Source organism: Microtus oregoni, unplaced genomic scaffold, assembly GCF_018167655.1.
Source record: "Microtus oregoni isolate MIOR12 unplaced genomic scaffold, Mior012 000051F_ref0000332, whole genome shotgun sequence".
Taxonomy (NCBI): Eukaryota; Metazoa; Chordata; class Mammalia; order Rodentia; family Cricetidae; genus Microtus; species Microtus oregoni.
The window spans coordinates 11738200-11804171 of NW_024543811.1; positions in this window are offsets into that span (position 1 = coordinate 11738200).

The window sequence follows — 65972 nt, forward strand, 5'->3', positions numbered from 1 at the left end:
TGGGTGTTCAGTACTCAGGGTGCTGGGTGCTCAGTACTTGGTGTGCTGGGTGCTCAGTGCTCAGGGTGCTCAGTGCTCAGTAGTCAGTGCTCAGGGTGCTCAGTGCTCAGTGCTCAGGGTGCTGGGTTTTCAGTACTCAGGGTGCTGGGTGCTCAGTACTCAGGGTGCTGGGGGCTCAGTGCTCAGGGTGCTGGGTGCTCAGTACTCTGGGAGTTGGGTGCTCAATACTCAGGGTGCTGGGTGCTCAGTGCTCAGGGTGCAGGGTGCTCAGTGCTCAGGGTGCTGGGTGCTCAGTACTCAGGGTGCTGGGTGCTCAGTGCTCGAGGTGCTCGGTGCTCAGTACTCAAGGTGCTGGGTGCTCAGTGCTCAGGGTGCTGGGTGCTCAGTGCTCGGGGTGCTCGGTGCTCAGTACTCAGGGTGCTGAGTGCTCAGTACTCAGGGTGATGGGTGCTCAGTACTCAGGGTGCTGGGTGCTCAGTGCTCGGGGTGCTGGGTGCTCAGTGCTCAGGGTGCTCAGTGCTCAGTACTCAGGGTGCTGGGTGCTCAGTACTCAGGGTGCTGGGTGCTCAGTGCTCGGGGTGCTGGGTGCTCAGTACTCAGGGTGCTGGGTGCTCAGTGCTCGGGGTGCGGGGTGCTCAGTGCTCGGGGTGCTGGGTGCTCAGTACTCAGTGTGCTGGGTGCTCAGTACTCAGGGTGCTGGGTGCTCAGTGCTCGGGGTGCTGGGTGCTCAGTGCTCGGGGTGCTGGGTGCTCAGTACTCAGGGTGCTGTGTGCTCAGTGCTCAGTACTCAGCGTGCTGGGTGCTCAGTGCTCAGAGTGTTGGGTGCTCAGTACTCAGGGTGCTGGGTGCTCAGTGCTCAGGGTGCTCAGTTCTCAGGGTGCTGGGTGCTCAGGGTGCTGGGTGCTCAGTGCTCGGGGTGCTTTGTGCTCAGTGCTCAGGGTGCTGGGTGCTCAGTGCTCAGTGCTCAGGGTGCTGGGTGTTCAGTGCTCAGTGCTCAAGGTGCTGGGTGTTCAGTAATCAGGGTGCTGGGTGCTCAGTACTCAGGGTGCTGGGTGCTCAGTACTCAGGGTGCTCGGTGCTCAGTACTCAGGGTGCTGGGTGCTCAGTGCCCAGGGTGCTGGGTGCTCAGTACTCAGGGTGCTGGGTGCTCAGTTCTCAGGGTGCTGGGTGCTCAGTGCTCAGGGTGCTGGGTGCTCAGTACTCAGGGTGCTGGGTGCTCAGTGCTCGGGGTGCTGGGTGCTCAGTGCTCAGCGTGATCAGTGCTCAGTACTCAGGGTGCTGGGTGCTCAGTGCTCAGGGTGCTGGGTGCTCAGTCCTCAGGGTGCTCAGTAATCAGGGTGCTGGGTGCTCAGTGCTCAGTACTCAGGGTGCTGGGTGCTCAGTGCTCGGGGTGCTGGGTGCTCAGTACTCAGGGTGCTGGGTGCTCAGTACTCGGGGTGCTGGGTGCTCAGTACTCAGGGTGCTGGGTGCTCAGTGCTCGGTGTGCTTTGTGCTCAGTGCTCAGCGTGATCAGTGCTCAGTGCTCAGGGTGCTGGGTGCTCAGTCCTCAGGGTGCTCAGTGCTCAGGGTGCTTGGAGCTCAGTACTCAGGGTGCTGGGTGCTCAGTGCTCAGGGTGCTGGGTGCTCAGTGCTCAGGGTGCTGGGTGCTCAGTACTCAGGGTGCTCAGTGCTCAGTACTCGTGGTGCTTGGTGCTCAGTACTCAGGGTGCTCAGTGCTCAGTACTCGGGGTGCGGGGTGCTCAGTGCTCAGGGTGCTCAGTGCTCAGTGCTCGGGGCGCTGGGTGCTCAGTGCTCGCGGTGCTGGGTGCTCAGTACTCGGGGTGCTGGGTGCTCAGTGCTCAGGGTGCTCAGTGCTCAGTACTCAGGGTGCTGGGTGCTCAGTACTCGAGGTGCTGGGTGCTCAGTGCTCAGGGTGCTGGGTGCTCCGTACTCAGGGTGCTGGGTGCTCAGTGCTCACGGTGCTGGGTGCTCAGTACTCTGGGTGTTGGGTGCTCAGGACTCAGGGTGCTGGGTGCTCAGTGCTCGGGGTGCTGGGTGCTCAGTGCTCAGGGTGCTGGGTGCTCAGTGCTCAGGGTGCTGGGTGCTCAGTACTCAGGGTGCTGGGTGCTTAGTGCTCGAGGTGCTCCGTGCTCAGGGTGCTGGGTGCTCAGTACTCGAGGTGCTGGGTGCTCAGTACTCAGGGTGCTGGGTGCTCTGTGCTCAGGGTGCTGGGTGCTCAGTACTCAGATTGCTCAGTGCTCAGTACTCGGGTTGCTTGGTGCACAGTACTCAGGGTGCTCAGTGCTCAGTACTCAGGGTGCTGGGTTCTCAGTGCTCAGGGTGCTCAGTGTTCAGTGCTCGGGGTGCTGGGTGCTCAGCGCTCAGTGCTCAGGGTGCTGGGTGTTCAGTACTCAGGGTGCTGGGTGCTCAGTACTCAGGTTGCTGGGTGCTCAGTGCTCAGGGTGCTCAGTGCTCAGTACTCAGTGCTCAGGGTGCTGGGTGTTCAGTACTCAGGGTGCTGGGTGCTCAGTGCTCAGTGCTCAGGGTGCTGGGTGTTCAGTACTCAGGGTGCTGGGTGCTCAGTACTCAGGGTGCTGGGTGCTCAGTGCTCAGGGTGCTCAGTGCTCAGTACTCAGTACTCAGGGTGCTGGTTGCTCAGTACTCAGGGTGCTGGGGGCTCAGTGCTCAGGGTGCTGGGTGCTGAGTACTCTGGGAGTTGGGTGCTCAATACTCAGGGTGCTGGGTGCTCAGTGCTCAGGGTGCAGGGTGCTCAGTGCTCAGGGTGCTGGGTGCTCAGTACTCAGGGTGCTGGGTGCTCAGTGCTCGAGGTGCTCGGTGCTCAGTACTCAAGGTGCTTTGTGCTCAGTGCTCAGGGTGCTGGGTGCTCAGTGCTCGGGGTGCTCGGTGCTCAGTACTCAGGGTGCTGAGTGCTCAGTACTCAGGGTGATGGGTGCTCAGTACTCAGGGTGCTGGGTGCTCAGTGCTCGGGGTGCTGGGTGCTCAGTGCTCAGGGTGCTCAGTGCTCAGTACTCAGGGTGCTGGGTGCTCAGTACTCAGGGTGCTGGGTGCTCAGTGCTCGGGGTGCTGGGTGCTCAGTACTCAGGGTGCTGGGTGCTCAGTGCTCGGGGTGCGGGGTGCTCAGTGCTCGGGGTGCTGGGTGCTCAGTACTCAGGGTGCTGGGTGCTCAGTACTCAGGGTGCTGGGTGCTCAGTGCTCGGGGTGCTGGGTGCTCAGTGCTCGGGGTGCTGGGTGCTCAGTACTCAGGGTGCTGTGTGCTCAGTGCTCAGTACTCAGCGTGCTGGGTGCTCAGTGCTCAGAGTGTTGGGTGCTCAGTACTCAGGGTGGTGGGTGCTCAGTGCTCAGTGCTCAGGGTGCTCAGTTCTCAGGGTGCTGGGTGCACAGGGTGCTGGGTGCTCAGTGCTCGGGGTGCTTTGTGCTCAGTGCTCAGGGTGCTGGGTGCTCAGTGCTCAGTGCTCAGGGTGCTGGGTGTTCAGTGCTCAGTGCTCAGGGTGCTGGGTGTTCAGTAATCAGGGTGCTGGGTGCTCAGTACTCAGGGTGCTGGGTGCTCAGTACTCAGGGTGCTCGGTGCTCAGTACTCAGGGTGCTGGTTGCTCAGTGCCCAGGGTGCTGGGTGCTCAGTACTCAGGGTGCTTGGTGCTCAGTTCTCATGGTGCTGGGTGCTCAGTGCTCAGGGTGCTGGGTGCTCAGTACTCAGGGTGCTGGGTGCTCAGTGCTCGGGGTGCTGGGTGCTCAGTGCTCAGCGTGATCAGTGCTCAGTACTCAGGGTGCTGGGTGCTCAGTGCTCAGGGTGCTGGGTGCTCAGTCCTCAGGGTGCTCAGTAATCAGGGTGCTGGGTGCTCAGTGCTCAGTACTCAGGGTGCTGGGTGCTCAGTGCTCGGGGTGCTGGGTGCTCAGTACTCAGGGTGCTGGGGGCTCAGTACTCGGGGTGCTGGGTGCTCAGTACTCAGGGTGCTGGGTGCTCAGTGCTCGGTGTGCTTTGTGCTCAGTGCTCAGCGTGATCAGTGCTCAGTGCTCAGGGTGCTGGGTGCTCAGTCCTCAGGGTGCTCAGTGCTCAGGGTGCTTGGAGCTCAGTACTCAGGGTGCTGGGTGCTCAGTGCTCAGGGTGCTGGGTGCTCAGTGCTCAGGGTGCTGGGTGCTCAGTACTCAGGGTGCTCAGTGCTCAGTACTCGTGGTGCTTGGTGCTCAGTACTCAGGGTGCTGGGTGCTCAGTGCTCAGGGTTCTGGGTGCTCAGTACTCAGGGTGCTGGGTGCTCAGTACTCAGGGTGCTCGGTGCTCAGTACTCAGGGTGCTGGGTGCTCAGTGCCCAGGGTGCTGGGTGCTCAGTACTCAGGGTGCTGGGTGCTCAGTTCTCAGGGTGCTGGATGCTCAGTGCTCAGTGTGCTGGGTGCTCAGTACTCAATGTGCTGGGTGCTCAGTGCTCGGGGTGCTGGGTGCTCAGTGCTCAGGGTGATCAGTGCTCAGTACTCAGGGTGCTGGGTGCTCAGTGCTCAGGGTGCTGGGTGCTCAGTCCTCAGGGTGCTCAGTAATCAGAGTGCTGGGTGCTCAGTGCTCAGTACTCAGGGTGCTCAGTACTCAGGGTGCTGCGTGCTCAGTGCTCGGGGTGCTGGGTGCTCAGTACTCAGGGTGCTGGGTGCTCAGTACTCGAGGTGCTGGGTGCTCAGTACTCAGGGTGCTGGGTGCTCAGTGCTCGGTGTGCTTTGTGCTCAGTGCTCAGGGTGATCAGTGCTCAGTGCTCAGGGTGCTGGGTGCTCAGTCCTCAGGGTGCTCAGTGCTCAGGGTGCTGGGTGCTCAGTGCTCGGGTGCTGGGTGCTCAGTGCTCAGGGTGATCGGTGCTCAGTACTCAGGGTGTTGGGTGCTCAGTGCTCAGGGTGTTGGGTGCTCAGTACTCAGGGTGCTGGGTGCTCAGTTCTCAGGGTGCTGGGTGCTCAGTGCTCAGGGTGCTGGGTGCTCAGTACTCAGGGTGCTGGGTGCTCAGTGCTCGGGGTGCTGGGTGCTCAGTGCTCAGGGTGATCAGTGCTCAGTACTCAGGGTGTTGGGTGCTCAGTGCTCAGGGTGCTGGGTGCTCAGTACTCGAGGTGCTGGGTGCTCAGTACTCAGGGTGCTGGGTGCTCAGTGCTCGGTGTGCTTTGTGCTCAGTGCTCAGGGTGATCAGTGCTCAGTGCACAGGGTGCTGGGTGCTCAGTCCTCAGGGTGCTCAGTGCTCAGGGTGCTGGGTGCTCAGTGCTCGGGGTGCTGGGTGCTCAGTGCTCAGGGTGATCGGTGCTCAGTACTCAGGGTGTTGGGTGCTCAGTGCTCAGGGTGCTGGGTGCTCAGTCCTCAGGGTGCTCAGTGCTCAGGGTGCTGGGTGCTCAGTGCTCGGGGTGCTCGGTGCTCAGTACTCAGGGTGCTGGGTGCTCAGTACTCAGGGTGCTGGTTGCTCAGTACTCAGGGTGCTTGGTGCTCAGTACTCAGGGTGCTGGGTGCTCAGTGCGCAGGGTGCTGGGTGCTCAGTACTCAGGGTGCTGGGTGATCAGTGCTCGGGGTGCTATGTGCTCAGTGCTCAGGGTGCTGGGTGCTCAGTGCTCAGGGCACTGGGTGCTCAGTACTCAGGGTGCGGGGTGCTCAGTGCTCGGTGTGCTCGGTGCTCAGTACACAAGGTGCTGCAGTGCTCAGTACTCTTGGTGCTGGGTGCTCAGTGCTCAGGGTGCTCAGTGCTCAGTGCTCGGGGTGCTGGGTGCTCAATGCTCGGGGCGCTGGGTGCTCAGTGCTCGGGGTGCTGGGTGCTCACTACTCGGGGTGCTGGGTGCTCAGTGCTCAGGTTGCTCAGTGCTCAGTACTCAGTGCTCAGGGTGCTCAGTGCTCAGGGCTCAGGGTGCTGGGTTTTCAGTACTCAGGGTGCTGGGTGCTCAGTGCTCAGGGTGCTGGGTGCTCAGTACTCTGGGTGTTGGGTGCTCAGTACTCAGGGTGATGGGTGCTCAGTGCTCAGGGTGCTGGGTGCTCAGTGCTCGGGGTGCTGGGTGCTCAGTACTCAGGGTGCTGGGTGCTCAGTGCTCAGTACTCAGCGTGCTGTGTGCACAGTACTCGGGGCGCTGGGTGCTCAGTGCTCAGGGTGCTGGGTGCTCAGTACTCAGGGTGCTGGGTGCTCAGTGCTCGTGGTGCTGGGTCCTCAGTGCTCAGGGTGCTGGGTCCTCAGTGCTCAGGGTGCTGGGTGCTCAGTGCTCAGGGTGCTGGGTGCTCAGTGCTCAGGGTGCTCAGTGCTCAGTACTCAGGGTGCTCGGTGCTCAGTGCACAGGGTGCTCAGTGCTCAGTGCTCGGGGTGCTGGGTGCTCAGTGCTCGGGGTGCTGGGTGCTCAGTGTTCAGGGTGCTGGTTGCTCAGTACTCAGTGTGCTCAGTGCTCAGGGTGCTGGGTGCTCAGAACTCAGGGTGCTGGGTGCTCAGTACTCAGGGTGCTGGGTGCTCAGTACTCAGGGTGCTTGGTGCTCAGTACTCATGGTGCTGGGTGCTCAGTGCTCAGGGTGCTCGGTGCTCAGTACTCATGGTGCTGGGTGCTCATTCTCGGGGTGCTGGGTGCTCAGTACTCAGGTTGCTCAGTACTCTGGGTACTCGGTGCTCATTACTCATGGTGCTGGGTGCTCAGTACTCAGGGTGCTTGGTGCTCAGTTCTCAGGGTGCTCGGTGCTCAGTACTCAGGGTGCTCAGTGTTTGGGGTGCTTTGTGCTCAGTGCTCAGGGTGCTGGGTGCTCAGTGCTCAGGGTGCTGGGTGCTCAGTACTCAGTGCTCAGGATGCTGGGTGCTGAGGGCTCATGGTGCTGGGTGCTCAGTGCTCAGGGTGCTCAGTGCTCAGTACTCAGGGTGCTGGGTGCTCAGTACTCAGGGTGCTGGTTGCTCAGTGCTCGGGGTGCCCGGTGCTCAATGCTCGGGGTGCTCGGTGCTCAGTTCTCAGGGTGCTGGGTGCTCAGTACTCAAGGTGCTGGGTGCTCAGTGCTGGGTGCTCAGTGCTCCGGGTGTTGGGTGCTCAGTGCTCGGGGTGCTGGGTGCTCAGTACACAGGGTGCTCGGTGCTCAGTACTCAGGGTGCTGGGTGCTCAGTGCTCAGGGTGCTGGGTGGTCAGTACTCAGGGTGCTGGTTGCTCAGTGCTCAGGGTGCTCAGTGCTCAGTACGTTGGTTGCTCAGTGCTCAGGGTGCTGGGTGCTCAGTGTTCAGGGTGCTGGGTGCTCAGTCCTCAGGCTGCTCAGTGCTCAAGGTGCTGGGTGCTCAGTATTCAGGGTGCTGGGTGCTCAGTGCTCGGGGTGCTGGGTGCTCAGTGCTCAGTACTCAGGGTGCTGGGTGCTCAGTGCTCAGGGTGCTTAGTGCTCAGTACTCAGAGTGCTCAGTGCTCAGTACTCGGGTTGCTTGGTGCTCAGTACTCAGGGTGCTCAGTGCTCAGTACTCAGGGTGCTGGGTTCTCAGTGCTCAGGGTGCTCAGTGCTCAGTGCTCGGGGTGCTGGGTGCTCAGCGCTCAGTGCTCAGGGTGCTGGGTGTTCAGTACTCAGGGTGCTGGGTGCTCAGTACTCAGGGTGCTGGGTGCTCAGTGCTCAGGGTGCTCAGTGCTCAGTACTCAGTGCTCAGGGTGCTGGGTGTTCAGTACTCAGGGTGCTGGGTGCTCAGTACTTGGTGTGCTGGGTGCTCAGTGCTCAGGGTGCTCAGTGCTCAGTAGTCAGTGCTCAGGGTGCTCAGTGCTCAGTGCTCAGGGTGCTGGGTTTTCAGTACTCAGGGTGCTGGGTGCTCAGTACTCAGGGTGCTGGGGGCTCAGTGCTCAGGGTGCTGGGTGCTCAGTACTCTGGGAGTTGGGTGCTCAATACTCAGGGTGCTGGGTGCTCAGTGCTCAGGGTGCAGGGTGCTCAGTGCTCAGGGTGCTGGGTGCTCAGTACTCAGGGTGCTGGGTGCTCAGTGCTCGAGGTGCTCGGTGCTCAGTACTCAAGGTGCTGGGTGCTCAGTGCTCAGGGTGCTGGGTGCTCAGTGCTCGGGGTGCTCGGTGCTCAGTACTCAGGGTGCTGAGTGCTCAGTACTCAGGGTGATGGGTGCTCAGTACTCAGGGTGCTGGGTGCTCAGTGCTCGGGGTGCTGGGTGCTCAGTGCTCAGGGTGCTCAGTGCTCAGTACTCAGGGTGCTGGGTGCTCAGTACTCAGGGTGCTGGGTGCTCAGTGCTCGGGGTGCTGGGTGCTCAGTACTCAGGGTGCTGGGTGCTCAGTGCTCGGGGTGCGGGGTGCTCAGTGCTCGGGGTGCTGGGTGCTCAGTACTCAGTGTGCTGGGTGCTCAGTACTCAGGGTGCTGGGTGCTCAGTGCTCGGGGTGCTGGGTGCTCAGTGCTCGGGGTGCTGGGTGCTCAGTACTCCGGGTGCTGTGTGCTCAGTGCTCAGTACTCAGCGTGCTGGGTGCTCAGTGCTCAGAGTGTTGGGTGCTCAGTACTCAGGGTGCTGGGTGCTCAGTGCTCAGTGCTCAGGGTGCTCAGTTCTCAGGGTGCTGGGTGCTCAGGGTGCTGGGTGCTCAGTGCTCGGGGTGCTTTGTGCTCAGTGCTCAGGGTGCTGGGTGCTCAGTGCTCAGTGCTCAGGGTGCTGGGTGTTCAGTGCTCAGTGCTCAAGGTGCTGGGTGTTCAGTAATCAGGGTGCTGGGTGCTCAGTACTCAGGGTGCTGGGTGCTCAGTACTCAGGGTGCTCGGTGCTCAGTACTCAGGGTGCTGGGTGCTCAGTGCCCAGGGTGCTGGGTGCTCAGTACTCAGGGTGCTGGGTGCTCAGTTCTCAGGGTGCTGGGTGCTCAGTGCTCAGGGTGCTGGGTGCTCAGTACTCAGGGTGCTGGGTGCTCAGTGCTCGGGGTGCTGGGTGCTCAGTGCTCAGCGTGATCAGTGCTCAGTACTCAGGGTGCTGGGTGCTCAGTGCTCAGGGTGCTGGGTGCTCAGTCCTCAGGGTGCTCAGTAATCAGGGTGCTGGGTGCTCAGTGCTCAGTACTCAGGGTGCTGGGTGCTCAGTGCTCGGGGTGCTGGGTGCTCAGTACTCAGGGTGCTGGGTGCTCAGTACTCGGGGTGCTGGGTGCTCAGTACTCAGGGTGCTGGGTGCTCAGTGCTCGGTGTGCTTTGTGCTCAGTGCTCAGCGTGATCAGTGCTCAGTGCTCAGGGTGCTGGGTGCTCAGTCCTCAGGGTGCTCAGTGCTCAGGGTGCTTGGAGCTCAGTACTCAGGGTGCTGGGTGCTCAGTGCTCAGGGTGCTGGGTGCTCAGTGCTCAGGGTGCTGGGTGCTCAGTACTCAGGGTGCTCAGTGCTCAGTACTCGTGGTGCTTGGTGCTCAGTACTCAGGGTGCTCAGTGCTCAGTACTCGGGGTGCGGGGTGCTCAGTGCTCAGGGTGCTCAGTGCTCAGTGCTCGGGGCGCTGGGTGCTCAGTGCTCGCGGTGCTGGGTGCTCAGTACTCGGGGTGCTGGGTGCTCAGTGCTCAGGGTGCTCAGTGCTCAGTACTCAGGGTGCTGGGTGCTCAGTACTCGAGGTGCTGGGTGCTCAGTGCTCAGGGTGCTGGGTGCTCCGTACTCAGGGTGCTGGGTGCTCAGTGCTCACGGTGCTGGGTGCTCAGTACTCTGGGTGTTGGGTGCTCAGGACTCAGGGTGCTGGGTGCTCAGTGCTCGGGGTGCTGGGTGCTCAGTGCTCAGGGTGCTGGGTGCTCAGTGCTCAGGGTGCTGGGTGCTCAGTACTCAGGGTGCTGGGTGCTTAGTGCTCGAGGTGCTCCGTGCTCAGGGTGCTGGGTGCTCAGTGCTCAGGGAGCTGGGTGCTCAGTGCTCGGGGAGCTGGGTGCTGAGTGCTCAGGGAGCTGGGTGCTCAGTGCTCGGGGAGCTGGGTGCTGAGTGCTCAGGGAGCTGGGTGCTCAGTTCTCGGGGTGCTCGGTGCTCAGTGCTCAGGGTCCTGGGTGCTCAGTACTCAGGGTGCTGGGTGCTTAGTACTCAAGGTGCTCAGTGCTCAGTACACAGGCTGCTGGGTGGTCAGTGCTCGGGGTGCTGGGTGCTCAGTGCTCAGTACTCAGGGTGCTGGGTGCTCAGTGCTCGGGGTGCTGGGTGCTCAGTACTCAGCGTGCTGGGTGCTCAGTACTCAGGGTGCTGGGTGCTCAGTGCTCAGGGTGCTGGGTGCTCAGTGCTCAGGGTGCTGGGTGCTCAGTGTTCGGGGTGCTGGGTGCTCAGTACTCAGGGTGATCATTGCTCGGGGAGCTCGGTGCTCAGTACTCAGCGTGCGGGGTGCTCAGTACTCAGTGCTCGGGGTCCTGGGTGCTCAGTACTCAGGGTGCTGGGTGCTCAGTGCTCAGGGTGCTGGGTGCTCAGTGCTCAGGGTGCTGGGTGCTCAGTACTCAGGGTGCTGGGTGCTCAGTACTCAGGGTGCTCGGTGCTCAGTACTCAGGGTGCTGGGTGCTCAGTGCCCAGGGTGCTGGGTGCTCAGTACTCAGGGTGCTGGGTGCTCAGTTCTCAGGGTGCTGGATGCTCAGTGCTCAGTGTGCTGGGTGCTCAGTACTCAATGTGCTGGGTGCTCAGTGCTCGGGGTGCTGGGTGCTCAGTGCTCAGGGTGATCAGTGCTCAGTACTCAGGGTGCTGGGTGCTCAGTGCTCAGGGTGCTGGGTGCTCAGTCCTCAGGGTGCTCAGTAATCAGGGTGCTGGGTGCTCAGTGCTCAGTACTCAGGGTGCTCAGTACTCAGGGTGCTGCGTGCTCAGTGCTCGGGGTGCTGGGTGCTCAGTACTCAGGGTGCTGGGTGCTCAGTACTCGAGGTGCTGGGTGCTCAGTACTCAGGGTGCTGGGTGCTCAGTGCTCGGTGTGCTTTGTGTTCAGTGCTCAGGGTGATCAGTGCTCAGGGTGCTGGGTGCTCAGTCCTCAGGGTGCTCAGTGCTCAGGGTGCTGGGTGCTCAGTGCTCGGGTGCTGGGTGCTCAGTGCTCAGGGTGATCGGTGCTCAGTACTCAGGGTGTTGGGTGCTCAGTGCTCAGGGTGTTGGGTGCTCAGTACTCAGGGTGCGGGGTGCTCAGTTCTCAGGGTGCTGGGTGCTCAGTGCTCAGGGTGCTGGGTGCTCAGTACTCAGGGTGCTGGGTGCTCAGTGCTCGGGGTGCTGGGTGCTCAGTGCTCAGGGTGATCAGTGCTCAGTACTCAGGGTGTTGGGTGCTCAGTGCTCAGGGTGCTGGGTGCTCAGTACTCGAGGTGCTGGGTGCTCAGTACTCAGGGTGCTGGGTGCTCAGTGCTCAGGGTGCTGGGTGCTCAGTACTCAGAGTGCTCAGTGCTCAGTACTCGGGTTGCTTGGCGCTCAGTACTCAGGGTGCTCAGTGCTCAGTACTCAGGGTGCTGGGTTCTCAGTGCTCAGGGTGCTCAGTGTTCAGTGCTCGGGGTGCTGGGTGCTCAGCGCTCAGTGCTCAGGGTGCTGGGTGTTCAGTACTCAGGGTGCTGGGTGCTCAGTACTCAGGTTGCTGGGTGCTCAGTGCTCAGGGTGCTCAGTGCTCAGTACTCAGTGCTCAGGGTGCTGGGTGTTCAGTACTCAGGGTGCTGGGTGCTCAGTGCTCAGTGCTCAGGGTGCTGGGTGTTCAGTACTCAGGGTGCTGGGTGCTCAGTACTCAGGGTGCTGGGTGCTCAGTGCTCAGGGTGCTCAGTGCTCAGTACTCAGTACTCAGGGTGCTGGGTGCTCAGTACTCAGGGTGCTGGGGGCTCAGTGCTCAGGGTGCTGGGTGCTGAGTACTCTGGGAGTTGGGTGCTCAATACTCAGGGTGCTGGGTGCTCAGTGCTCAGGGTGCAGGGTGCTCAGTGCTCAGGGTGCTGGGTGCTCAGTACTCAGGGTGCTGGGTGCTCAGTGCTCGAGGTGCTCGGTGCTCAGTACTCAAGGTGCTGGGTGCTCAGTGCTCAGGGTGCTGGGTGCTCAGTGCTCAGGGTGCTCAGTGCTCAGTACTCAGGGTGCTGGGTGCTCAGTACTCAGGGTGCTGGGTGCTCAGTGCTCGGGGTGCTGGGTGCTCAGTACTCAGGGTGCTGGGTGCTCAGTGCTCGGGGTGCGGGGTGCTCAGTGCTCGGGGTGCTGGGTGCTCAGTACTCAGGGTGCTGGGTGCTCAGTACTCAGGGTGCTGGGTGCTCAGTGCACGGGGTGCTGGGTGCTCAGTGCTCGGGGTGCTGGGTGCTCAGTACTCAGGGTGCTGTGTGCTCAGTGCTCAGTACTCAGCGTGCTGGGTGCTCAGTGCTCAGAGTGTTGGGTGCTCAGTACTCAGGGTGCTGGGTGCTCAGTGCTCAGTGCTCAGGGTGCTCAGTTCTCAGGGTGCTGGGTGCACAGGGTGCTGGGTGCTCAGTGCTCGGGGTGCTTTGTGCTCAGTGCTCAGGGTGCTGGGTGCTCAGTGCTCAGTGCTCAGGGTGCTGGGTGTTCAGTGCTCAGTGCTCAGGGTGCTGGGTGTTCAGTAATCAGGGTGCTGGCTGCTCAGTACTCAGGGTGCTGGGTGCTCAGTACTCAGGGTGCTCGGTGCTCAGTACTCAGGGTGCTGGTTGCTCAGTGCCCAGGGTGCTGGGTGCTCAGTACTCAGGGTGCTTGGTGCTCAGTTCTCATGGTGCTGGGTGCTCAGTGCTCAGGGTGCTGGGTGCTCAGTACTCAGGGTGCTGGGTGCTCAGTGCTCGGGGTGCTGGGTGCTCAGTGCTCAGCGTGATCAGTGCTCAGTACTCAGGGTGCTGGGTGCTCAGTGCTCAGGGTGCTGGGTGCTCAGTCCTCAGGGTGCTCAGTAATCAGGGTGCTGGGTGCTCAGTGCTCAGTACTCAGGGTGCTGGGTGCTCAGTGCTCGGGGTGCTGGGTGCTCAGTACTCAGGGTGCTGGGGGCTCAGTACTCGGGGTGCTGGGTGCTCAGTACTCAGGGTGCTGGGTGCTCAGTACTCATGGTGCTGGGTGCTCAGTGCTCGGGGTGCTGGGGCTCAGTACTCAGGGTGCTGGGTGCTCAGTGCTCAGGGTGCTGGGTGCTCAGTGCTCGGGGTGCTGGGTGCTCATTAATCAGGGTGCTGGGTGCTCAGTACTCAGGGTGCTCAGTGCTTGGGGTGCTGGGTGCTCAGTACTCAGGGTGCTCAGTGCTTGGGGTGCTGGGTGCTCAGTACTCAGGGTGCTGGTTGCTCAGTGTTCAGGGTGCTGGGTGCTGAGTACTCAGGGTGCTGGGTGCTCAGTACTCAGGGTGCTGGGTGCTCAGTGCTCGGGATGCTGGGTGCTCAGTGCTCGGGGTGCTGGGTGCTCAGTGCTCAGGGTGCTGGGTGCTGAGTACTCAGGGTGCTGGGTGCTCAGTACTCAGGGTGCTGGGTGCTCAGTGCTCGGTGTGCTGGGTGCTCAGTGCTCGGGTTGCTGGGTGCTCAGTGCTCGGGTTGCTGGGTGCTCAGTACTCAGGGTGCTCGGTGCTCAGTACTCAGGTTGCTGGGTGCTCAGTACTCAGGGTGCTGGGTGCTCAGTACTCAGGGTGCTGTGTGCTCAGTACTCAGGGTGCTGGGTTCTCAGTGCTCGGGGTGCCCGGTGCTCAGTGCTCGGGGTGCTCGGTGCTCAGTTCTCAGGGTGCTGGCTGCTCAGTACTCAAGGTGCTGGGTGCTCAGTGCTGGGTGCTCAGTGCTCCGGGTGCTGGGTGCTCAGTGCTCGGGGTGCTGGGTGCTCAGTACTCAGGGTGCTCGGTGCTCAGTACTCAGGGTGCTGGGTGCTCAGTGCTCGGGGTGCTGGGTGGTCAGTACTCAGGGTGCTGGGTGCTCAGTGCTCGGGGTGCTCGGTGCTCAGTACGTTGGGTGCTCAGTACTCAGGGTGCTGGGTGCTCAGTGCTCAGGGTGCTGGGTGCTCAGTGCTCAGGGTGCTGGGTGCTCAGTGCTCCGGGTGCTGGGTGCTCAGTGCTCCGGGTGCTGGGTTCTCAGTGCTCAGGGTGCTGGGTGCTCAGTGCTCTGGGTGCTTGGTGCTCAGTACTCAGGGTGCTATGTGCTCAGTGCTCAGGGTGCTGGGTGCTCAGTGCTCAGGGTGCTCAGTGCTCAGTACTCAGGGTGCTCGGTGCTCAGAGCACAGGGTGCTCAGTGCTCGGGGTGCTGGGTGCTCAGTGCTCAGGGTGCTGGGTCCTCAGTGCTCAGGGTGCTGGGTGCTCAGTGCTCAGGGTGCTAAGTGCTCCGTACTCAGGGTGCTCGGTGCTCAGTGCACAGGGTACTCAGTGCTCAGTGCTCGGGGTGCTGGGTGCTCAGTGCTCGGGGTGCTGGGTGCTCAGTGCTCAGGGTGCTGGTTGCTCAGTACTCAGTGTGCTCAGTGCTCAGGGTGCTGGGTGCTCAGAAGTCAGGGTGCTGGGTGCTCAGTTCTCAGGGTGCTGGGTGCTCAGTACTCAGGGTGCTTGGTGCTCAGTACTCATGGTGCTGGGTGCTCAGTGCTCAGGGTGCTCGGTGCTCAGTACTCATGGTGCTGGGTGCTCATTCTCGGGGTGCTGGGTGCTCAGTACTCAGGTTGCTCAGTACTCTGGGTACTCGGTGCTCAGTACTAATGGTGCTGGGTGCTCAGTACTCAGGGTGCTCGGTGCTCAGTTCTCAGGGTGCTCGGTGCTCAGTGTTTGGCGTGCTGGGTGCTCAGTACTCAGCGTGCTGGGTGCTCAATGCTGGGTGCTCAGTGCTCCGGGTGCTGGGTGCTCAGTGCTCTGGGTGCTGGGTGCTCAGTGCTCAGGGTGCTGGTTGCTCAGTACACAGTGTGCTCAGTGCTCAGGGTGCTGGGTGCTCAGAACTCAGGGTGCTGGGTGCTCAGTACTCAGGGTGCTGGGTCCTCAGTACTCAGGGTGCTTGGTGCTCAGTACTCATGGTGCTGGGTGCTCAGTGCTCAGTGTGCTGGGTGCTCAGTACTCATGGTGCTGGGTGCTCATTCTCGGGGTGCTGGGTGCTCAGTACTCAGGTTGCTCAGTACTCTGGGTACTCGGTGCTCAGTACTCATGGTGCTGGGTGCTCAGTACTCAAGGTGCTCGGTGCTCAGTTCTCAGGGTGCTCGGTGCTCAGTGTTTGGGGTGCTGGGTGCTCAGTACTCAGCGTGCTGGGTGCTCAGTGCTCAGGGTGCTGGGTGCTCAGGGCTCAGGGTGCTGGGTGCTCAGTACTCAGTGCTCAGGATGCTGGGGGCTCAGTGCTCAGGGTGCTGGGTACTCAGTGCTCAGGGTGCTCAGTGCTCAGTACTCAGGGTGCTGGGTGCTCAGTACTCAGGGTGCTGGGTGCTCAGTGCTCGGTGTACCCGGTGCTCAGTGCTCAGGGTGCTCGGTGCTCAGTTCTCAGGGTGCTGGGTGCTCAGTACTCAGGGTGCTGGGTGCTCAGTGCTGGGTGCTCAGTGCTCCGGGTGCTGGGTGCTCAGTGCTCGGGGTGCTGGGTGCTCAGTACTCAGGGTGCTCGGTGCTCAGTACTCAGGGTGCTGGGTGCTCAGTGCTCGGAGTGCTGGGTGCTCAGTACTCAGGGTGCTGGGTGCTCAGTGCTCGGGGTGCTCGGTGCTCAGTACGTTGGGTGCTCAGTACTCAGGGTGCTGGGTGCTCAGTGCTCAGGGTGCTGGGTGCTCAGTGCTCAGGGTGCTGGGTGCTCAGTGCTCAGGGTGCTGGGTTCTCAGTGCTCAGGGTGCTGGGTGGTCAGTGCTCAGGGTGCTTGGTGCTCAGTACTCAGGGTGCTTGGTGCTCAGTGCTCAGGGTGCTGGGTGCTCAGTGCTCGGGGTGCAGGGTGCTCAGTACTCAGGGTGCTGGTTGCTCAGTACTCGGGGTGCTGGGTGCTCAGTGCTCAGCGTGCTGGGTGCTCAGTACTCAGGGTGCTCGGTGCTCAGTGCTTGGGGTGCTGGGTGCTCAGAACTCAGGGTGCTCGGTGCTCAGTACTCAGGGTTCCCAGTGCTCAGTACACAGGGTGCTGGGTACTCAGTGCTCAGGGTGCTTTGTGCTCAGTACTCAGGGTGCTCCGTGCTCAGTACTCGGGGTGCTTGGTGCTCAGTACTCAGGGTGCTCAGTGCTCAGTACTCAGGGTGCTGGGTTCTCAGTGCTCGGGGCGCTGGGTGCTCAGCGCTCGGGGTGCTGGGTGCTCAGTACTCGGGGTGCTGGGTGCTCAGTGCTCAGCGTGCTGGGTGCTCAGTACTCAGGGTGCTCGGTGCTCAGTGCTTGGGGTGCTGGGTGCTCAGTACTCAGGGTGCTCGGTGCTCAGTACTCAGGGTTCTCAGTGCTCAGTACTCAGGGTGCTGGGTACTCAATGCTCAGGGTGCTGGGTGCTCAGTACTCAGGGTGCTCAGTGCTCAGTACTCGGGGTGCTTGGTGCTCAGTACTCAGGGTGGTCAGTGCTCAGTACTCGGGGTGCTGGGTTCTCAGTGCTCGGGGCGCTGGGTGCTCAGTGCTCGGGGTGCTGGTTGCTCAGTACTCGGGGTGCTGGGTGCTCAGTGCTCAGGGTGCTCAGTGCTCAGTACTCAGTGCTCAGGGTGCTCAGTGCTCAGTGCTCAGGGTGCTGGGTGTTCAGTACTCAGGGTGCTGGGTGCTCAGTACTCAGGGTGGTGGGTGCTCAGTGCTCAGGGTCCTGGGTGCTCAGTGCTCAGGATGCTGGGTGCTCAGTACTCAGGGTACTGGGTACTCAGTACTCAGGGTGCTCGGTGCTCAGTACTCAGGGTGTTGGGTGCTCAGTGCCCAGGGTGCTGGGTGCTCAGTACTCAGGGTGCTGGGTGCTCTGTACTCAGGGTGCTGGGTGCTCAGTGCTCAGGGTGCTGGGTGCTCAGTACTCAGGGTGCTGGGTGGTCAGTCCTCAGGGTGCTGGGTGCTCAGTGCTCGGGGTGCTCAGTACTCAGGGTGCTGGGTGTTCAGTGCTCAGGGTACTGGGTGCTCAGTACTCAGGGTGCTCGGTGCTTAGTACTCAGGGTGCTGGGTGCTCAGTACTCCGGGTGCTGGGTGCTCAGTGCTCGGGGTGCTCGGTGCTCAGTGCTCAGGGTGCTGGGTGCTCAGTACTCAGGGTGCTCATTGCTCAGGGTGCTGGGTGCTCATTACTCAGGGTGCTCTGTGCTCAGTACTCAGGGTGCTCAGTGCTCAGTACTCAGGGTGCTCAGTGCTCAGGGTGCTGGGTGCTCAGTGCTCGGGGTGCTGGGTGCTCAGTGCTCACGGTGCTGTGTGCTCAGTACTCAGGGTGCTCAGTACTCAGGGTGCTGGGTGCTCAGTGCTCAGGGTGCTGGGTGCTCAGTGCTCAGGGTGCTGGGTGCTCAGAGCTCAGGGTGCTCGGTGCTCAGTGCTCATGTTGCTGGGTGCTCAATACTCAGGGTGCTGGGTGCTCAGTACTCAGGGTGCTCAGTGCTCAGTACTCAGGGTGCTCAGTGCTCAGGGTGCTGGGTGCTCAGTGCTCGGGGTGCTGGGTACTCAGTCCTCAGGGTGCTGGGTGCTCAGTGCTCAGGGTGCTCGGTGCTCAGTGCTCAGGGTGCTGGGTGCTCAGTACTCATGGTGCTGGGTGCTCAGTGCTCGGGGTGCTGGGGCTCAGTACTCAGGGTGCTGGGTGCTCAGTGCTCAGGGTGCTGGGTGCTCAGTGCTCGGGGTGCTGGGTGCTAATTAATCAGGGTGCTGGGTGCTCAGTACTCAGGGTGCTCAGTGCTTGGGGTGCTGGGTGCTCAGTACTCAGGGTGCTGGGTGCTCAGTACTCAGGGTGCTGGGTGCTCAGTGCTCGGTGTGCTGGGTGCTCAGTGCTCGGGTTGCTGGGTGCTCAGTGCTCGGGTTGCTGGGTGCTCAGTGCTCGGGGTGCTGGGTGCTCAGTGCTCAGGGTGCTGGGTGCTCAGTGCTCGGGGTGCTGGGTGCTCAGTGCTCGGTGTGCTCGGTGCTCAGTGCTCGGGGTGGTGGGTGCTCAGTACTCTGGGTGCTCAGTGCTCAGTACTCGGGGTGCTCAGTGCTCAGTGCTCAGGGTGCTGGGTGTTCAGTACTCAGGGTGCTGGGTGCTCAGTACTCAGGGTGGTGGGTGCTCAGTGCTCAGGGTCCTGGGTGCTCAGTGCTCAGGATGCTGGGTGCTCAGTACTCAGGGTACTGGGTACTCAGTACTCAGGGTGCTCGGTGCTCAGTACTCAGGGTGCTGGGTGCTCAGTGCCCAGGGTGCGGGGTGCTCAGTACTCAGGGTGCTGGGTGCTCTGTACTCAGGGTGCTGGGTGCTCAGTGCTCAGGGTGCTGTGTGCTCAGTACTCAGGGTGCTGGGTCCTCAGTGCTCAGGGTGCTGGGTGCTCAGTGCTCGGGGTGCTCAGTACTCAGGGTGCTGGGTGTTCAGTGCTCAGGGTACTGGGTGCTCAGTACTCAGGGTGCTGGGTGCTCAGTACTCAGGGTGCTGGGTCCTCAGTGCTCAGGGTGCTGGGTGCTCAGTGCTCGGGGTGCTCAGTACTCAGGGTGCTGGGTGCTCAGTGCTCAGGGTGCTGGGTGCTCAGTACTCAGGGTGCTGGGTCCTCAGTGCTCAGGGTGCTGGGTGCTCTGTGCTCGGGGTGCTCAGTACTCAGGGTGCTGGGTGTTCAGTGCTCAGGGTACTGGGTGCTCAGTACTCAGGGTGCTCGGTGCTTAGTACTCAGGGTGCTGGGTGCTCAGTACTCCGGGTGCTGGGTGCTCAGTGCTCGGGGTGCTCGGTGCTCAGTGCTCAGGGTGCTGGGTGCTCAGTACTCAGGGTGCTCATTGCTCAGGGTGCTGGGTGCTCATTACTCAGGGTGCTGGGTGCTCAGTACTCAGGGTGCTCAGTGCTCAGTACTCAGGGTGCTCAGTGCTCAGGGTGCTGGGTGCTCAGTGCTCGGGGTGCTGGGTGCTCAGTGCTCACGGTGCTGTGTGCTCAGTACTCAGGGTGCTCAGTACTCAGGGTGCTGGGTGCTCAGTGCTCAGGGTGCTGGGTGCTCAGTGCTCAGGGTGCTGGGTGCTCAGAGCTCAGGGTGCTCGGTGCTCAGTGCTCAGGTTGCTGGGTGCTCAATACTCAGGGTGCTGGGTGCTCAGTACTCAGGGTGCTCAGTGCTCAGTACTCAGGGTGCTCAGTGCTCAGGGTGCTGGGTGCTCAGTGCTCGGGGTGCTGGGTACTCAGTCCTCAGGGTGCTGGGTGCTCAGTGCTCAGGGTGCTCGGTGCTCAGTGCTCAGGGTGCTGGGTGCTCAGTACTCATGGTGCTGGGTGCTCAGTGCTCGGGGTGCTGGGGCTCAGTACTCAGGGTTCTGGGTGCTCAGTGCTCAGGGTGCTGGGTGCTCAGTGCTCGGGGTGCTGGGTGCTCATTAATCAGGGTGCTGGGTGCTCAGTACTCAGGGTGCTCAGTGCTTGGGGTGCTGGGTGCTCAGTACTCAGGGTGCTCAGTGCTTGGGGTGCTGGGTGCTCAGTACTCAGGGTGCTGGTTGCTCAGTGTTCAGGGTGCTGGGTGCTGAGTACTCAGGGTGCTGGGTGCTCAGTACTCAGGGTGCTGGGTGCTCAGTGCTCGGGATGCTGGGTGCTCAGTGCTCTTTGTGCTGGGTGCTCAGTGCTCAGGGTGCTGGGTGCTGAGTACTCAGGGTGCTGGGTGCTCAGTACTCAGGGTGCTGGGTGCTCAGTGCTCGGTGTGCTGGGTGCTCAGTGCTCGGGTTGCTGGGTGCTCAGTGCTCGGGTTGCTGGGTGCTCAGTACTCAGGGTGCTCGGTGCTCAGTACTCAGGGTGCTGGGTGCTCAGTACTCAGGGTGCTGGGTGCTCAGTACTCAGGGTGCTGGGTGCTCAGTACTCAGGGTGCTGGGTGCTCAGTGCTCGGGGTGCCCGGTGCTCAGTGCTCGGGGTGCTCGGTGCTCAGTTCTCAGGGTGCTGGCTGCTCAGTACTCAAGGTGCTGGGTGCTCAGTGCTGGGTGCTCAGTGCTCCGGGTGCTGGGTGCTCAGTGCTCGGGGTGCTGGGTGCTCAGTACTCAGGGTGCTCGGTGCTCAGTACTCAGGGTGCTGGGTGCTCAGTGCTCGGGGTGCTGGGTGGTCAGTACTCAGGGTGCTGGGTGCTCAGTGCTCGGGGTGCTCGGTGCTCAGTACGTTGGGTGCTCAGTACTCAGGGTGCTGGGTGCTCAGTGCTCAGGGTGCTGGGTGCTCAGTGCTCAGGGTGCTGGGTGCTCAGTGCTCCGGGTGCTGGGTGCTCAGTGCTCCGGGTGCTGGGTTCTCAGTGCTCAGGGTGCTGGGTGCTCAGTGCTCTGGGTGCTTGGTGCTCAGTACTCAGGGTGCTATGTGCTCAGTGCTCAGGGTGCTGGGTGCTCAGTGCTCAGGGTGCTCAGTGCTCAGTACTCAGGGTGCTCGGTGCTCAGAGCACAGGGTGCTCAGTGCTCGGGGTGCTGGGTGCTCAGTGCTCAGGGTGCTGGGTCCTCAGTGCTCAGGGTGCTGGGTGCTCAGTGCTCAGGGTGCTAAGTGCTCAGTACTCAGGGTGCTCGGTGCTCAGTGCACAGGGTACTCAGTGCTCAGTGCTCGGGGTGCTGGGTGCTCAGTGCTCGGGGTGCTGGGTGCTCAGTGCTCAGGGTGCTGGTTGCTCAGTACTCAGTGTGCTCAGTGCTCAGGGTGCTGGGTGCTCAGAAGTCAGGGTGCTGGGTGCTCAGTTCTCAGGGTGCTGGGTGCTCAGTACTCAGGGTGCTTGGTGCTCAGTACTCATGGTGCTGGGTGCTCAGTGCTCAGGGTGCTCGGTGCTCAGTACTCATGGTGCTGGGTGCTCATTCTCGGGGTGCTGGGTGCTCAGTACTCAGGTTGCTCAGTACTCTGGGTACTCGGTGCTCAGTACTAATGGTGCTGGGTGCTCAGTACTCAGGGTGCTCGGTGCTCAGTTCTCAGGGTGCTCGGTGCTCAGTGTTTGGGGTGCTGGGTGCTCAGTACTCAGCGTGCTGGGTGCTCAATGCTGGGTGCTCAGTGCTCCGGGTGCTGGGTGCTCAGTGCTCTGGGTGCTGGGTGCTCAGTGCTCAGGGTGCTGGTTGCTCAGTACACAGTGTGCTCAGTGCTCAGGGTGCTGGGTGCTCAGAACTCAGGGTGCTGGGTGCTCAGTACTCAGGGTGCTGGGTCCTCAGTACTCAGGGTGCTTGGTGCTCAGTGCTCGAGGTGCTCGGTGCTCAGTACTCAAGGTGCTGGGTGCTCAGTGCTCAGGGTGCTGGGTGCTCAGTGCTCGGGGTGCTCGGTGCTCAGTACTCAGGGTGCTGAGTGCTCAGTACTCAGGGTGATGGGTGCTCAGTACTCAGGGTGCTGGGTGCTCAGTGCTCGGGGTGCTGGGTGCTCAGTGCTCAGGGTGCTCAGTGCTCAGTACTCAGGGTGCTGGGTGCTCAGTACTCAGGGTGCTGGGTGCTCAGTGCTCGGGGTGCTGGGTGCTCAGTACTCAGGGTGCTGGGTGCTCAGTGCTCGGGGTGCGGGGTGCTCAGTGCTCGGGGTGCTGGGTGCTCAGTACTCAGTGTGCTGGGTGCTCAGTACTCAGGGTGCTGGGTGCTCAGTGCTCGGGGTGCTGGGTGCTCAGTGCTCGGGGTGCTGGGTGCTCAGTACTCCGGGTGCTGTGTGCTCAGTGCTCAGTACTCAGCGTGCTGGGTGCTCAGTGCTCAGAGTGTTGGGTGCTCAGTACTCAGGGTGCTGGGTGCTCAGTGCTCAGTGCTCAGGGTGCTCAGTTCTCAGGGTGCTGGGTGCTCAGGGTGCTGGGTGCTCAGTGCTCGGGGTGCTTTGTGCTCAGTGCTCAGGGTGCTGGGTGCTCAGTGCTCAGTGCTCAGGGTGCTGGGTGTTCAGTGCTCAGTGCTCAAGGTGCTGGGTGTTCAGTAATCAGGGTGCTGGGTGCTCAGTACTCAGGGTGCTGGGTGCTCAGTACTCAGGGTGCTCGGTGCTCAGTACTCAGGGTGCTGGGTGCTCAGTGCCCAGGGTGCTGGGTGCTCAGTACTCAGGGTGCTGGGTGCTCAGTTCTCAGGGTGCTGGGTGCTCAGTGCTCAGGGTGCTGGGTGCTCAGTACTCAGGGTGCTGGGTGCTCAGTGCTCGGGGTGCTGGGTGCTCAGTGCTCAGCGTGATCAGTGCTCAGTACTCAGGGTGCTGGGTGCTCAGTGCTCAGGGTGCTGGGTGCTCAGTCCTCAGGGTGCTCAGTAATCAGGGTGCTGGGTGCTCAGTGCTCAGTACTCAGGGTGCTGGGTGCTCAGTGCTCGGGGTGCTGGGTGCTCAGTACTCAGGGTGCTGGGTGCTCAGTACTCGGGGTGCTGGGTGCTCAGTACTCAGGGTGCTGGGTGCTCAGTGCTCGGTGTGCTTTGTGCTCAGTGCTCAGCGTGATCAGTGCTCAGTGCTCAGGGTGCTGGGTGCTCAGTCCTCAGGGTGCTCAGTGCTCAGGGTGCTTGGAGCTCAGTACTCAGGGTGCTGGGTGCTCAGTGCTCAGGGTGCTGGGTGCTCAGTGCTCAGGGTGCTGGGTGCTCAGTACTCAGGGTGCTCAGTGCTCAGTACTCGTGGTGCTTGGTGCTCAGTACTCAGGGTGCTCAGTGCTCAGTACTCGGGGTGCGGGGTGCTCAGTGCTCAGGGTGCTCAGTGCTCAGTGCTCGGGGCGCTGGGTGCTCAGTGCTCGCGGTGCTGGGTGCTCAGTACTCGGGGTGCTGGGTGCTCAGTGCTCAGGGTGCTCAGTGCTCAGTACTCAGGGTGCTGGGTGCTCAGTACTCGAGGTGCTGGGTGCTCAGTGCTCAGGGTGCTGGGTGCTCCGTACTCAGGGTGCTGGGTGCTCAGTGCTCACGGTGCTGGGTGCTCAGTACTCTGGGTGTTGGGTGCTCAGGACTCAGGGTGCTGGGTGCTCAGTGCTCGGGGTGCTGGGTGCTCAGTGCTCAGGGTGCTGGGTGCTCAGTGCTCAGGGTGCTGGGTGCTCAGTACTCAGGGTGCTGGGTGCTTAGTGCTCGAGGTGCTCCGTGCTCAGGGTGCTGGGTGCTCAGTGCTCAGGGAGCTGGGTGCTCAGTGCTCGGGGAGCTGGGTGCTGAGTGCTCAGGGAGCTGGGTGCTCAGTGCTCGGGGAGCTGGGTGCTGAGTGCTCAGGGAGCTGGGTGCTCAGTTCTCGGGGTGCTCGGTGCTCAGTGCTCAGGGTCCTGGGTGCTCAGTACTCAGGGTGCTGGGTGCTTAGTACTCAAGGTGCTCAGTGCTCAGTACACAGGCTGCTGGGTGGTCAGTGCTCGGGGTGCTGGGTGCTCAGTGCTCAGTACTCAGGGTGCTGGGTGCTCAGTGCTCGGGGTGCTGGGTGCTCAGTACTCAGCGTGCTGGGTGCTCAGTACTCAGGGTGCTGGGTGCTCAGTGCTCAGGGTGCTGGGTGCTCAGTGCTCAGGGTGCTGGGTGCTCAGTGTTCGGGGTGCTGGGTGCTCAGTACTCAGGGTGATCATTGCTCGGGGAGCTCGGTGCTCAGTACTCAGCGTGCGGGGTGCTCAGTACTCAGTGCTCGGGGTCCTGGGTGCTCAGTACTCAGGGTGCTGGGTGCTCAGTGCTCAGGGTGCTGGGTGCTCAGTGCTCAGGGTGCTGGGTGCTCAGTACTCAGGGTGCTGGGTGCTCAGTACTCAGGGTGCTCGGTGCTCAGTACTCAGGGTGCTGGGTGCTCAGTGCCCAGGGTGCTGGGTGCTCAGTACTCAGGGTGCTGGGTGCTCAGTTCTCAGGGTGCTGGATGCTCAGTGCTCAGTGTGCTGGGTGCTCAGTACTCAATGTGCTGGGTGCTCAGTGCTCGGGGTGCTGGGTGCTCAGTGCTCAGGGTGATCAGTGCTCAGTACTCAGGGTGCTGGGTGCTCAGTGCTCAGGGTGCTGGGTGCTCAGTCCTCAGGGTGCTCAGTAATCAGGGTGCTGGGTGCTCAGTGCTCAGTACTCAGGGTGCTCAGTACTCAGGGTGCTGCGTGCTCAGTGCTCGGGGTGCTGGGTGCTCAGTACTCAGGGTGCTGGGTGCTCAGTACTCGAGGTGCTGGGTGCTCAGTACTCAGGGTGCTGGGTGCTCAGTGCTCGGTGTGCTTTGTGTTCAGTGCTCAGGGTGATCAGTGCTCAGGGTGCTGGGTGCTCAGTCCTCAGGGTGCTCAGTGCTCAGGGTGCTGGGTGCTCAGTGCTCGGGTGCTGGGTGCTCAGTGCTCAGGGTGATCGGTGCTCAGTACTCAGGGTGTTGGGTGCTCAGTGCTCAGGGTGTTGGGTGCTCAGTACTCAGGGTGCGGGGTGCTCAGTTCTCAGGGTGCTGGGTGCTCAGTGCTCAGGGTGCTGGGTGCTCAGTACTCAGGGTGCTGGGTGCTCAGTGCTCGGGGTGCTGGGTGCTCAGTGCTCAGGGTGATCAGTGCTCAGTACTCAGGGTGTTGGGTGCTCAGTGCTCAGGGTGCTGGGTGCTCAGTACTCGAGGTGCTGGGTGCTCAGTACTCAGGGTGCTGGGTGCTCAGTGCTCAGGGTGCTGGGTGCTCAGTACTCAGAGTGCTCAGTGCTCAGTACTCGGGTTGCTTGGCGCTCAGTACTCAGGGTGCTCAGTGCTCAGTACTCAGGGTGCTGGGTTCTCAGTGCTCAGGGTGCTCAGTGTTCAGTGCTCGGGGTGCTGGGTGCTCAGCGCTCAGTGCTCAGGGTGCTGGGTGTTCAGTACTCAGGGTGCTGGGTGCTCAGTACTCAGGTTGCTGGGTGCTCAGTGCTCAGGGTGCTCAGTGCTCAGTACTCAGTGCTCAGGGTGCTGGGTGTTCAGTACTCAGGGTGCTGGGTGCTCAGTGCTCAGTGCTCAGGGTGCTGGGTGTTCAGTACTCAGGGTGCTGGGTGCTCAGTACTCAGGGTGCTGGGTGCTCAGTGCTCAGGGTGCTCAGTGCTCAGTACTCAGTACTCAGGGTGCTGGGTGCTCAGTACTCAGGGTGCTGGGGGCTCAGTGCTCAGGGTGCTGGGTGCTGAGTACTCTGGGAGTTGGGTGCTCAATACTCAGGGTGCTGGGTGCTCAGTGCTCAGGGTGCAGGGTGCTCAGTGCTCAGGGTGCTGGGTGCTCAGTACTCAGGGTGCTGGGTGCTCAGTGCTCGAGGTGCTCGGTGCTCAGTACTCAAGGTGCTGGGTGCTCAGTGCTCAGGGTGCTGGGTGCTCAGTGCTCAGGGTGCTCAGTGCTCAGTACTCAGGGTGCTGGGTGCTCAGTACTCAGGGTGCTGGGTGCTCAGTGCTCGGGGTGCTGGGTGCTCAGTACTCAGGGTGCTGGGTGCTCAGTGCTCGGGGTGCGGGGTGCTCAGTGCTCGGGGTGCTGGGTGCTCAGTACTCAGGGTGCTGGGTGCTCAGTACTCAGGGTGCTGGGTGCTCAGTGCACGGGGTGCTGGGTGCTCAGTGCTCGGGGTGCTGGGTGCTCAGTACTCAGGGTGCTGTGTGCTCAGTGCTCAGTACTCAGCGTGCTGGGTGCTCAGTGCTCAGAGTGTTGGGTGCTCAGTACTCAGGGTGCTGGGTGCTCAGTGCTCAGTGCTCAGGGTGCTCAGTTCTCAGGGTGCTGGGTGCACAGGGTGCTGGGTGCTCAGTGCTCGGGGTGCTTTGTGCTCAGTGCTCAGGGTGCTGGGTGCTCAGTGCTCAGTGCTCAGGGTGCTGGGTGTTCAGTGCTCAGTGCTCAGGGTGCTGGGTGTTCAGTAATCAGGGTGCTGGCTGCTCAGTACTCAGGGTGCTGGGTGCTCAGTACTCAGGGTGCTCGGTGCTCAGTACTCAGGGTGCTGGTTGCTCAGTGCCCAGGGTGCTGGGTGCTCAGTACTCAGGGTGCTTGGTGCTCAGTTCTCATGGTGCTGGGTGCTCAGTGCTCAGGGTGCTGGGTGCTCAGTACTCAGGGTGCTGGGTGCTCAGTGCTCGGGGTGCTGGGTGCTCAGTGCTCAGCGTGATCAGTGCTCAGTACTCAGGGTGCTGGGTGCTCAGTGCTCAGGGTGCTGGGTGCTCAGTCCTCAGGGTGCTCAGTAATCAGGGTGCTGGGTGCTCAGTGCTCAGTACTCAGGGTGCTGGGTGCTCAGTGCTCGGGGTGCTGGGTGCTCAGTACTCAGGGTGCTGGGGGCTCAGTACTCGGGGTGCTGGGTGCTCAGTACTCAGGGTGCTGGGTGCTCAGTACTCATGGTGCTGGGTGCTCAGTGCTCGGGGTGCTGGGGCTCAGTACTCAGGGTGCTGGGTGCTCAGTGCTCAGGGTGCTGGGTGCTCAGTGCTCGGGGTGCTGGGTGCTCATTAATCAGGGTGCTGGGTGCTCAGTACTCAGGGTGCTCAGTGCTTGGGGTGCTGGGTGCTCAGTACTCAGGGTGCTCAGTGCTTGGGGTGCTGGGTGCTCAGTACTCAGGGTGCTGGTTGCTCAGTGTTCAGGGTGCTGGGTGCTGAGTACTCAGGGTGCTGGGTGCTCAGTACTCAGGGTGCTGGGTGCTCAGTGCTCGGGATGCTGGGTGCTCAGTGCTCGGGGTGCTGGGTGCTCAGTGCTCAGGGTGCTGGGTGCTGAGTACTCAGGGTGCTGGGTGCTCAGTACTCAGGGTGCTGGGTGCTCAGTGCTCGGTGTGCTGGGTGCTCAGTGCTCGGGTTGCTGGGTGCTCAGTGCTCGGGTTGCTGGGTGCTCAGTACTCAGGGTGCTCGGTGCTCAGTACTCAGGTTGCTGGGTGCTCAGTACTCAGGGTGCTGGGTGCTCAGTACTCAGGGTGCTGTGTGCTCAGTACTCAGGGTGCTGGGTTCTCAGTGCTCGGGGTGCCCGGTGCTCAGTGCTCGGGGTGCTCGGTGCTCAGTTCTCAGGGTGCTGGCTGCTCAGTACTCAAGGTGCTGGGTGCTCAGTGCTGGGTGCTCAGTGCTCCGGGTGCTGGGTGCTCAGTGCTCGGGGTGCTGGGTGCTCAGTACTCAGGGTGCTCGGTGCTCAGTACTCAGGGTGCTGGGTGCTCAGTGCTCGGGGTGCTGGGTGGTCAGTACTCAGGGTGCTGGGTGCTCAGTGCTCGGGGTGCTCGGTGCTCAGTACGTTGGGTGCTCAGTACTCAGGGTGCTGGGTGCTCAGTGCTCAGGGTGCTGGGTGCTCAGTGCTCAGGGTGCTGGGTGCTCAGTGCTCCGGGTGCTGGGTGCTCAGTGCTCCGGGTGCTGGGTTCTCAGTGCTCAGGGTGCTGGGTGCTCAGTGCTCTGGGTGCTTGGTGCTCAGTACTCAGGGTGCTATGTGCTCAGTGCTCAGGGTGCTGGGTGCTCAGTGCTCAGGGTGCTCAGTGCTCAGTACTCAGGGTGCTCGGTGCTCAGAGCACAGGGTGCTCAGTGCTCGGGGTGCTGGGTGCTCAGTGCTCAGGGTGCTGGGTCCTCAGTGCTCAGGGTGCTGGGTGCTCAGTGCTCAGGGTGCTAAGTGCTCCGTACTCAGGGTGCTCGGTGCTCAGTGCACAGGGTACTCAGTGCTCAGTGCTCGGGGTGCTGGGTGCTCAGTGCTCGGGGTGCTGGGTGCTCAGTGCTCAGGGTGCTGGTTGCTCAGTACTCAGTGTGCTCAGTGCTCAGGGTGCTGGGTGCTCAGAAGTCAGGGTGCTGGGTGCTCAGTTCTCAGGGTGCTGGGTGCTCAGTACTCAGGGTGCTTGGTGCTCAGTACTCATGGTGCTGGGTGCTCAGTGCTCAGGGTGCTCGGTGCTCAGTACTCATGGTGCTGGGTGCTCATTCTCGGGGTGCTGGGTGCTCAGTACTCAGGTTGCTCAGTACTCTGGGTACTCGGTGCTCAGTACTAATGGTGCTGGGTGCTCAGTACTCAGGGTGCTCGGTGCTCAGTTCTCAGGGTGCTCGGTGCTCAGTGTTTGGCGTGCTGGGTGCTCAGTACTCAGCGTGCTGGGTGCTCAATGCTGGGTGCTCAGTGCTCCGGGTGCTGGGTGCTCAGTGCTCTGGGTGCTGGGTGCTCAGTGCTCAGGGTGCTGGTTGCTCAGTACACAGTGTGCTCAGTGCTCAGGGTGCTGGGTGCTCAGAACTCAGGGTGCTGGGTGCTCAGTACTCAGGGTGCTGGGTCCTCAGTACTCAGGGTGCTTGGTGCTCAGTACTCATGGTGCTGGGTGCTCAGTGCTCAGTGTGCTGGGTGCTCAGTACTCATGGTGCTGGGTGCTCATTCTCGGGGTGCTGGGTGCTCAGTACTCAGGTTGCTCAGTACTCTGGGTACTCGGTGCTCAGTACTCATGGTGCTGGGTGCTCAGTACTCAAGGTGCTCGGTGCTCAGTTCTCAGGGTGCTCGGTGCTCAGTGTTTGGGGTGCTGGGTGCTCAGTACTCAGCGTGCTGGGTGCTCAGTGCTCAGGGTGCTGGGTGCTCAGGGCTCAGGGTGCTGGGTGCTCAGTACTCAGTGCTCAGGATGCTGGGGGCTCAGTGCTCAGGGTGCTGGGTACTCAGTGCTCAGGGTGCTCAGTGCTCAGTACTCAGGGTGCTGGGTGCTCAGTACTCAGGGTGCTGGGTGCTCAGTGCTCGGTGTACCCGGTGCTCAGTGCTCAGGGTGCTCGGTGCTCAGTTCTCAGGGTGCTGGGTGCTCAGTACTCAGGGTGCTGGGTGCTCAGTGCTGGGTGCTCAGTGCTCCGGGTGCTGGGTGCTCAGTGCTCGGGGTGCTGGGTGCTCAGTACTCAGGGTGCTCGGTGCTCAGTACTCAGGGTGCTGGGTGCTCAGTGCTCGGAGTGCTGGGTGCTCAGTACTCAGGGTGCTGGGTGCTCAGTGCTCGGGGTGCTCGGTGCTCAGTACGTTGGGTGCTCAGTACTCAGGGTGCTGGGTGCTCAGTGCTCAGGGTGCTGGGTGCTCAGTGCTCAGGGTGCTGGGTGCTCAGTGCTCAGGGTGCTGGGTTCTCAGTGCTCAGGGTGCTGGGTGGTCAGTGCTCAGGGTGCTTGGTGCTCAGTACTCAGGGTGCTTGGTGCTCAGTGCTCAGGGTGCTGGGTGCTCAGTGCTCGGGGTGCAGGGTGCTCAGTACTCAGGGTGCTGGTTGCTCAGTACTCGGGGTGCTGGGTGCTCAGTGCTCAGCGTGCTGGGTGCTCAGTACTCAGGGTGCTCGGTGCTCAGTGCTTGGGGTGCTGGGTGCTCAGAACTCAGGGTGCTCGGTGCTCAGTACTCAGGGTTCCCAGTGCTCAGTACACAGGGTGCTGGGTACTCAGTGCTCAGGGTGCTTTGTGCTCAGTACTCAGGGTGCTCCGTGCTCAGTACTCGGGGTGCTTGGTGCTCAGTACTCAGGGTGCTCAGTGCTCAGTACTCAGGGTGCTGGGTTCTCAGTGCTCGGGGCGCTGGGTGCTCAGCGCTCGGGGTGCTGGGTGCTCAGTACTCGGGGTGCTGGGTGCTCAGTGCTCAGCGTGCTGGGTGCTCAGTACTCAGGGTGCTCGGTGCTCAGTGCTTGGGGTGCTGGGTGCTCAGTACTCAGGGTGCTCGGTGCTCAGTACTCAGGGTTCTCAGTGCTCAGTACTCAGGGTGCTGGGTACTCAATGCTCAGGGTGCTGGGTGCTCAGTACTCAGGGTGCTCAGTGCTCAGTACTCGGGGTGCTTGGTGCTCAGTACTCAGGGTGGTCAGTGCTCAGTACTCGGGGTGCTGGGTTCTCAGTGCTCGGGGCGCTGGGTGCTCAGTGCTCGGGGTGCTGGTTGCTCAGTACTCGGGGTGCTGGGTGCTCAGTGCTCAGGGTGCTCAGTGCTCAGTACTCAGTGCTCAGGGTGCTCAGTGCTCAGTGCTCAGGGTGCTGGGTGTTCAGTACTCAGGGTGCTGGGTGCTCAGTACTCAGGGTGGTGGGTGCTCAGTGCTCAGGGTCCTGGGTGCTCAGTGCTCAGGATGCTGGGTGCTCAGTACTCAGGGTACTGGGTACTCAGTACTCAGGGTGCTCGGTGCTCAGTACTCAGGGTGTTGGGTGCTCAGTGCCCAGGGTGCTGGGTGCTCAGTACTCAGGGTGCTGGGTGCTCTGTACTCAGGGTGCTGGGTGCTCAGTGCTCAGGGTGCTGGGTGCTCAGTACTCAGGGTGCTGGGTGGTCAGTCCTCAGGGTGCTGGGTGCTCAGTGCTCGGGGTGCTCAGTACTCAGGGTGCTGGGTGTTCAGTGCTCAGGGTACTGGGTGCTCAGTACTCAGGGTGCTCGGTGCTTAGTACTCAGGGTGCTGGGTGCTCAGTACTCCGGGTGCTGGGTGCTCAGTGCTCGGGGTGCTCGGTGCTCAGTGCTCAGGGTGCTGGGTGCTCAGTACTCAGGGTGCTCATTGCTCAGGGTGCTGGGTGCTCATTACTCAGGGTGCTCTGTGCTCAGTACTCAGGGTGCTCAGTGCTCAGTACTCAGGGTGCTCAGTGCTCAGGGTGCTGGGTGCTCAGTGCTCGGGGTGCTGGGTGCTCAGTGCTCACGGTGCTGTGTGCTCAGTACTCAGGGTGCTCAGTACTCAGGGTGCTGGGTGCTCAGTGCTCAGGGTGCTGGGTGCTCAGTGCTCAGGGTGCTGGGTGCTCAGAGCTCAGGGTGCTCGGTGCTCAGTGCTCATGTTGCTGGGTGCTCAATACTCAGGGTGCTGGGTGCTCAGTACTCAGGGTGCTCAGTGCTCAGTACTCAGGGTGCTCAGTGCTCAGGGTGCTGGGTGCTCAGTGCTCGGGGTGCTGGGTACTCAGTCCTCAGGGTGCTGGGTGCTCAGTGCTCAGGGTGCTCGGTGCTCAGTGCTCAGGGTGCTGGGTGCTCAGTACTCATGGTGCTGGGTGCTCAGTGCTCGGGGTGCTGGGGCTCAGTACTCAGGGTGCTGGGTGCTCAGTGCTCAGGGTGCTGGGTGCTCAGTGCTCGGGGTGCTGGGTGCTAATTAATCAGGGTGCTGGGTGCTCAGTACTCAGGGTGCTCAGTGCTTGGGGTGCTGGGTGCTCAGTACTCAGGGTGCTGGGTGCTCAGTACTCAGGGTGCTGGGTGCTCAGTGCTCGGTGTGCTGGGTGCTCAGTGCTCGGGTTGCTGGGTGCTCAGTGCTCGGGTTGCTGGGTGCTCAGTGCTCGGGGTGCTGGGTGCTCAGTGCTCAGGGTGCTGGGTGCTCAGTGCTCGGGGTGCTGGGTGCTCAGTGCTCGGTGTGCTCGGTGCTCAGTGCTCGGGGTGGTGGGTGCTCAGTACTCTGGGTGCTCAGTGCTCAGTACTCGGGGTGCTCAGTGCTCAGTGCTCAGGGTGCTGGGTGTTCAGTACTCAGGGTGCTGGGTGCTCAGTACTCAGGGTGGTGGGTGCTCAGTGCTCAGGGTCCTGGGTGCTCAGTGCTCAGGATGCTGGGTGCTCAGTACTCAGGGTACTGGGTACTCAGTACTCAGGGTGCTCGGTGCTCAGTACTCAGGGTGCTGGGTGCTCAGTGCCCAGGGTGCGGGGTGCTCAGTACTCAGGGTGCTGGGTGCTCTGTACTCAGGGTGCTGGGTGCTCAGTGCTCAGGGTGCTGTGTGCTCAGTACTCAGGGTGCTGGGTCCTCAGTGCTCAGGGTGCTGGGTGCTCAGTGCTCGGGGTGCTCAGTACTCAGGGTGCTGGGTGTTCAGTGCTCAGGGTACTGGGTGCTCAGTACTCAGGGTGCTGGGTGCTCAGTACTCAGGGTGCTGGGTCCTCAGTGCTCAGGGTGCTGGGTGCTCAGTGCTCGGGGTGCTCAGTACTCAGGGTGCTGGGTGCTCAGTGCTCAGAGTGCTGGGTGCTCAGTACTCAGGGTGCTGGGTCCTCAGTGCTCAGGGTGCTGGGTGCTCTGTGCTCGGGGTGCTCAGTACTCAGGGTGCTGGGTGTTCAGTGCTCAGGGTACTGGGTGCTCAGTACTCAGGGTGCTCGGTGCTTAGTACTCAGGGTGCTGGGTGCTCAGTACTCCGGGTGCTGGGTGCTCAGTGCTCGGGGTGCTCGGTGCTCAGTGCTCAGGGTGCTGGGTGCTCAGTACTCAGGGTGCTCATTGCTCAGGGTGCTGGGTGCTCATTACTCAGGGTGCTGGGTGCTCAGTACTCAGGGTGCTCAGTGCTCAGTACTCAGGGTGCTCAGTGCTCAGGGTGCTGGGTGCTCAGTGCTCGGGGTGCTGGGTGCTCAGTGCTCACGGTGCTGTGTGCTCAGTACTCAGGGTGCTCAGTACTCAGGGTGCTGGGTGCTCAGTGCTCAGGGTGCTGGGTGCTCAGTGCTCAGGGTGCTGGGTGCTCAGAGCTCAGGGTGCTCGGTGCTCAGTGCTCAGGTTGCTGGGTGCTCAATACTCAGGGTGCTGGGTGCTCAGTACTCAGGGTGCTCAGTGCTCAGTACTCAGGGTGCTCAGTGCTCAGGGTGCTGGGTGCTCAGTGCTCGGGGTGCTGGGTACTCAGTCCTCAGGGTGCTGGGTGCTCAGTGCTCAGGGTGCTCGGTGCTCAGTGCTCAGGGTGCTGGGTGCTCAGTACTCATGGTGCTGGGTGCTCAGTGCTCGGGGTGCTGGGGCTCAGTACTCAGGGTTCTGGGTGCTCAGTGCTCAGGGTGCTGGGTGCTCAGTGCTCGGGGTGCTGGGTGCTCATTAATCAGGGTGCTGGGTGCTCAGTACTCAGGGTGCTCAGTGCTTGGGGTGCTGGGTGCTCAGTACTCAGGGTGCTCAGTGCTTGGGGTGCTGGGTGCTCAGTACTCAGGGTGCTGGTTGCTCAGTGTTCAGGGTGCTGGGTGCTGAGTACTCAGGGTGCTGGGTGCTCAGTACTCAGGGTGCTGGGTGCTCAGTGCTCGGGATGCTGGGTGCTCAGTGCTCTTTGTGCTGGGTGCTCAGTGCTCAGGGTGCTGGGTGCTGAGTACTCAGGGTGCTGGGTGCTCAGTACTCAGGGTGCTGGGTGCTCAGTGCTCGGTGTGCTGGGTGCTCAGTGCTCGGGTTGCTGGGTGCTCAGTGCTCGGGTTGCTGGGTGCTCAGTACTCAGGGTGCTCGGTGCTCAGTACTCAGGGTGCTGGGTGCTCAGTACTCAGGGTGCTGGGTGCTCAGTACTCAGGGTGCTGGGTGCTCAGTACTCAGGGTGCTGGGTGCTCAGTGCTCGGGGTGCCCGGTGCTCAGTGCTCGGGGTGCTCGGTGCTCAGTTCTCAGGGTGCTGGCTGCTCAGTACTCAAGGTGCTGGGTGCTCAGTGCTGGGTGCTCAGTGCTCCGGGTGCTGGGTGCTCAGTGCTCGGGGTGCTGGGTGCTCAGTACTCAGGGTGCTCGGTGCTCAGTACTCAGGGTGCTGGGTGCTCAGTGCTCGGGGTGCTGGGTGGTCAGTACTCAGGGTGCTGGGTGCTCAGTGCTCGGGGTGCTCGGTGCTCAGTACGTTGGGTGCTCAGTACTCAGGGTGCTGGGTGCTCAGTGCTCAGGGTGCTGGGTGCTCAGTGCTCAGGGTGCTGGGTGCTCAGTGCTCCGGGTGCTGGGTGCTCAGTGCTCCGGGTGCTGGGTTCTCAGTGCTCAGGGTGCTGGGTGCTCAGTGCTCTGGGTGCTTGGTGCTCAGTACTCAGGGTGCTATGTGCTCAGTGCTCAGGGTGCTGGGTGCTCAGTGCTCAGGGTGCTCAGTGCTCAGTACTCAGGGTGCTCGGTGCTCAGAGCACAGGGTGCTCAGTGCTCGGGGTGCTGGGTGCTCAGTGCTCAGGGTGCTGGGTCCTCAGTGCTCAGGGTGCTGGGTGCTCAGTGCTCAGGGTGCTAAGTGCTCAGTACTCAGGGTGCTCGGTGCTCAGTGCACAGGGTACTCAGTGCTCAGTGCTCGGGGTGCTGGGTGCTCAGTGCTCGGGGTGCTGGGTGCTCAGTGCTCAGGGTGCTGGTTGCTCAGTACTCAGTGTGCTCAGTGCTCAGGGTGCTGGGTGCTCAGAAGTCAGGGTGCTGGGTGCTCAGTTCTCAGGGTGCTGGGTGCTCAGTACTCAGGGTGCTTGGTGCTCAGTACTCATGGTGCTGGGTGCTCAGTGCTCAGGGTGCTCGGTGCTCAGTACTCATGGTGCTGGGTGCTCATTCTCGGGGTGCTGGGTGCTCAGTACTCAGGTTGCTCAGTACTCTGGGTACTCGGTGCTCAGTACTAATGGTGCTGGGTGCTCAGTACTCAGGGTGCTCGGTGCTCAGTTCTCAGGGTGCTCGGTGCTCAGTGTTTGGGGTGCTGGGTGCTCAGTACTCAGCGTGCTGGGTGCTCAATGCTGGGTGCTCAGTGCTCCGGGTGCTGGGTGCTCAGTGCTCTGGGTGCTGGGTGCTCAGTGCTCAGGGTGCTGGTTGCTCAGTACACAGTGTGCTCAGTGCTCAGGGTGCTGGGTGCTCAGAACTCAGGGTGCTGGGTGCTCAGTACTCAGGGTGCTGGGTCCTCAGTACTCAGGGTGCTTGGTGCTCAGTACTCATGGTGCTGGGTGCTCAGTGCTCAGGGTGCTGGGTGCTCAGTACTCATGGTGCTGGGTGCTCATTCTCGGGGTGCTGGGTGCTCAGTACTCAGGTTGCTCAGTACTCTGGGTACTCGGTGCTCAGTACTCATGGTGCTGGGTGCTCAGTACTCAAGGTGCTCGGTGCTCAGTTCTCAGGGTGCTCGGTGCTCAGTGTTTGGGGTGCTGGGTGCTCAGTACTCAGCGTGCTGGGTGCTCAGTGCTCAGGGTGCTGGGTGCTCAGGGCTCAGGGTGCTGGGTGCTCAGTACTCAGTGCTCAGGATGCTGGGGGCTCAGTGCTCAGGGTGCTGGGTACTCAGTGCTCAGGGTGCTCAGTGCTCAGTACTCAGGGTGCTGGGTGCTCAGTACTCAGGGTGCTGGGTGCTCAGTGCTCGGTGTACCCGGTGCTCAGTGCTCGGGGTGCTCGGTGCTCAGTTCTCAGGGTGCTGGGTGCTCAGTACTCAGGGTGCTGGGTGCTCAGTGCTGGGTGCTCAGTGCTCCGGGTGCTGGGTGCTCAGTGCTCGGGGTGCTGGGTGCTCAGTACTCAGGGTGCTCGGTGCTCAGTACTCAGGGTGCTGGGTGCTCAGTGCTCGGAGTGCTGGGTGCTCAGTACTCAGGGTGCTGGGTGCTCAGTGCTCGGGGTGCTCGGTGCTCAGTACGTTGGGTGCTCAGTACTCAGGGTGCTGGGTGCTCAGTGCTCAGGGTGCTGGGTGCTCAGTGCTCAGGGTGCTGGGTGCTCAGTGCTCAGGGTGCTGGGTTCTCAGTGCTCAGGGTGCTGGGTGGTCAGTGCTCAGGGTGCTTGGTGCTCAGTACTCAGGGTGCTTGGTGCTCAGTGCTCAGGGTGCTGGGTGCTCAGTGCTCGGGGTGCAGGGTGCTCAGTACTCAGGGTGCTGGTTGCTCAGTACTCGGGGTGCTGGGTGCTCAGTGCTCAGCGTGCTGGGTGCTCAGTACTCAGGGTGCTCGGTGCTCAGTGCTTGGGGTGCTGGGTGCTCAGAACTCAGTGTGCTCGGTGCTCAGTACTCAGGGTTCCCAGTGCTCAGTACACAGGGTGCTGGGTACTCAGTGCTCAGGGTGCTGGGTGCTCAGTACTCAGGGTGCTCCGTGCTCAGTACTCGGGGTGCTTGGTGCTCAGTACTCAGGGTGCTCAGTGCTCAGTACTCAGGGTGCTGGGTTCTCAGTGCTCCGGGCGCTGGGTGCTCAGCGCTCGGGGTGCTGGGTGCTCAGTACTCGGGGTGCTGGGTGCTCAGTGCTCAGCGTGCTGGGTGCTCAGTACTCAGGGTGCTCGGTGCTCAGTGCTTGGGGTGCTGGGTGCTCAGTACTCAGGGTGCTCGGTGCTCAGTACTCAGGGTTCTCAGTGCTCAGTACTCAGGGTGCTGGGTACTCAATGCTCAGGGTGCTGGGTGCTCAGTACTCAGGGTGCTCAGTGCTCAGTACTCGGGGTGCTTGGTGCTCAGTACTCAGGGTGCTCAGTGCTCAGTACTCGGGGTGCTGGGTTCTCAGTGCTCGGGGCGCTGGGTGCTCAGTGCTCGGGGTGCTGGTTGCTCAGTACTCGGGGTGCTGGGTGCTCAGTGCTCAGGGTGCTCAGTGCTCAGTACTCAGTGCTCAGGGTGCTCAGTGCTCAGTGCTCAGGGTGCTGGGTGTTCAGTACTCAGGGTGCTGGGTGCTCAGTACTCAGGGTGGTGGGTGCTCAGTGCTCAGGGTCCTGGGTGCTCAGTGCTCAGGATGCTGGGTGCTCAGTACTCAGGGTACTGGGTACTCAGTACTCAGGGTGCTCGGTGCTCAGTACTCAGGGTGTTGGGTGCTCAGTGCCCAGGGTGCTGGGTGCTCAGTACTCAGGGTGCTGGGTGCTCTGTACTCAGGGTGCTGGGTGCTCAGTGCTCAGGGTGCTGGGTGCTCAGTACTCAGGGTGCTGGGTCCTCAGTCCTCAGGGTGCTGGGTGCTCAGTGCTCGGGGTGCTCAGTACTCAGGGTGCTGGGTGTTCAGTGCTCAGGGTGCTGGGTGCTCAGTGCTCGGGGTGCTGGGTGCTCAGTGCTCGGTGTGCTCGGTGCTCAGTGCTCGGGGTGGTGGGTGCTCAGTACTCGGGGTGCTCAGTGCTCAGTACTCGGGGTGCTGGGTGCTCAGTACTCAGGGTGCTGGGTGCTCATTGCTCGGGGTGCTGGGTCCTCAGTGTTACGGGTGCTGGGTGCTCAGTGCTCGGGGTGCTGGGTGCTCAGTGCTCGGGGCCCTGGGTGTTCAGTGCTCGGGGTGCTCGGTGCTCAGTACTCAGGGTTCTGGGTGCTCAGTGCTCAGGGTGCTCGGTGCTCAGTACTCAGGGTGCTGGGTGCTCAGTGCTCAGTGTGCTCGGTGCTTAGTACGTTGGGTGCTCAGTACTCAGGGTGTTTGGTGCTCAGTGCTCAGGGTGATCGGTGCTCAGTATTCAGGGTGCTCAGTACTCAGGGTGCTGGGTGCTCAGGGCTCGGGGTGCTGGGAGCTCAGTACTCAGGGTGCTGGGTGCTCAGTGCTCGGGGTGCTGGGTGCTGAGTGCTCAGGGTGCTGGGTGCTCAGTACTCGGGTTGCTCGGTGCTCAGTACTCAGGGTGCTGGGTGCTCAGTACTCAGGGTGCTGGGTGCTCAGTGATCAGGGTGCTCTCTGCTCAGTACTCAGGGTGCTGGGTGCTCAGTGCTCAGCATGCTGGGTGCTCAGTACTCAGGGTGCTGGGTGCTCAGTGCTCAGGGTGATCGGTGCTCAGTCCTCAGGGTGCTCAGTACTCAGGATGCTGGGTGCTCAGTGCTCAGGTTGCTCAGTACTCAGGGTGCTGGGTACTCAGTACTCAGGGTGCTGTGTGCTCAGTGCTCGGGGTGCTGGGTGCTCAGTACTCAGGGTGCTGGGTGCTCAGTGCTCAGGGTGCTGGGTGCTCAGTACTCAGGGTGCTGGGTGCTCATTCTCGTGGTGCTGGGTGCTCAGTGCTCGGGATGCTGGGTGCTCAGTACTCGGGGTGCTGGGTGCTCAGTGCTCAGCGTGCTGGGTGCTCAGTACTCAGGGTGCTCGGTTCTCAGTACTCAGGGTGCTGGGTGCTCATTCTCGGGGTGCTGGGTGCTCAGTGCTCAGGGTCCTCGGTGCTCAGTACTCAGGGTGCTCAGTACACAGCGTGCTTTGTGCTCAGTGCTCAGGGTGCTGGGTGCTCAGTACTCAGGGTGCTGGGTGCTCAGTACTCACGGTGCTGGGTGCTCAGTACTCGGGGTGCTGGGTGCTCATTACTCAGTGTGCTGGGAGCTCAGTGCTCATGGTGCTCGCTGCTCAGTACTCTTTTTGCTGGGTGCTCAGTACTCAGGGTGCTGGGTGCTCAGTGCTCGGGGTGCTCGGTGCTCAGTGCTCAGGATGCTCGGTGCTCAGTACTTTTGGTGCTGGGTGCTCGGTACTCAGGGTGCTGGGTGCTCAGTGCTCGGGGTGCTCGGTGCTCAGTACTCAGGGTGCTGGGTGCTCAGTGCTCAGGATGCTGGGTGCTCAGTACTCAGGGTGCTCAGTACTCAGTACTCAGGGTGCTGGGTGCTCAGTGCTTGGGGTGTTGGGTGCTCAGTGCTCAGGGTGCTGGGTGCTCAGTGCTCGGGGTGCTGGGTGCTCAGTACTCAGGTTGCACAGTACTCAGGGTGCTGGGTGCTCAGTGCTCGGGGTGCTGGGTGCTCAGTACTCAGGGTGCTCAGTACTCAGGATGCTGGGTGCTCAGTACTCAGGGTGCTGGGTGCTCAGTACTCAGGGTGCTGGGTGCTCAGTGCTCAGGTGCTGGGTGCTCAGTACTCAGGTTGCACAGTACTCAGGGTGCTGGGTGCTCAGTGCTCGGGGTGCTGGGTGCTCAGTACTCAGGGTGCTCAGTACTCAGGATGCTGGGTGCTCAGTACTCAGGGTGCTGGGTGCTCAGTACTCAGGGTGCTGGGTGCTCAGTCCTCAGGCTGCTAAGTGCTCAGGGTGCTGGGTGCTCAGTGCTCGGGGAGCTCGGTGCTCAGTACTCAGGGTGCTGAGTGCTCAGTACTCAGGGTGCTGGGTGCTCAGTATTCAGGGTGCTAGGTGCTCAGTGCTCGGGGTTTTGGGTGCTCAGTGCTCTGGGTGCTCAGTGCTCAGTACTCAGGGTGCTGGGTGCTCAGTACTCAGGGTGCTGGTGCTCAGTGCTCGGGGTGCTGGGTGCTCAGTACTCAGGGTGCTGTTTGCTCAGTGCTCGGGGTGCTCGGTGCTCAGTACTCAAGGTGCTGGGTGCTCAGTGCTCACGGTGCTGGGTGCTCAGAACTCAGGGTGCTCAGTATTCAGGGCGCTGAGTGCTCAGTACTCAGGGTGCTGGGTGCTCAGTACTCAGGGTGCTGGGTGCTCAGTACTCATAGTGCTGGGTGCTCAGTGCTCGGGGTGCTGGGTGCTCATTAATCAGGGTGCTGGGTGCTCAGTACTCAGGGTGCTCAGTGCTTGGGGTGCTGGGTGCTCAGTACTCAGGGTGCTCAGTGCTTGGGGTGCTGGGTTCTCAGTACTCAGGGTGCTGGGTGCTGAGTACTCAGGGTGCTGTGTGCTCAGTAGTCAGGGTGCTGGGTGCTCAGTTCTCGGGATGCTGGGTGCTCAGTGCTCAGGGTGCTGGGTGCTCAGTGCTCGGGGTGCTGGGTGCTCAGTGCTCAGGGTGCTGGGTGCTCAGTGCTCGGGGTGCTGGGTGCTCAGTGCTCGGGGTGCTCGGTGCTCAGTGCTCGGGGTGCTGGGTACTCAGTACTCGGGGTGCTCAGTGCTCCGTACTCAGGGCGCTGGGTGCTCAGTGCTCAGGGTGCTGGGTGCTCAGTGCTCGGGGTGCTGGGTGCTCGGTGCTCAGGTTGCTGGGTGCTCAGTACTCGGGGTGCTGGGTGCTCAGTACTCAGGGTGCTGGGTGCTCATTGCTCGGGGTGCTGGGTGCTCAGTGCTCCGGGTGCTGGGTGCTCAGTGCTCGGGGTGCTGGGTGCTCAGTGCTCAGGGTGCTGGGTGCTCAGTGCTCGGGGTGCTCGGTGCTCAGTACTCAGGGTTCTGTGTGCTCAGTGCTCAGGGTGCTCGGTGCTCAGTACTCAGGGTGCTGGGTGCTCAGTGCTCGGTGTGCTCGGTGCTCAGTACGTTGGGTGCTCAGTACTCAGGGTGCTGGGTGCTCAGTGCTCAGGGTGATCGGTGATCACTACTCAGCGTGCACAGTAATCAGGGAGCTGGGTGCTCAGTATTCAGGGTGCTCAGTGCTCGGGGTGCTGGGTGCTCAGTACTCAGGTTGCTGGGTGCTCAGTACTCAGGGTTCTGGGTGCTCATTCTCGGGGTGCTGGGTGCTCAGTGCTCGGGGTGCTGGGTGCTCAGTAGTCGGGGTGGTGGGTGCTCAGTGCTCAGCATGCTGGGTGCTCAGTACTCAGGGTGCTCGGTTCTCAGTACTCAGGGGGCTGGGTGCTCATTCTCGGTGTGCTGGGTGCTCAGTGCTCGGGGTGCTGGGTGCTCAGTGCTCAGGGTCCTCGGTGCTCAGTACTCAGGGTGCTCAGTACTCAGCGTGCTTTGTGCTCAGTGCTCAGGGTGCTGGGTGCTCAGTACTCAGGGTGCTGAGTGCTCAGTACTCACGGTGCTGGGTGCTCAGTACTCAGGGTGCTCAGTACTCAGTACTCAGGGTGCTGGGTGCTCAGTGCTTGGGGTACTGGGTGCTCAGTGCTCAGGGTGCTGGGTGCTCAGTGCTCGGGGTGCTGGGTGCTCAGTACACGGGGTGCTCGGTGCTCAGTACTCAGGGTGCTGGGTGCTCAGTACTCAGGGTGCTGGGTGCTCAGTGCTCAGGGTGCTGGGTGCTCAGTGCTCAGGGTGCTGGGTGCTCAGTGCTCGGGGTGCTAGGTGCTCAGTGCTCAGGGTGCTGGGTACTCAGTGCTGAGTACACAGGGTGCTGAGTGCTCAGTGCTCGGGGTGCTGGGTGCTCAGTGCTCAGGGTGCTGGGTACTCAGTGCTCAGTACACAGGGTGCTGAGTGCTCAGTGCACAGGGTGCTGGGTGCTCAGTACTCAGGGTGTTCAGTGCTCAGGGTGCTGGGTGCTCAGTGCTCAGGGTGCTGGGTACTCAGTGCTCAGTACACAGGGTGCTGAGTGCTCAGTGCTCGGGGTGCTGGGTGCTCAGTGCTCAGGGTGCTGGGTGCTCAGTGCTCAGGGTGCTGGGTGCTCAGTACTCAGGGTGCTGGGTGCTCAGTGCTCAGGGTGCTGGGTGCTCAGTACTAAGGGTGCTGGGTCCTCAGTGCTCAGGGTGCTGGGTGCTCAGTGCTCGGGGTGCTCAGTACTCAGGGTGCTGGGTGTTCAGTGCTCAGGGTACTGGGTGCTCAGTACTCAGGGTGCTCGGTGCTTAGTACTCATGGTGCTGGGTGCTCAGTACTCCGGGTGCTGGGTGCTCAGTGCTCGGGGTGCTCGGTGCTCAGTGCTCAGGGTGCTGGGTGCTCAGTACTCAGGGTGCTCATTGCTCAGGGTGCTGGGTGCTCATTACTCAGGGTGCTGTGTGCTCAGTACTCAGGGTGCTCAGTGCTCAGTACTCAGGGTGCTCAGTGCTCAGGGTGCTGGGTGCTCAGTGCTCGGGGTGCTGGGTGCTCAGTGCTCTCGGTGCTGTGTGCTCAGTACTCAGGGTGCTCAGTACTCAGGGTGCTGGGTGCTCAGTGCTCAGGGTGCTGGGTGCTCAGTGCTCAGGGTGCTGGGTGCTCAGAGCTCAGGGTGCTCGGTGCTCAGTGCTCAGGTTGCTGGGTGCTCAATACTCAGGGTGCTGGGTGCTCAGTACTCAGGGTGCTCAGTGCTCAGTACTCAGGGTGCTCAGTGCTCAGTGTGCTGGGTGCTCAGTGCTCGGGGTGCTGGGTACTCAGTCCTCAGGTTGCTGGGTGCTCAGTGCTCAGGGTGCTCGGTGCTCAGTGCTCAGGGTGCTGGGTGCTCAGTACTCAGGGTGCTGGGTGCTCAGTGCTCGGGGTGCTGGGGCTCAGTACTCAGGGTGCTGGGTGCTCAGTGCTCAGGGTGCTGGGTGCTGAGTACTCAGGGTGCTGTGTGCTCAGTAGTCAGGGTGCTGGGTGCTCAGTTCTCGGGATGCTGGGTGCTCAGTGCTCAGGGTGCTGGGTGCTCAGTGCTCGGGGTGCTGGGTGCTCAGTGCTCAGGGTGCTGGGTGCTCAGTGCTCGGGGTGCTGGGTGCTCAGTGCTCGGGGTGCTCGGTGCTCAGTGCTCGGGGTGCTGGGTACTCAGTACTCGGGGTGATCAGTGCTCCGTACTCAGGGTGCTGGGTGCTCAGTGCTCAGGGTGCTGGGTGCTCAGTGCTCGGGGTGCTGGGTGCTCGGTGCTCAGGTTGCTGGGTGCTCAGTACTCGGGGTGCTGGGTGCTCAGTACTCAGGGTGCTGGGTGCTCATTGCTCGGGGTGCTGGGTGCTCAGAGCTCCGGGTGCTGGGTGCTCAGTGCTCGGGGTGCTGGGTGCTCAGTGCTCAGGGTGCTGGGTGCTCAGTGCTCGGGGTGCTCGGTGCTCAGTACTCAGGGTTCTGTGTGCTCAGTGCTCAGGGTGCTCGGTGCTCAGTACTCAGGGTGCTGGGTGCTCAGTGCTCGGTGTGCTCGGTGCTCAGTACGTTGGGTGCTCAGTACTCAGGGTGCTGGGTGCTCAGTGCTCAGGGTGATCGGTGATCACTACTCAGCGTGCACAGTAATCAGGGAGCTGGGTGCTCAGTATTCAGGGTGCTCAGTGCTCGGGGTGCTGGGTGCTCAGTACTCAGGTTGCTGGGTGCTCAGTACTCAGGGTTCTGGGTGCTCATTCTCGGGGTGCTGGGTGCTCAGTGCTCGGGGTGCTGGGTGCTCAGTAGTCGGGGTGGTGGGTGCTCAGTGCTCAGCATGCTGGGTGCTCAGTACTCAGGGTGCTCGGTTCTCAGTACTCAGGGGGCTGGGTGCTCATTCTCGGTGTGCTGGGTGCTCAGTGCTCGGGGTGCTGGGTGCTCAGTGCTCAGGGTCCTCGGTGCTCAGTACTCAGGGTGCTCAGTACTCAGCGTGCTTTGTGCTCAGTGCTCAGGGTGCTGGGTGCTCAGTACTCAGGGTGCTGAGTGCTCAGTACTCACGGTGCTGGGTGCTCAGTACTCAGGGTGCTCAGTACTCAGTACTCAGGGTGCTGGGTGCTCAGTGCTCGGGGTGCTGGGTGCTCAGTGCTCAGGGTGCTGGGTGCTCAGTGCTCGGGGTGCTGGGTGCTCAGTGCTCGGGGTGCTCGGTGCTCAGTGCTCGGGGTGCTGGGTACTCAGTACTCGGGGTGCTCAGTGCTCCGTACTCAGGGTGCTGGGTGCTCAGTGCTCAGGGTGCTGGGTGCTCAGTGCTTGGGGTGCTGGGTGCTCGGTGCTCAGGTTGCTGCCTGCTCAGTACTCGGGGTGCTGGGTGCTCAGTACTCAGGGTGCTGGGTGCTCATTGCTCGGGGTGCTGGGTGCTCAGTGCTCCGGGTGCTGGGTGCTCAGTGCTCGGGGTGCTGGGTGCTCAGTGCTCAGGGTGCTGGGTGCTCAGTGCTCGGGGTGCTCGGTGCTCAGTACTCAGGGTTCTGTGTGCTCAGTGCTCAGGGTGCTCGGTGCTCAGTACTCAGGGTGCTGGGTGCTCAGTGCTCGGTGTGCTCGGTGCTCAGTACGTTGGGTGCTCAGTACTCAGGGTGCTGGGTGCTCAGTGCTCAGGGTGATCGGTGATCACTACTCAGCGTGCACAGTAATCAGGGAGCTGGGTGCTCAGTATTCAGGGTGCTCAGTGCTCGGGGTGCTGGGTGCTCAGTACTCAGGTTGCTGGGTGCTCAGTACTCAGGGTTCTGGGTGCTCATTCTCAGGGTGCTGGGTGCTCAGTGCTCGGGGTGCTGGGTGCTCAGTAGTCGGGGTGGTGGGTGCTCAGTGCTCAGCATGCTGGGTGCTCAGTACTCAGGGTGCTCGGTTCTCAGTACTCAGGGGGCTGGGTGCTCATTCTCGGTGTGCTGGGTGCTCAGTGCTCGTTGTGCTGGGTGCTCAGTGCTCAGGGTCCTCGGTGCTCAGTACTCAGGGTGCTCAGTACTCAGCGTGCTTTGTGCTCAGTGCTCAGGGTGCTGGGTGCTCAGTACTCAGGGTGCTGAGTGCTCAGTACTCACGGTGCTGGGTGCTCAGTACTCAGGGTGCTCAGTACTCAGTACTCAGGGTGCTGGGTGCTCAGTGCTTGGGGTACTGGGTGCTCAGTGCTCAGGGTGCTGGGTGCTCAGTGCTCGGGGTGCTGGGTGCTCAGTACACGGGGTGCTCGGTGCTCAGTACTCAGGGTGCTGGGTGCTCAGTACTCAGGGTGCTGGGTGATCAGTGCTCAGGGTGCTGTGTGCTCAGTACTCAGGTTGCTGGGTGCTCAGTACTCAGGGTGCTGGGTGCTCAGTGCTCAGGGTGCTGGGTGCTCAGTGCTCGGGGTGCTAGGTGCTCAGTGCTCAGGGTGCTGGGTACTCAGTGCTGAGTACACAGGGTGCTGAGTGCTCAGTGCTCGGGGTGCTGGGTGCTCAGTGCTCAGGGTGCTGGGTACTCAGTGCTCAGTACACAGGGTGCTGAGTGCTCAGTGCACAGGGTGCTGGGTGCTCAGTACGCAGGGTGTTCAGTGCTCAGGGTGCTGGGTGCTCAGTACTCAGGGTGCTGGGTGCTCAGTGCTCGGGGTGCTGGGGCTCAGTACTCAGGGTGCTGGGTGCTCAGTGCTCAGGGTGCTGGGTGCTCAGTGCTCGCGGTGCTGGGTGCTCATTAATCAGGGTGCTGGGTGCTCAGTACTCAGAGTGCTCAGTGCTTGGGGTGCTGGGTGCTCAGTACTCAGGGTGCTCAGTGCTTGGGGTGCTGGGTTCTCAGTACTCAGGGTGCTGGTTGCTCAGTGTTCAGGGTGCTGGGTGCTGAGTACTCAGGGTGCTGGGTGCTCAGTACTCAGGGTGCTGGGTGCTCAGTGCTCGGGATGCTGGGTGCTCAGTGCTCGGGGTGCTGGGTGCTCAGTGCTCGGGGTGCTGGGTGCTCAGTGCTCAGGGTGCTGGGTGCTGAGTACTCAGGGTGCTGGGTGCTCAGTAGTCAGGGTGCTGGGTGCTCAGTGCTCGGTGTGCTGGGTGCTCAGTGCTCGGGTTGCTGGGTGCTCAGTGCTCGGGTTGCTGGGTGCTCAGTGCTCGGGGTGCTGGGTGCTCAGTGCTCAGGGTGCTGGGTGCTCAGTGCTCGGGGTGCTCCGTGCTCAGTGCTCGGTGTGCTCGGTGCTCAGTGCTCGGGGTGGTGGGTGCTCAGTACTCGGGGTGCTCAGTGCTCAGTACTCAGGGTGCTGGGTGCTCAGTACTCAGGGTGCTGGGTGCTCATTGCTCGGGGTGCTGGGTCCTCAGTGTTACGGGTGCTGGGTGCTCAGTGCTCGGGGTGCTGGGTGCTCAGTGCTCGGGGCCCTGGGTGTTCAGTGCTCGGGGTGCTCGGTGCTCAGTACTCAGGGTTCTGGGTGCTCAGTGCTCAGGGTGCTCGGTGCTCAGTACTCAGGGTGCTGGGTGCTCAGTGCTCAGTGTGCTCGGTGCTTAGTACGTTGGGTGCTCAGTACTCAGGGTGTTGGGTGCTCAGTGCTCAGGGTGATCGGTGCTCAGTACTCAGGGTGCTCAGTACTCAGGGTGCTGGGTGCTCAGGGCTCGGGGTGCTTGGAGCTCAGTACTCAGGGTGCTGGGTGCTCAGTGCTCGGGGTGCTGGGTGCTGAGTGCTCAGGGTGCTGGGTGCTCAGTACTCGGGTTGATCGGTGCTCAGTACTCAGGGTGCTGGGTGCTCAGTACTCAGGGTGCGGGGTGCTCAGTGATCAGGGTGCTCTCTGCTCAGTACTCAGGGTGCTGGGTGCTCAGTGCTCAGGATGCTGGGTGCTCAGTACTCAGGGTGCTGGGTGCTCAGTGCTCAGGGTGATCGGTGCTCAGTCCTCAGGGTGCTCAGTACTCAGGGTGCTGGGTGCTCAGTGCTCAGGTTGCTCAGTACTCAGGGTGCTGGGTACTCAGTACTCAGGGTGCTGTGTGCTCAGTGCTCGGGGTGCTGGGTACTCAGTACTCAGGGTGCTGAGTGCTCAGTGCTCAGGGTGCTGGGTGCTCAGTACTCAGGGTGCTGGGTGCTCATTCTCGTGGTGCTGGGTGCTCAGGGCTCGGGGTGCTGGGTGCTCAGTACTCGGGGTGCAGGGTGCTCAGTGCTCAGCGTGCTGGGTGCTCAGTACTCAGGGTGCTCGGTTCTCAGTACTCAGGGTGCTGGGTGCTCATTCTCGGGGTGCTGGGTGCTCAGTGCTCAGGGTCCTCGGTGCTCAGTACTCAGGGTGCTCAGTACTCAACGTGCTTTGTGCTCAGTGCTCAGGGTGCTGGGTGCTCAGTACTCAGGGTGCTGGGTGCTCAGTACTCACGGTGCTGGGTGCTCAGTACTCGGGGTGCTGGGTGCTCATTACTCAGTGTGCTGGGTGCTCAGTGCTCAGGGTACTCGCTGCTCAGTACTCTTTTTGCTGGGTGCTCAGTACTCAGGGTACTGGGTGCTCAGTGCTCGGGGTGCTCGGTGCTCAGTGCTGAGGATGCTCGGTGCTCAGTACTTTTGGTGCTGGGTGCTCGGTACTCAGGGTGCTGGGTGCTCAGTGCTCGGGGTGCTCGATGCTCAGTACTCAGGGTGCTGGGTGCTCAGTGCTCAGGATGCTGGGTGCTCAGTACTCAGGGTGCTCAGTACTCAGTACTCAGGGTGCTGGGTGCTCAGTGCTTGGGGTGTTGGGTGCTCAGTGCTCAGGGTGCTGGGTGCTCAGTGCTCGGGGTGCTGGGTGCTCAGTACTCGGAGTGCTCGGTGATCAGTACTCAGGGTCCTGGGTGCTCAATGCTCAGGTGCTGGGTGCTAAGTATTCAGGTTGCTGGGTGCTCAGTACTCAGGTTGCGCAGTACTCAGGGTGCTGGGTGCTCAGTGCTCGGGGTGCTGGGTGCTCAGTACTCAGGGTGCTCAGTACTCAGGATGCTGGGTGCTCAGTACTCAGGGTGCTGGGTGCTCAGTACTCAGGGTGCTGGGTGCTCAGTCCTCAGGGTGCTAAGTGCTCAGGGTGCTGGGTGCTCAGTGCTCGGGGAGCTCGGTGCTCAGTACTCAGGGTGCTGAGTGCTCAGTACTCAGGGTGCTGGGTGCTCAGTACTCAGGGTGCTGGGTGCTCAGTGCTCGGGGTTTTGGGTGCTCAGTGCTCAGGGTGCTCAGTGCTCAGTACTCAGGGTGCTGGGTGCTCAGTACTCAGGGTGCTGGGTGCTCAGTGTTCGGGGTGCTGGGTGCTCAGTACTCAGGGTGCTGTTTGCTCAGTGCTCGGGGTGCTCGGTGCTCAGTACTCAAGGTGCTGGGTGCTCAGTGCTCACGGTGCTGGGTGCTCAGAACTCAGGGTGCTCAGTACTCAGGGTGCTGAGTGCTCAGTACTCAGGGTGCTGGGTGCTCAGTACTCAGGGTGCTGGGTGCTCAGTACTCAGGGTGCTGGGTGCTCAGTGCTCGGCGTGCTGGGTGCTCATTAATCAGGGTGCTGGGTGCTCAGTACTCAGTGTGCTCAGTGCTTGGGGTGCTGGGTGCTCAGTACTCAGGGTGCTCAGTGCTTGGGGTGCTGGGTGCTCAGTACTCAGGGTGCTGGTTGCTCAGTGCTCAGGGTGCTGGGTGCTGAGTACTCAGGGTGCTGGGTGCTCAGTACTCAGGGTGCTGGGTGCTCAGTGCTCGGGATGCTGGGTGCTCAGTGCTCGGGGTGCTGGGTGCTCAGTGCTCGGGGTGCTGGGTGCTCAGTGCTCAGGGTGCTGGGTGCTCAGTGCTCGGGGTGCTGGGTGCTCAGTGCTCGGGGTGCTCGGTGCTCAGTGCTCGGGGTGCTGGGTACTCAGTACTCGGGGTGCTCATTGCTCAGTACTCGGGGTGCTGGGTGCTCAGTGCTCAGGGTGCTGGGTGCTCAGTGCTCGGGGTGCTGGGTGCTCGGTGCTCAGGTTGCTGGGTGCTCAGTACTCGGGGTGCTGGGTGCTCAGTACTCAGGGTGCTGGGTGCTCATTGCTCGGGGTGCTGGGTGCTCAGTGCTCCGGGTGCTGGGTGCTCAGTGCTCGGGGTGCTGGGTGCTCAGTGCTCAGGGTGCTGGGTGCTCAGTGCTCGGGGTGCTCGGTGCTCAGTACTCAGGGTTCTGTGTGCTCAGTGCTCAGGGTGCTCGGTGCTCAGTACTCAGGGTGCTGGGTGCTCAGTGCTCGGTGTGCTCGGTGCTCAGTACGTTGGGTGCTCAGTACTCAGGGTGCTGGGTGCTCAGTGCTCAGGGTGATCGGTGATCACTACTCAGCGTGCACAGTAATCAGGGAGCTGGGTGCTCAGTATTCAGGGTGCTCAGTGCTCGGGGTGCTGGGTGATCAGTACTCAGGGTGCTGGGTGCTCAGTACTCAGGGTTCTGGGTGCTCATTCTCGGGGTGCTGGGTGCTCAGTGCTCGGGGTTCTGGGTGCTCAGTACTCGGGGTGGTGGGTGCTCAGTGCTCAGCATGCTGGGTGCTCAGTACTCAGGGAGCTCGGTTCTCAGTACTCAGGGGGCTGGGTGCTCATTCTCGGTGTGCTGGGTGCTCAGTGCTCGGGGTGCTGGGTGCTCAGTGCTCAGGGTCCTCGGTGCTCAGTACTCAGGGTGCTCAGTACTCAGCGTGCTTTGTGCTCAGTGCTCAGGGTGCTGGGTGCTCAGTACTCAGGGTGCTGAGTGCTCAGTACTCACGGTGCTGGGTGCTCAGTACTCAGGGTGCTCAGTACTCAGTACTCAGGGTGCTGGGTGCTCAGTGCTTGGGGTACTGGGTGCTCAGTGCTCAGGGTGCTGGGTGCTCAGTGCTCGGGTTGCTGGGTGCTCAGTACACGGGGTGCTCGGTGCTCAGTACTCAGGGTGCTGGGTGCTCAGTACTCAGGGTGCTGGGTGCTCAGTGCTCAGGGTGCTGTGTGCTCAGTACTCAGGTTGCTGGGTGCTCAGTGCTCGGGGTGCTGGGGCTCAGTACTCAGGGTGCTGGGTGCTCAGTACTCAGAGTGCTCAGTGCTTGGGGTGCTGGGTGCTCAGTACTCAGGGTGCTCAGTGCTTGGGGTGCTGGGTTCTCAGTACTCAGGGTGCTGGTTGCTCAGTGTTCAGGGTGCTGGGTGCTGAGTACTCAGGGTGCTGGGTGCTCAGTACTCAGGGTGCTGGGTGCTCAGTGCTCGGGATGCTGGGTGCTCAGTGCTCGGGGTGCTGGGTGCTCAGTGCTCGGGGTGCTGGGTGCTCAGTGCTCAGGGTGCTGGGTGCTGAGTACTCAGGGTGCTGGGTGCTCAGTAGTCAGGGTGCTGGGTGCTCAGTGCTCGGTGTGCTGGGTGCTCAGTGCTCGGGTTGCTGGGTGCTCAGTGCTCGGGTTGCTGGGTGCTCAGTGCTCGGGGTGCTGGGTGCTCAGTGCTCAGGGTGCTGGGTGCTCAGTGCTCGGGGTGCTGGGTGCTCAGTGCTCGGTGTGCTCGGTGCTCAGTGCTCGGGGTGGTGGGTGCTCAGTACTCGGGGTGCTCAGTGCTCAGTACTCAGGGTGCTGGGTGCTCAGTACTCAGGGTGCTGGGTGCTCATTGCTCGGGGTGCTGGGTCCTCAGTGTTACGGGTGCTGGGTGCTCAGTGCTCGGGGTGCTGGGTGCTCAGTGCTCGGGGCCCTGGGTGTTCAGTGCTCGGGGTGCTCGGTGCTCAGTACTCAGGGTTCTGGGTGCTCAGTGCTCAGGGTGCTCGGTGCTCAGTACTCAGGGTGCTGGGTGCTCAGTGCTCAGTGTGCTCGGTGCTTAGTACGTTGGGTGCTCAGTACTCAGGGTGTTGGGTGCTCAGTGCTCAGGGTGATCGGTGCTCAGTACTCAGGGTGCTCAGTACTCAGGGTGCTGGGTGCTCAGGGCTCGGGGTGCTTGGAGCTCAGTACTCAGCGTGCTGGGTGCTCAGTGCTCGGGGTGCTGGGTGCTGAGTGCTCAGGGTGCTGGGTGCTCAGTACTCGGGTTGATCGGTGCTCAGTACTCAGGGTGCTGGGTGCTCAGTACTCAGGGTGCGGGGTGCTCAGTGATCAGGGTGCTCTCTGCTCAGTACTCAGGGTGCTGGGTGCTCAGTGCTCAGGATGCTGGGTGCTCAGTACTCAGGGTGCTGGGTGCTCAGTGCTCAGGGTGATCGGTGCTCAGTCCTCAGGGTGCTCAGTACTCAGGGTGCTGGGTGTTCAGTGCTCAGGTTGCTCAGTACTCAGGGTGCTGGGTACTCAGTACTCAGGGTGCTGTGTGCTCAGTGCTCGGGGTGCTGGGTACTCAGTACTCAGGGTGCTGAGTGCTCAGTGCTCAGGGTGCTGGGTGCTCAGTACTCAGGGTGCTGGGTGCTCATTCTCGTGGTGCTGGGTGCTCAGGGCTCGGGGTGCTGGGTGCTCAGTACTCGGGGTGCAGGGTGCTCAGTGCTCAGCGTGCTGGGTGCTCAGTACTCAGGGTGCTCGGTTCTCAGTACTCAGGGTGCTGGGTGCTCATTCTCGGGGTGCTGGGTGCTCAGTGCTCAGGGTCCTCGGTGCTCAGTACTCAGGGTGCTCAGTACTCAACGTGCTTTGTGCTCAGTGCTCAGGGTGCTGGGTGCTCAGTACTCAGGGTGCTGGGTGCTCAGTACTCACGGTGCTGGGTGCTCAGTACTCGGGGTGCTGGGTGCTCATTACTCAGTGTGCTGGGTGCTCAGTGCTCAGGGTACTCGCTGCTCAGTACTCTTTTTGCTGGGTGCTCAGTACTCAGGGTACTGGGTGCTCAGTGCTCGGGGTGCTCGGTGCTCAGTGCTGAGGATGCTCGGTGCTCAGTACTTTTGGTGCTGGGTGCTCGGTACTCAGGGTGCTGGGTGCTCAGTGCTCGGGGTGCTCGATGCTCAGTACTCAGGGTGCTGGGTGCTCAGTGCTCAGGATGCTGGGTGCTCAGTACTCAGGGTGCTCAGTACTCAGTACTCAGGGTGCTGGGTGCTCAGTGCTTGGGGTGTTGGGTGCTCAGTGCTCAGGGTGCTGGGTGCTCAGTGCTCGGGGTGCTGGGTGCTCAGTACTCGGAGTGCTCGGTGATCAGTACTCAGGGTCCTGGGTGCTCAATGCTCAGGTGCTGGGTGCTAAGTATTCAGGTTGCTGGGTGCTCAGTACTCAGGTTGCGCAGTACTCAGGGTGCTGGGTGCTCAGTGCTCGGGGTGCTGGGTGCTCAGTACTCAGGGTGCTCAGTACTCAGGATGCTGGGTGCTCAGTACTCAGGGTGCTGGGTGCTCAGTACTCAGGGTGCTGGGTGCTCAGTCCTCAGGGTGCTAAGTGCTCAGGGTGCTGGGTGCTCAGTGCTCGGGGAGCTCGGTGCTCAGTACTCAGGGTGCTGAGTGCTCAGTACTCAGGGTGCTGGGTGCTCAGTACTCAGGGTGCTGGGTGCTCAGTGCTCGGGGTTTTGGGTGCTCAGTGCTCAGGGTGCTCAGGGCTCAGTACTCAGGGTGCTGGGTGCTCAGTACTCAGGGTGCTGGGTGCTCAGTGTTCGGGGTGCTGGGTGCTCAGTACTCAGGGTGCTGTTTGCTCAGTGCTCGGGGTGCTCGGTGCTCAGTACTCAAGGTGCTGGGTGCTCAGTGCTCACGGTGCTGGGTGCTCAGAACTCAGGGTGCTCAGTACTCAGGGTGCTGAGTGCTCAGTACTCAGGGTGCTGGGTGCTCAGTACTCAGGGTGCTGGGTGCTCAGTACTCAGGGTGCTGGGTGCTCAGTGCTCGGCGTGCTGGGTGCTCATTAATCAGGGTGCTGGGTGCTCAGTACTCAGTGTGCTCAGTGCTTGGGGTGCTGGGTGCTCAGTACTCAGGGTGCTCAGTGCTTGGGGTGCTGGGTGCTCAGTACTCAGGGTGCTGGTTGCTCAGTGCTCAGGGTGCTGGGTGCTGAGTACTCAGGGTGCTGGGTGCTCAGTACTCAGGGTGCTGGGTGCTCAGTGCTCGGGATGCTGGGTGCTCAGTGCTCGGGGTGCTGGGTGCTCAGTGCTCGGGGTGCTGGGTGCTCAGTGCTCAGGGTGCTGGGTGCTCAGTGCTCGGGGTGCTGGGTGCTCAGTGCTCGGGGTGCTCGGTGCTCAGTGCTCGGGGTGCTGGGTACTCAGTACTCGGGGTGCTCATTGCTCAGTACTCGGGGTGCTGGGTGCTCAGTGCTCAGGGTGCTGGGTGCTCAGTGCTCGGGGTGCTGGGTGCTCGGTGCTCAGGTTGCTGGGTGCTCAGTACTCGGGGTGCTGGGTGCTCAGTACTCAGGGTGCTGGGTGCTCATTGCTCGGGGTGCTGGGTGCTCAGTGCTCCGGGTGCTGGGTGCTCAGTGCTCGGGGTGCTGGGTGCTCAGTGCTCAGGGTGCTGGGTGCTCAGTGCTCGGGGTGCTCGGTGCTCAGTACTCAGGGTTCTGTGTGCTCAGTGCTCAGGGTGCTCGGTGCTCAGTACTCAGGGTGCTGGGTGCTCAGTGCTCGGTGTGCTCGGTGCTCAGTACGTTGGGTGCTCAGTACTCAGGGTGCTGGGTGCTCAGTGCTCAGGGTGATCGGTGATCACTACTCAGCGTGCACAGTAATCAGGGAGCTGGGTGCTCAGTATTCAGGGTGCTCAGTGCTCGGGGTGCTGGGTGATCAGTACTCAGGGTGCTGGGTGCTCAGTACTCAGGGTTCTGGGTGCTCATTCTCGGGGTGCTGGGTGCTCAGTGCTCGGGGTTCTGGGTGCTCAGTACTCGGGGTGGTGGGTGCTCAGTGCTCAGCATGCTGGGTGCTCAGTACTCAGGGAGCTCGGTTCTCAGTACTCAGGGGGCTGGGTGCTCATTCTCGGTGTGCTGGGTGCTCAGTGCTCGGGGTGCTGGGTGCTCAGTGCTCAGGGTCCTCGGTGCTCAGTACTCAGGGTGCTCAGTACTCAGCGTGCTTTGTGCTCAGTGCTCAGGGTGCTGGGTGCTCAGTACTCAGGGTGCTGAGTGCTCAGTACTCACGGTGCTGGGTGCTCAGTACTCAGGGTGCTCAGTACTCAGTACTCAGGGTGCTGGGTGCTCAGTGCTTGGGGTACTGGGTGCTCAGTGCTCAGGGTGCTGGGTGCTCAGTGCTCGGGTTGCTGGGTGCTCAGTACACGGGGTGCTCGGTGCTCAGTACTCAGGGTGCTGGGTGCTCAGTACTCAGGGTGCTGGGTGCTCAGTGCTCAGGGTGCTGTGTGCTCAGTACTCAGGTTGCTGGGTGCTCAGTACTCAGTACACAGGGTGCTGGGTGCTCAGTGCTCAGGGTGCTGGGTTCTCAGTGCTCGGGGTGCTAGGTGCTCAGTGCTCAGGGTGCTGGGTACTCAGTGCTCAGTACACAGGGTGCTGAGTGCTCAGTGCTCGGGGTGCTGGGTGCTCAGTGCTCAGGGTGCTGGGTACTCAGTGCTCAGTACACAGGGTGCTGAGTGCTCAGTGCACAGGGTGCTGGGTGCTCAGTACTCAGGGTGCTCAGTGCTCAGGGTGCTGGGTGCTCAGTGCTCAGGGTGCTGGGTACTCAGTGCTCAGTACACAGGGTGCTGAGTGCTCAGTGCTCGGGGTGCTGGGTGCTCAGTGCTCAGGGTGCTGGGTGCTCAGTGCTCAGGGTGCTGGGTGCTCAGTACTCAGGGTGCTGGGTGCTCAGTGCACAGGGTGCTGGGTGCTCAGTACTCAGGGTGCTGGGTCCTCAGTGCTCAGGGTGCTGGGTGCTCAGTGCTCGGGGTGCTCAGTACTCAGGGTGCTGGGTGTTCAGTGCTCAGGGTACTGGGTGCTCAGTACTCAGGGTGCTCGGTGCTTAGTACTCAGGGTGCTGGGTGCTCAGTACTCCGGGTGCTGGGTGCTCAGTGCTCGGGGTGCTCGGTGCTCAGTGCTCAGTGTGCTGGGTGCTCAGTACTCAGGGTGCTCATTGCTCAGGGTGCTGGGTGCTCATTACTCAGGGTGCTGGGTGCTCAGTACTCAGGGTGCTCAGTGATCAGTACTCAGGGTGCTCAGTGCTCAGTACTCAGGGTGCTCAGTGCTCAGGGTGCTGGGTGCTCAGTGCTCGGGGTGCTGGGTGCTCAGTGCTCACGGTGCTGTGTGCTCAGTACTCAGGGTGCTCAGTACTCAGGGTGCTGGGTGCTCAGTGCTCAGGGTGCTGGGTGCTCAGTGCTCAGGGTGCTGGGTGCTCAGAGCTCAGGGTGCTCGGTGCTCAGTGCTCAGGTTGCTGGGTGCTCAATACTCAGGGTGCTGGGTGCTCAGTACTCAGGGTGCTCAGTGCTCAGTACTCAGGGTGCTCAGTGCTCAGGGTGCTGGGTGCTCAGTGCTCGGGGTGCTGGGTACTCAGTCCTCAGGGTGCTGGGTGCTCAGTGCTCAGGGTGCTCGGTGCTCAGTGCTCAGGGTGCTGGGTGCTCAGTACTCAGGGTGCTGGGTGCTCAGTGCTCGGGGTGCTGGGGGCTCAGTACTCAGGGTGCTTGGTGCTCAGTGCTCAGGGTGCTGGGTGCTCAGTGCTCGGGGTGCTGGGTGCTCATTAATCAGGGTGCTGGGTGCTCAGTACTCAGGGTGCTCAGTGCTTGGGGTGCTGGGTGCTCAGTACTCAGGGTGCTCAGTGCTTGGGGTGCTGGGTGCTCAGTACTCAGGGTGCTGGTTGCTCAGTGCTCAGGGTGCTGGGTGCTGAGTACTCAGGGTGCTGGGTGCTCAGTACTCAGGGTGCTGGGTGCTCAGTGCTCGGGATGCTGGGTGCTCAGTGCTCGGGGTGCTGGGTGCTCAGTGCTCGGGGTGCTGGGTGCTCAGTGCTCAGGGTGCTGGGTGCTCAGTGCTCGGGGTGCTGGATGCTCAGTGCTCGGGGTGCTCGGTGCTCAGTGCTCGGGGTGCTGGGTACTCAGTACTCGGGGTGCTCAGTGCTCAGTACTCAGGGTGCTGAGTGCTCAGTGCTCAGGGTGCTGGGTGCTCAGTGCTCGGGGTGCTGGGTGCTCTGTGCTCATGTTGCTGGGTGCTCAGTACTCGGGGTGCTGGGTGCTCAGTACTCAGGGTGCTGGGTGCTCATTGCTCGGGGTGCTGGGTGCTCAGTGCTCCGGGTGCTGGGTGCTCAGTGCTCGGGGTGCTGGGTGCTCAGTGCTCAGGGTGCTGGGTGGTCAGTGCTCGGGGTGCTCGGTGCTCAGTACTCAGGGTTCTGTGTGCTCAGTGCTCAGGGTGCTCGTTGCTCAGTACTCAGGGTGCTGGGTGCTCAGTGCTCGGTGTGCTCGGTGCTCAGTACGTTGGGTGCTCAGTACTCAGGGTGCTGGGTGCTCAGTGCTCAGGGTGATCGGTGATCACTACTCAGCGTGCACAGTAATCATGGAGCTGGGTGCTCAGTATTCAGGGTGCTCAGTGCTCGGGTTGCTGGGTGCTCAGTACTCAGGGTGCTGGGTGCTCAGTACTCAGGGTGCTGCGTGCTCATTCTCGGGGTGCTGGGTGCTCAGTGCTCGGGGTGCTGGGTGCTCAGTACTCGGGGTGGTGGGTGCTCAGTGCTCAGCATGCTGGGTGCTCAGTACTCAGGGTGCTCGGTTCTCAGTACTCAGGGGGCTGGGTGCTCATTCTCGGTGTGCTGGGTGCTCAGTGCTCGGGGTGCTGGGTGCTCAGTGCTCAGGGTCCTCGGTGCTCAGTACTCAGGGTGCTCAGTACTCAGCGTGCTTTGTGCTCAGTGCTCAGGGTGCTGGGTGCTCAGTACTCAGGGTGCTGAGTGCTCAGTACTAACGGTGCTGGGTGCTCAGTACTCAGGGTGCTCAGTACTCAGTACTCAGGGTGCTGGGTGCTCAGTGCTTGGGGTACTGAGTGCTCAGTGCTCAGGGTGCTGGGTGCTCAGTGCTCGGGGTGCTGGGTGCTCAGTACATGGGGTGCTCGGTGCTCAGTACTCAGGGTGCTGGGTGCTCTGTACTCAGGGTGCTGGGTGCTCAGTGCTCAGGGTGCTGTGTGCTCAGTACTCAGGTTGCTGGGTGCTCAGTACTCAGGGTGCTGGGTGCTCAGTGCTCAGGGTGCTGGGTGCTCAGTGCTCGGGGTGCTAGGTGCTCAGTACTCAGGGTGCTCAGTGCTCAGTACTCAGCGTTCTGGGTGCTCAGTGCTCAGGGTCCTCGGTGCTCAGTACTCAGGGTGCTCAGTGCTCAGTACTCAGGGTGCTGGGTGCTCAGTGCTCAGGGTGCTGGGTGCTCAGTACTCAGGGTGCTTTGTGCTTAGTACTCAGGGTGCTCGGTCCTCAGTGCTCAGGGTGCTGGGTGCTCAGTACTCAGGGTGCTGGGTGCTCAGTGGTCAGGGTGCTCAGTGCTCAGCAGTCAGGGTGCTCGGTGCTCAGTGCTCAGGGTGCTCAGTGCTCAGTACTCAGGGTGCTCAGTGCTCTGGGTGCTGGGTGCTCAGTGCTCAGGGTGCTGGGTGCTCAGTGCACAGGGTGCTGGGTGCTCAGTACTCAGGGTGCTCAGTGCTCAGGGTGCTGGGTGCTCAGTGCTCAGGGTGCTGGGTACTCAGTGCTCAGTACACAGTGTGCTGAGTGCTCAGTGCTCGGGGTGCTGGGTGCTCAGTGCTCAGGGTGCTGGGTGCTCAGTGCTCAGAGTGCTGGTTGCTCAGTACTCAGGGTGCTGGGTGCTCAGTGCTCGGGGTGCTCAGTACTCAGGGTGCTGGGTGTTCAGTGCTCAGGGTACTGGGTGCTCAGTACTCAGGGTGCTCGGTGCTTAGTACTCAGGGTGCTGGGTGCTCAGTACTCGGGGTGCTGGGTGCTCAGTACTCAGGGTGCTGGGTGCTCATTGCTCGGGGTGCTGGGTGCTCAGTGCTCTGGGTGCTGGGTGCTCAGTGCTTGGGGTGCTGGGTGCTCAGTGCTCAGGGTGCTGGGTGGTCAGTGCTCGGGGTGCTCGGTGCTCAGTACTCAGGGTTCTGTGTGCTCAGTGCTCAGGGTGCTCGTTGCTCAGTACTCAGGGTGCTGGGTGCTCAGTGCTCGGTGTGCTCGGTGCTCAGTACGTTGGGTGCTCAGTACTCAGGGTGCTGGGTGCTCAGTGCTCAGGGTGATCGGTGATCACTACTCAGCGTGCACAGTAATCATGGAGCTGGGTGCTCAGTATTCAGGGTGCTCAGTGCTCGGGTTGCTGGGTGCTCAGTACTCAGGGTGCTGGGTGCTCAGTACTCAGGGTGCTGGGTGCTCATTCTCGGGGTGCTGGGTGCTCAGTGCTCGGGGTGCTGGGTGCTCAGTACTCGGGGTGGTGGGTGCTCAGTGCTCAGCATGCTGGGTGCTCAGTACTCAGGGTGCTCGGTTCTCAGTACTCAGGGGGCTGGGTGCTCATTCTCGGTGTGCTGGGTGCTCAGTGCTCGGGGTGCTGGGTGCTCAGTGCTCAGGGTCCTCGGTGCTCAGTACTCAGGGTGCTCAGTACTCAGCGTGCTTTGTGCTCAGTGCTCAGGGTGCTGGGTGCTCAGTACTCAGGGTGCTGAGTGCTCAGTACTAACGGTGCTGGGTGCTCAGTACTCAGGGTGCTCAGTACTCAGTACTCAGGGTGCTGGGTGCTCAGTGCTTGGGGTACTGAGTGCTCAGTGCTCAGGGTGCTGGGTGCTCAGTGCTCGGGGTGCTGGGTGCTCAGTACACGGGGTGCTCGGTGCTCAGTACTCAGGGTGCTGGGTGCTCTGTACTCAGGGTGCTGGGTGCTCAGTGCTCAGGGTGCTGTGTGCTCAGTACTCAGGTTGCTGGGTGCTCAGTACTCAGGGTGCTGGGTGCTCAGTGCTCAGGGTGCTGGGTGCTCAGTGCTCGGGGTGCTAGGTGCTCAGTACTCAGGGTGCTCAGTGCTCAGTACTCAGCGTTCTGGGTGCTCAGTGCTCAGGGTCCTCGGTGCTCAGTACTCAGGGTGCTCAGTGCTCAGTACTCAGGGTGCTGGGTGCTCAGTGCTCAGGGTGCTGGGTGCTCAGTACTCAGGGTGCTTTGTGCTTAGTACTCAGGTTGCTCGGTCCTCAGTGCTCAGGGTGCTGGGTGCTCAGTACTCAGGGTGCTGGGTGCTCAGTGGTCAGGGTGCTCAGTGCTCAGCAGTCAGGGTGCTCGGTGCTCAGTGCTCAGGGTGCTCAGTGCTCAGTACTCAGGGTGCTCAGTGCTCTGGGTGCTGGGTGCTCAGTGCTCAGGGTGCTGGGTGCTCAGTGCACAGGGTGCTGGGTGCTCAGTACTCAGGGTGCTCAGTGCTCAGGGTGCTGGGTGCTCAGTGCTCAGGGTGCTGGGTACTCAGTGCTCAGTACACAGTGTGCTGAGTGCTCAGTGCTCGGGGTGCTGGGTGCTCAGTGCTCAGGGTGCTGGTTGCTCAGTACTCAGGGTGCTGGTTGCTCAGTGCTCAGGGTGCTGGGTGCTCAGTACTCAGGATGCTGGGTCCTCAGTGCTCAGGGTGCTGGGTGCTCAGTGCTCGGGGTGCTCAGTACTCAGGGTGCTGGGTGTTCAGTGCTCAGGGTACTGGGTGCTCAGTACTCAGGGTGCTCGGTGCTTAGTACTCAGGGTGCTGGGTGCTCAGTACTCCGGGTGCTGGGTGCTCAGTGCTCCGGGTGCTCGGTGCTCAGTGCTCAGGGTGCTGGGTGCTCAGTACTCAGGGTGCTCATTGCTCAGGGTGCTGGGTGCTCATTACTCAGGGTCCTGGGTGCTCAGTACTCAGGGTGCTCAGTGATCAGTACTCAGGGTGCTCAGTGCACAGTACTCAGGTTGCTCAGTGCTCTGGGTGCTGGGTGCTCAGTGCTCAGGGTGCTGGTTGCTCAGTGCACAGGGTGCTGGGTGCTCAGTACTCAGGGTGCTCAGTGCTCAGGGTGCTGGGTGCTCAGTGCTCAGGGTGCTGGGTGCTCAGTACTCAGGGTGCTGGGTGCTCAGTTCTCAGGGTGCTGGGTGCTCAGTACTCAGGGTGCTGGGTCCTCAGTGCTCAGGGTGCTGGGTGCTCAGTGCTCGGGGTGCTCAGTACTCAGGGTTCTGGGTGTTCAGTGCTCAGGGTACTGGGTGCTCAGTACTCAGGGTGCTCGGTGCTTAGTACTCAGGGTGCTGGATGCTCAGTACTCCGGGTGCTGGGTGCTCAGTGCTCGGGGTGCTCGGTGCTCAGTGCTCAGGGTGCTGGGTGCTCAGTACTCAGGGTGCTCATTGCTCAGGGTGCTGGGTGCTCATTACTCAGGGTGCTGGGTGCTCAGTACTCAGGGTGCTCAGTGCTCAGTACTCAGGGTGCTCAGTGCTCAGTACTCATGGTGCTCAGTGCTCAGGGTGCTGGGTGCTCAGTGCTCGGGGTGCTGGGTGCTCAGTGCTCACGGTGCTGTGTGCTCAGTACTCAGGGTGCTCAGTACTCAGGGTGCTGGGTGCTCAGTGCTCAGGGTGCTGGGTGCTCAGTGCTCAGGGTGCTGGGTGCTCAGAGCTCAGGGTGCTCGGTGCTCAGTGCTCAGGTTGCTGGGTGCTCAATACTCAGGGTGCTGGGTGCTCAGTACTCAGGGTGCTCAGTGGTCAGTACTCAGGGTGCTCAGTGCTCAGGGTGCTGGGTGCTCAGTGCTCGGGGTGCTGGGTACTCAGTCCTCAGGGTGCTGGGTGCTCAGTGCTCAGGGTGCTCGGTGCTCAGTGCTCAGGGTGCTGGGTGCTCAGTACTCAGGGTGCTGGGTGCTCAGTGCTCGGGGTGCTGTGGGCTCAGTACTCAGGGTGCTGGGTGCTCAGTGCTCAGGGTGCTGGGTGCTCAGTGCTCGGGGTGCTGGGTGCTCATTAATCAGGGTGCTGGGTGCTCAGTACTCAGGGTGCTCAGTGCTTGGGGTGCTGGGTGCTCAGTACTCAGGGTGCTCATTGCTTGGGGTGCTGGGTGCTAAGTACTCAGGGTGCTGGTTGCTCAGTGCTCAGGGTGCTGGGTGCTGAGTACTCAGGGTGCTGGGTGCTCAGTACTCAGGTTGCTGGGTGCTCAGTGCTCGGGATGCTGGGTGCTCAGTGCTCGGGGTGCTGGGTGCTCAGTGCTCGGGGTTCTGGGTGCTCAGTGCTCAGGGTGCTGGGTGCTCAGTGCTCGGGGTGCTGGGTTCTCAGTGCTCGGGGTGCTCGGTGCTCAGTGCTCGTGGTGCTGGGTACTCAGTACTCGGGGTGCTCAGTGCTCAGTACTCAGGGTGCTGGGTGCTCAGTGCTCAGGGTGCTGGGTGCTCAGTGCTCGGGGTGCTGGGTGCTCGGTGCTCAGGTTGCTTTGTGCTCAGTACTCGGGGTGCTGGGTGCTCAGTACTCAGCGTGCTGGGTGCTCATTGCTCGGGGTGCTGGGTGCTCAGTGCTCCGGGTGCTGGGTGCTCAGTGCTCGGGGTGCTGGGTGCTCAGTGCTCATGGTGCTGGGTGCTCAGTGCTCGGGGTGCTCGGTGCTCAGTACTCAGGGTTCTGTGTGCTCAGTGCTCAGGGTGCTCGGTGCTCAGTACTCAGGGTGCTGGGTGCTCAGTGCTTGGTGTGCTCAGTACGTTGGGTGCTCAGTACTCAGGGTGCTGAGTGCTCAGTGCTCAGGGTGATCGGTGATCACTACTCAGCGTGCACAGTAATCAGGGAGCTGGGTGCTCAGTATTCAGGGTGCTCAGTGCTCGGGGTGCTGGGTGCTCAGTACTCAGGGTGCTGGGTGCTCAGTACTCAGGGTGCTGGGTGCTCATTCTCGGGGTGCTGGGTGCTCAGTGCTCGGGGTGCTGTGTGCTCAGTACTCGGGGTGGTGGGTGCTCAGTGCTCAGCATGCTGGGTGCTTAGTACTCAGGGTGCTCGATTCTCAGTGCTCGGGGTGCTGGGTGCTCAGTGCTCAGGGTCCTCGGTGCTCAGTACTCAGGGTGCTCAGTACTCAGCGTGCTTTGTGCTCAGTGCTCAGGGTGCTGGTTGCTCAGTACTCAGGGTGCTGAGTGCTCAGTACTCACGGTGCTGGGTGCTCAGTATTCAGGGTGCTCAGTACTCAGTACTCAGGGTGCTGGGTGCTCAGTGCTTGGGGTACTGGGTGCTCAGTGCTCAGGGTGCTGGGTGCTCAGTGCTCGGGGTGCTGGGTGCTCAGTACACGGGGTGCTCGGTGCTCAGTGCTCAGGGTGCTGGGTGCTCAGTACTCAGGGTGCTGGGTGCTCAGTGCTCAGGGTGCTGTGTGCTCAGTACTCAGGTTGCTGGGTGCTCAGTACTCAGGGTGCTGGGTGCTCAGTGCTCAGGGTGCTGGGTGCTCAGTGCTCGGGGTGCTAGGTGCTCAGTACTCAGGGTGCTCAGTGCTCAGTACTCAGCGTGCTGGGTGCTCAGTGCTCAGGGTGCTCGGTGCTCAGTACTCAGGGTGCTCAGTGCTCAGTACTCAGGGTGCTGGGTGCTCAGTGCTCAGGGTGCTGGGTGCTCAGTACTCAGGGTGCTTTGTGCTTAGTACTCAGGGTGCTCGGTCCTCAGTGCTCAGGGTGCTGGGTGCTCAGTACTCAGGGTGCTGGGTGCTCAGTGGTCAGTGTGCTCAGTGCTCAGCAGTCAGGGTGCTCGGTGCTCAGTGCTCAGGGTGCTCAGTGCTCAGTACTCAGGGTGCTCAGTGCTCTGGGTGCTGGGTTCTCAGTGCTCAGGGTGCTGGGTGATCAGTGCACAGGGTGCTGGGTGCTCAGTACTCAGGGTGCTCAGTGCTCAGGGTGCTGGGTGCTCAGTGCTCAGGGTGCTGGGTACTCAGTGCTCAGTACACAGGGTGCTGAGTGCTCAGTGCTCGGGGTGCTGGGTCCTCAGTGCTCAGGGTGCTGGGTGCTGGGTGCTCAGTGCTCAGGGTGCTCGGTGCTCAGTACTCAGGGTGCTCAGTGCTCAGTACTCAGGGTGCTGGGTGCTCAGTGCTCAGGGTGCTGGGTGCTCAGTACTCAGGGTGCTTTGTGCTTAGTACTCAGGGTGCTCGGTCCTCAGTGCTCAGGGTGCTGGGTGCTCAGTACTCAGGGTGCTGGGTGCTCAGTGGTCAGTGTGCTCAGTGCTCAGCAGTCAGGGTGCTCGGTGCTCAGTGCTCAGGGTGCTCAGTGCTCAGTACTCAGGGTGCTCAGTGCTCTGGGTGCTGGGTTCTCAGTGCTCAGGGTGCTGGGTGATCAGTGCACAGGGTGCTGGGTGCTCAGTACTCAGGGTGCTCAGTGCTCAGGGTGCTGGGTGCTCAGTGCTCAGGGTGCTGGGTACTCAGTGCTCAGTACACAGGGTGCTGAGTGCTCAGTGCTCGGGGTGCTGGGTCCTCAGTGCTCAGGGTGCTGGGTGCTCAGTGCTCAGGGTGCTGGGTGCTCAGTACTCAGGGTGCTGGGTGCTCAGTGCTCAGGGTGCTGGGTGCTCAGTACACAGGGTGCTCTGTCCTCAGTGCTCAGGGTGCTGGGTGCTCAGTGCTCGGGGTGCTCAGTACTCAGGGTGCTGGGTGCTCATTGCTCGGGGTGCTGGGTGCTCAGTGCTCAGGGTGCTGGGTGCTCAGTGCTCATGGTGCTGGGTGCTCAGTACTCAGGGTGCTGGGTGCTCAGTGCTCAGGGTGCTGGGTGCTCAGTACTCAGGGTGCTGGGTGCTCGGTGCTCAGTACGATGGGTGCTCAGTACTCAGGGTGCTGGGGGCTCAGTACTCAGTGTGCTGGGTTCTCAGTACTCAGGGTGCTCCGTGCTCAGTACTCAGGGTGCTGGGTGCTCAGTGCTCAGGGTGCTGGGTGCTCAGTGCTCAGGGTGCTGGGTGCTCAGTGCTCAGGGTGCTTGGTGCTCAGTGATCGGGGTGCTGGGTGCTCAGTACTCAGGGTGCTGGGTGCTCAGTGCTCGGGGTGCTCGGTGCTCAGTACTCAGGGTGCTGGGTACTCAGTACTCAGGGTGCTGGGTGCTCAGTGCTCGGGGTGCTCAGTACTCAGGGTGCTGTGTGATCAGTGCTCAGGGTGCTGGGTGCTCAGTACTCAGGGTTCTCGGTGCTTAGTACTCAGGGTGCTCGGTGCTCAGTACTCCGGGTGCTGGGTGCTCAGTGCTCGGGGTACTCGGTGCTCAGTGCTCAAGGTGGTGGGTACTCATTACTCAGGGTGATGATTGCTCAGGGTGCTGGGTGCTCCGAACTCAGGGTGCTGGGTGCTCAGTACTCAGGGTGCTCAGTGCTCAGTACACAGGGTGCTCAGTGCTCAGTACTAAGGGTGCTCAGTGCTCAGGGTGCTGGGTGCTCAGTGCTCGGGGTGCTCGGTGCTCAGTACTCAGGGTGCTGTGTGCTCAGTGCTCAGGGTGCTGGGTTCTCAGTGCTCGGGGTGCTCGGTGCTCAGTACTCAGGGTGCTGGGTGCTCAGTGCTCAGGGTGCTGGGTGCTCAGTGCTCAGGGTGCTGGGTGCTCAGTACTCAGGGTGCTCGGTGCTCGGGGTGCTGGGTGTTCAGTGCTCGGGGTGCTCGGTGCTCAGTACTCAGGGTGCTGTGTGCTCATTCTCGGGGTGCTGGGTGCACAGTGCTCGGGGTGCTGGGTGCTCAGTGCTCGGGGTGCTGGGTGCTCAGTACTCAGGGTGCTGGGTGCTCAGTGCTCCGGGTGCTCGGTGCTCAGTGATCAGGGTGCTGGGTGCTCAGTCCTCGGGGTGCTCCGTGCTCAGTGCTCAGGGTGCTGGGTGCTCAGTACTCAGGGTGCTGGGTGCTCAGTACTCAGGGTGCTCAGTGCTCAGGGTGCTGGGTGCTCAGTGCTCGGGGTGCTCGGTTCTCAGTACTCAGAGAGCTGGGTGCTCAGTGCTCGGGGTGCTGGGTGCTCAGTGCTCAGGGTGCTGGGTGCAGAGTACTCAGGGTGCTGGGTGCTAAGTGCTCGGGGTGCTGGGTGCACAGTACTCAGGGTGTTCCGTGCTCAGTACTCAGGGTGCTGGGTGCTCAGTGCTCGGGGTGCTCGGTGCTCAGTACTCAGGGTGCTGGGTGCTCAGTGCTCGGGGTGCTCGGTGCTCAGTACTCAGGGTGCTGGGTGCTCAGTGCTCGGGGTGCTGGGTGCTCAGTGCTCAGTACTCAGGGTGCTGGGTGCTCAGTGATCGGGGTGCTGGGTGCTCAGTGCTCAGTACTCAGGGTGCTGGGTGCTCAGTGCTCGGGGTGCTGGGTGCTCAGTACTCAGGGTTCTCCGTGCTTAGTACTCAGGGTGCTGGGTGCTCAGTGCTCAGTACTCAGGGTGCTGGGTACTCAGTACTCAGGGTGATCATTGCTCAGGGTGCTGGTTGCTCGGTACTCAGGTTGCTGGGTGCTCAGTACTCATGGTGCTCAGTGCTCAGTACTCAGGGTGCTCAGTGCTCAGTACTAAGGGTGCTCAGTGCTCAGGGTGCTGGGTGCGCAGTGCTCGGGGTGCTCGGTGCTCAGTACTCAGGGTGCTGGGTGCTCAGTGCTCAGGGTGTTGGGTGCTCAGTGCTCAGGGTGCTGGGTGCTCAGTACTCAGAGTGCTCGGTGCTCGGGGTGCTGGGTGTTCAGTGCTCGGGGTGCTCGGTGCTCAGTACTCGGGGTGCTCAGTGCTCAGTACTCATGGTGCTGGGTGCTCAGTTCTCAGGGTGCTGGGTGCTCAGTACTCAGGGTGCTGGGTGCTCAGTACTCAGGGTGCTGGGTTCTCAGTACTCAGGGTGCTCAGTGCTCAGTACTCAGGGTGCTGGGTGCTCAGTACTCAGGGTGCTGGGTTCTCAGTACTCAGGGTGCTCAGTGCTCAGTACTCAGGGTGCTGGGTGCTCAGTGCTCAGGGTGCTGGGTGCTCAGTACTCAGGGTGCTGGGTGCTCAGTGCTCAGGGTGCTGGGTGCTCAGTTCTCAGGGTTCTCCGTGCTCAGTACTCAGTGTGCTGAGTGCTCAGTGCTCGGGGTGCTCGGTGCTCAGTACTCAGGGTGCTGGGTGCTCAGTGCTCGGGGTGCTCGGTGCTCAGTACTCAGGGTGCTGGGTGCTCAGTGCTCGGGGTGCTTGGTGCTCAGTGCTCGGGGTGATCTGTGCTCAGTACTCAGGGTGCTGGGTGCTCAGTGCTCGGGGTGCTGGGTGCTCAGTACACAGGGTGCTGGGTGCTCAGTACTCGGGTGCTGGGTGCTCAGTGCTCAGGGTGCTGGGTGCTCAGTGCTCAGGGTGCTGGGTGCTCAGTGCACAGTTCTCAGGGTGCTGGGTGCTCAGTGCTCGGGGTGCTGGGTGCTCAGTGCTCAGTACTCAGGGTGCTGTGTGCTCAGTGCTCGGGGGGCTGGGTGCTCAGTGCTCAGGGTGCTGGGTGCTCAGTGCTCAGGGTGCTGGGTGCTCAGTGCTCGGGGTGCTGGGTGCTCAGTACTCAGGGTGCTGGGTTCTCAGTACTCAGGGTGCTGGGTGCTCTGTGCTCGGGGTGCTGGGTGCTCAGTGCTCAGGGTGCTCTGTGCTCAGTGCTCGGGGTGCTGGGTGCTCAGTGCTGAGTACTCAGGGTGCTGTGTGCTCAGTGCTCGGGGTGCTGTGTGCTCAGTGCTCAGGGTGCTGGGTGCTCAGTGCTCAGGGTGCTGGGTGCTCAGTGCTCGGGGTGCTGGGTGCTCAGTACTCAGGGTGCTGTGTGCTCAGTGCTCGGGGTGCTGGGTGCTCAGTGCTCAGGGTGCTGGGTGCTCAGTGCTCAGTACTAAGGGTGCTCAGTGCTCAGGGTGCTGGGTGCTCAGTGCTCGGGGTGCTCGGTGCTCAGTACTCAGGGTGCTGAGTGCTCAGTACTCAGGGTGCTCGGTGCTCGGGGTTCTGGGTGTTCAGTGCTCGGGCTGCTCGGTGCTCAGTACTCGGGGTGCTCAGTGCTCAGTACTCAGGGTGCTGGGTGCTCAGTGCTCAGGGTGCTGGGTGCTCAGTCCTCAGGGTGCTGGGTGCTCGGTGCTCAGTACGATGGGTGCTCAGTACTCAGGGTGCTGGGTGCTCAGTACTCAGGGTGCTGGGTTCTCAGTACTCAGGGTGCTCGGTGCTCAGTACTCGGGTGCTGGGTGCTCAGTGCTCAGGGTGCTGGGTGCTCAGTACTCAGGGTGCTGGGTGCTCAGTGCTCAGGGTGCTGGGTGCTCAGTACTCAGGGTGCTCGATGCTCAGTACTCAGGGTGCTGGGTGCTCAGTGCTCAGGGTCCTTTGTGCTCAGTACTCAGGGTGCTGGGTGCTCAGTGCTCAGGGTGCTGGGTGCTCAGTGCTCAGGGTGCTGGGTGCTCAGTGCTCAGGGTGCTTGGTGCTCAGTGATCGGGGTGCTGGGTGCTCAGTACTCAGGGTGCTGGGTGCTAAGTGCTCGGGGTGCTGGGTGCACAGTACTCAGGGTGTTCCGTGCTCAGTACTCAGGGTGCTGGGTGCTCAGTGCTCGGGGTGCTCGGTGCTCAGTACTCAGGGTGCTGGGTGCTCAGTGCTCGGGGTGCTCGGTGCTCAGTACTCAGGGTGCTGGGTGCTCAGTGCTCGGGGTGCTGGGTGCTCAGTGCTCAGTACTCAGGGTGCTGGGTGCTCAGTGATCGGGTTGCTGGGTGCTCAGTGCTCAGTACTCAGGGTGCTGGGTGCTCAGTGCTCGGGGTGCTGGGTGCTCAGTACTCAGGGTTCTCCGTGCTTAGTACTCAGGGTGCTGGGTGCTCAGTGCTCAGTACTCAGGGTGCTGGGTACTCAGTACTCAGGGTGCTGGGTGCTCAGTGCTCAGGGTGCTCAGTACTCAGGGTGCTGTGTGTTCAGTGCTCAGGGTGCTGGGTGCTCAGTACTCAGGGTTCTCCGTGCTTAGTACTCAGGGTGCTGGGTGCTCAGTACTCCGGGTGCTGGGTGCTAAGTGCTCGGGGTACTCGGTGCTCAGTTCTCAAGGTGCTGGGTACTCAGTACTCAGGGTGATCATTGCTCAGGGTGCTGGTTGCTCGGTACTCAGGTTGCTGGGTGCTCAGTACTCATGGTGCTCAGTGCTCAGTACTCAGGGTGCTCAGTGCTCAGTACTAAGGGTGCTCAGTTCTCAGGGTGCTGGGTGCGCAGTGCTCGGGGTGCTCGGTGCTCAGTACTCAGGGTGCTGGGTGCTCAGTGCTCAGGGTGTTGGGTGCTCAGTGCTCAGGGTGCTGGGTGCTCAGTACTCAGAGTGCTCGGTGCTCGGGGTGCTGGGTGTTCAGTGCTCGGGGTGCTCGGTGCTCAGTACTCGGGGTGCTCAGTGCTCAGTACTCATGGTGCTGGGTGCTCAGTTCTCAGGGTGCTGGGTGCTCAGTACTCAGGGTGCTGGGTGC